Raw genomic sequence first — 72,089 nt, 5'->3', positions numbered from 1 at the left:
ATCTTATGAGTTTAATAGTTATTTTATCATATACATTGAATTTGAATGGATAAGGTGTCTAGATGTTCTCAACAATAATAAATTTACCCTCAACAAAAATTTTACCACATTAAAATTCATACCTATTAAACGCATAAGACAATTGTATTACAATACAATTATCTTATGCGTTTAATAGTTATTTTATCATATACATTGAATTTGAATGGATAAGAAGGTGTCTAGATGTTCTCAACAATAATAAATTTACCCTTAACAAAATTTTTACCACATTAAATTTCCAAATCATGTAAAATTTTAAACATCTTTACTCTTTACTAAAGCCAATACCATTTCCTAAAATAAAGTAAAAAAGTTATTTCAACACAAAGAATACATCACTTAATATTTATTTTAGTTAAATATTTGTAAAATGAATCAAAGAAAACCATATACTATGGACATATCAAAATCTTTAAAGACATAAATATTTCCATGTATCATTAAATCTAATATTAATAAATATATTATAAATTTAATAACTTAGGATTAATACAATATTAAATTTAATATAATATTAAATTTATTATATTATAATATATATTAATATTTCAAGATCTATATAAATATATGGGAGAGAAGAACAAAGACAAAGTGATAGAGGTGGAGAGATAGAGGGAGTAAGAGGAAGGGGGAGAGAGCACTTGAGTGAAATGAGGAGAGAGGGAGGGATAGAGAAATGGAGTTGTAAGGAAAGAGAGGGAGGGAAGAATAATCACATAGAGAGAGAAAGGCGGGGGCGGGGGCGGGGGCGGGGCGGGGGGAGATATGGAGAGAGGGTGTATATGTTTGAGGGTGAGATAGAGAGATAAGTAAGGAGCGATAGAGGGTGAGATAGAGAGATAAGTAAGGAGCGATAGAGGGTGAGATAGAGAGATAAGTAAGGAGCGATAGAGAGAAGAGGGGGAGAGAAGGAGGGATAATGACATAGATAGAGGGTGGAGAGAGAGAGAGAGACAAAGGCAAAAAGATAAGGTGGAGAGGTAGAGGGAGGCAGGAGATAAGGGAGACAGAGGAAGGAATAGAGCTTGGATGTGAGAGAGAGAAGGAGAGAGGAAGGGAGAGAAAGAGGGAGGTAAGAACAAAGACATAGAGAGAGAAAGGTGGAGAAAGAGAGAGGGAGTGATAAGGGATATGGAGAGAGAGGAAGAGAGGAGAGAAAGAGGGAAGAGAGATAGAAGGGGGAGAGAGGGAGATAAGGCCAAGAAAGAGAGAGTGGGAGAGGAAGACGGAAGGAGAGACAGATAAATATGGAGAAAGAGTGTGTAAGTTTTTGGGGTGATATAGAGAGACGAAAGAGAAACAAAGAGAGATAGATATATAGATTGAAGGTGAAGAGAGAGAAGAAGAGAGAGATAGATAGATATGGAGGGAGAAAGCATGTGTGTTGGGGGGGTGAGTTAGAGAGACAAAGAAGGAGAGATGGAAGGAGATATAAATATAGATGGAGGGGGGAGAGATGGAAGAATAATTCTTGCACTAGATGCATTGCTTTTAATGTATATGGTGATTTCTAATCCTATTTGATTTCTTGCATTGAAGGAGATCAACTAAAGGACATGTGAGAGGACTAATGAAGAGAGAGAGAGAAGGAGAGGATTGAGAAAGGAAGTGAAGGATACGTGAGAGAGAGGGAGAGACAAATATGGAGGGGCAAGAGAGGGGGAAAGAGCATAACAATTAAGTGATTTCTCTTCTATTAGTAACTACTTGTGAGTGATTTTTACTTTTTATATGAGGATCTTCTATTACTTAGGCTATTTGTGTTATTCTTCACCAAAAAATTACCAATGCATAAACAATAAACAGACAAGAGACACATAATGTAGGCTATTCACCAGGGTCAAAACCTCTTCCACTTGAGAGGAAAGCCCAAACAAATTTTTCTTCTTATGGAGTCTTCAATTGATGAATACCAAGACCAAGACCCTTGACCTATTTTCTACTCAAAGAACCAAACACAAAACCCTTTTCCTCTTCCTCTAGCCAAAGATTCAAACCATTTTCTTCTCCTTCTTCTCGGCTTTCCTTCAAACTTTCAACCCCTTGGTTTCAGTCTACAACTTTTGGTTCCAAATCAGAAACCTTAGTTTTTATAGATGACCAACTTTGAACCTTAACTAGCCTCTCTTTAGAAAGAGTCTCCTTCCTTTTAATACGTCTTCCATTTGACATGTCCTTCACCCAACTTGGTTACCTTTAGATGACTGTAAGCCTCTCGGCCTCCTTGCTACAATAGACAAGTATGCAACTTCGCACGTGTGGAAATTACTTAGCCCAAAATAGTCCCAAAACAATGTTGAAAGACTTCTCCCTTTATTTGATCATATCGGCCAAAATAAAACTTTAAAAAAATATAATAATAAAAATAATTAATTTAAATAATTTATATATTTATTCAAATTTAACCTATATGACAAAATAACTGTTAAACCCATAAGATAATTGTATTGGAATACAATTATCTTATGCCTTTAATAGATATTTTATCATATACATTGAATTTGAATGGATAATAAGGTGTCGAGAAGTTCTCAACAATAATAAATTTACCTTCAACAAACATTTTACAAAGATTCAAACCTTCACAACTTCAACCCCTCATTTTACAAAGATTCAAACCTTCACAATTTCAACCTCTTGCTTTCGGTCTACAACTTTTGGTTCCAAATCAGAAACCCTAGTTTGTATAGATGGCCAACTTTGAACATTAACTAGCCTCTCTTTAGAAAGAGACTCCTTCCTTTTAATTTGACTTCCCTTTGACATGTCCTTCACTCAACTTGGTTACATTTAGATGACTGTAACCTTCTCGCCTCCTTGCTACAATAGACAAGTTTGCAACTTCACACGTGTGGAGATTACTTAGCTCAAAACAATACCAAACAATGCTGAAATGTTTGGCTTCCTTGCTACAATAGTCAAGTCTGCAACTTCGCACGTGTGGAGATTACTTAGCCCACAATAGTCCAAAAACAATGCTAAAATTCTTTGCTCTATCCTCACTAGTTATAGGTCTTCTTCTTGTTGCGCAAAGAGGCACATTCTATAGCCCAGTATGATGTGTAAGCAAGTTTGTCCATCATTAAAGTTGAAATATTTCTCATGTCGACCAAAATATATATATATATATATATATTTTTTTTTTAAATATAAAAATAAAAATAATTAATTTAAATGTTTTATATATCTATTCAGATTCAATGTATATGATAAACTAAACGAATAAAATAATTGTATTACAATACAATTATTTACCTTCAACAAACATTTTACCACATTAAAATTCCAAATCACTTAAAATTTTAAAATTTACTCTTTACTAAAGTCAATACCATTTCAACACAAAGAATTCAAAATCTTGCTACAAAATCTTTTAATATTTCTTATAATTAAATATTTGTAAAATAAATCAAGGAATATTAAAATATGTAAAGACATAAATATTTCTAGGCGAAAGTTGTAATATTTGAAAATTCTGTTATTATGCTATGTAAAAATATCATTGAATCTAATATTAATATTAATATATTATAAATTTAGTAACTTAGGATTAATACAATATTAAATTTGTTATATTATAATATATATTAATATATCACGATATATATTAAATCTAGATATATATGGGAGGGAAGAACAAAGATAGAGCGATAGAGGTGGAGAGATAGAGGGAGTGAGAGGAAGGGATAGAAAGGGAGAGAGAGGACTTGAGAGGAAGGAGGAGAGAGGGATGGATAGAGAAATGGAGTTGGAAGGAAAGAGAGGGAGGGAAGAAGAATCACACAGGGAGAGAGAGAAGTAGAGAGAGAGAGTGTATATGTTTGGGGGTGATATAAGGAGATAGAGAGAAGAGGGGGAGAGAATAAGAGATAATGATGGAGTTGGAGGGGAGAGATAGAGACAGAGAGAAAGATAGAGAGATAAGGGGGAGAGACAAAGGGAGGTAGGAGAGAAAGGGAGAGAGAGGAAGGAAGATAGCTAGTTTTCTTAATATCGACCTACATAAAGCCTTTTATAGCATTGATGGAGAGTTTCTGTGAATGATTCTTCATAAGGTCGGCATTCCCAATATTAGCTGGATCATGGCATGTTCCGAGTCTACTAATTTCATGATGATCATTATTGGATACCCGACGAATTTCTTCAGGGCCCATAGGGGACTTCAGCAAGGCTACACCTTATCGCCTTTGGTCTTCTTGCTGGTCATGGACTGTCTCAGTCGTAGGATTGGCACTGAAAGGGCTGCATGTAAGTTCCATGGCATAAATATTAATAGAAACATTCATATTTCTCACCTCATGTTTGTAGACGACCTGCTTTTCGGTGACATGAACACCATCGAGGAATGGGTGGTCTTACATAACATCATTAACACTTTTAGTGTGGTATCAAGGTTATACATGAACAAAACCAAATCTATGGTGATTTCCAGTGACATAGAGGAGCCTAGATGCAGGGAAATCTATCTGCTTTCTAATATTACTGCTGTAACTCTTGATGAGGGATTTACTTACCTTGGTTTTCATCTCAAATCCAACAATTATGACAATAAGGATTGGGGTTGGCTGATTGACAAATTCAAAAATAAATTCATTGGATGGTCAAACAGGTGGTTAACTGTTGGAGGTAGGTCGTATTAGCACCTAAATCTGCCTTAGGCTGAAGGAAGGCAAAAATTAGGGTAACCACAAACCATGCTCAGTCTAGTAGCTAGCCCTACCAGAGCAGGAGAGGGCTCTCTCTGAGTCACGCTTAGTGAATAGATAATTGAAAACGGTGTGAGATGACTTACAATGAAATATTTACCTTAGGCTAGTAAGTGAAAAGGGATTCGGGAAACAATTTTCATGAATGACCGAGCTTCTAGGATGGTATGGGACCAACGGTCAGCAAAGAACAGAGAATTTAATACAAAGGCACAGATTATTCCGTGAGGCAAGGTAGGCGGAAAATGCAACAATTTAGTTTGAGGTACTGCGGCATAAGAGACACATTTTCTACACTCACAACCACAAGAATCTCATGAAGCAGAGCCGCTGCCTTTCATTAATTCTCTATCAAAAATACACAGTGAAGAAACAAAGTTTCTTTCCCACAGTCTCCCAGAAGTTACAAGCCAACCAACCCTTCGCAAATAACTTGCATACAATATATAGAATGTGTGAGGAAGAGATAGAACGCCCAAGGGTTGGGGAGTTACTCGAATCATTGCAAAATGGAGATGGAGAGCCAACCATCAGCTACAGGTGCAGCGCTACAAACATGACCTTTGGCTTGGGTGACCATTTGCCTTCCTTCGCCACTTGGATAGAAGCCAGTCTGGAGAAAAAACATTTTAAATGCCACCTTTGGTGCCAAAAAACCGAAGTGTAGATGAGCGGGCCCACTTGGAGAAGTCGCGAACCGAAATTTCGTGAAACAGAAGCAAATTGGGCAATTTTTCCTCTGTGCGCCGCGCTATTTTCTCTGTGAGCCGCGCTACTTTGGGGCCTGTTTTGGGGCACTTGAGGGTGTCCAAAATGTGCCCAAGTGGGCTTGTTGGAAAGCCTGTCCTTTCTACTTTCTAACCCCACTGAAATTTTTGAATTTGGTGCTCATTTGCCCCTCCAATCTTCATTCTCCCAAGACTGCTTCTCGTGTGTCAAAAAAGTGGCAGAGAGGCCATTTTTGGGTTTTTTTGACCTTTTGGAGACTCATACCTTGCTAAAATTTCTTGCTCGGACACTAGTAGTCGTGATTTTCCATGCTGAATCCAAAAATGCAAGCCATTCCTCATTTGGAGCCCTAGAATTTTAGTTTTTTGCCCAAAAAATTACCATGTGACCAAAAATTCCCCAAATTTCTTGATATTTGGGCTGGAGGTTCCCTATGGGGTGTTATGATGGGCCAAGGAAGCCTCAGCCAAGATTCGAAGCTGATCTTGCTCGTTTGCTTCTTTTTCTTTTCTTGTTGCTTTCCTCAATTTCACTTTCAAACTCCTTATTCGGGCCTGTGCGCTCATGTTTCACACCCTGTAACAGAAAGCCATATGTCTCAATAGAGCAAGGTCCTGGTCGGCTTTGTCCAATAGCCTCTCTAAATGCATGTTGACCCTCTCAAGGTTGGCCTCCCGATCCTCATTGATTTCTTTCTCCAAAGATGTGAACTCAACCCTTCTTCTTTAATCAGCTTGGCGATGCTCACGAATGTTTTACAGCTCCATAATCGTCTATTGGTCCTCAAGCTGCTTTTTTCTCTGCTCTAGGTACTTCATGTCCCACTTCGCCCTCTACAAGTCAAGGGATAAGGACTCAATCATAGATTGCTGCTCCTGGATGATCTCTGTAAGCTCTGCATTTATTGGTTTTTCATCTATCTCAACATCATGGAGGAGAACGAATTCGGTCTCCCATTCACCTGATGGCCCTTCCTCCTGCACTGGCTTCTTACCCTTGCCCTGCTCCTGTGATGCTAATGTCGGAAGTGAGGCCCGTTCCACCCCAAGTGGAGATAACACTCGTTTGCTGCTGCAAATAAGGATATACTGCCTCTCTGATAGGTGATGTATACTGGCATAGTAGCAGTCTCATGTCACTCATACTGATGAGATGGGCCCCCTATCTCATGCTCTGCCTCTGATACCACCTGTGGAGCACTGAAGAATTCACGGGAGATGAAGTCCTCCCAAGCAATACCCTGCAATCCCAACTGATGGTCCACCAAAATCCAGACAAGAGCAAAGTGATAAACACTGTTGAGCTACTGTCGAGGGGTCTTGTGTTGCATGAAATTCTTCATCCTCTCTATGTTCCCGTAGATGAAAAATGGGAGGTTCATCATCTGCACCCTGGTAAAGTGCATGAGAAACCTAATGTGATAGGCATAAAGGCGAGAAAACCTCCCCTCACAACTGAAGTACTTCATGATCAATTTCATGAGCGGAGCATACTCATCTCTCAAAAATTTGAATGGAAAAACCCTCGTGAGATGGCTCAAACAACTGGCCTTAATGTAAGGCTCATGATGATGCCTCTCCACCTTCTTTTTCTTATGCCACTGTTCTCCAATGTTCGGTATGCCTGTTGCCACTGATATGGTTTCGAGTGTCAATGTGAAAGTGACCCCAGCCAAGATAGACTGTCCTCCGTGTAGGTGAAGTGCAAAAAGACGGGCCAGCTCATGATGAACTCTGACATTTGCCACCCTCTGACAAAATTCAAAACATGCTAAGTGCTGGAAACAAGACATAGCAAGAGGGCATGCCTGCAACTCGGTGAGGGTGTTTGGCTCATCTCTAACATGTTTTCCACTCCGGTGATGTCTCCTGGGGGCCTGTTCTCCTGAAGCTGTATCACTGTGGGTCTCCTCCTCATATTCTGACGAAACCTCGGATGCCATAACTGTTGTTTTGTAAACTGAATTTAGGCTGCCCTTTGATTATAGTGAAGCTGGAGTTTGCTTTGACAATCTGCCACCAAGGGGACAATTAAACAAGGGAGTATTAGGAGGGGAATGATGAAATGGGAACAGGGGTTATAGGGAGAATTTGTTAGGGACTTGGGAGGAGTTTGGGTATTGTGTTGATGGGGTAGGGTTTGGGATCTTGTGTTGACCGAACAGTGGAGGGATAGGGGAGAGGGTTTGTTAGTAATTTAGGGCAGGGGTTTTAGGAAAAATGATAAGGGGAGGATGGGAAAAATGATAGGTGAGGGGAAAAAGGTGAGTGGAGTGAAACCTTGGCACTAACAACACATTTTAACAAACCTAGCCATCCTTTTCTTGGTGATTTCTTATGGTTTGACTTTATGCATTTTGGTGACATCTAAACATCTCTATAAACACCATATCATTGATAAAATTTGATGAACAGGTGATGTCATAAGGCCTACCTCTCGATTTGATAGCATTCACCAAAATTTGGAAGTGTTTGGGCACTATTTTTGGTCCTTGTCTGTGTGCACCGCGCGCAAAGCCCAGTGCACCGCGCCTGTGGTAATTTTCAATAGTGGGCAGGCTGCGTGTGCGCCGCGCTCCTGGGTATATGCGTCGCGCCCTCTAAAACCACCTCCAACTCACTCAAACGCTCACAATTTCACACTCACACCTTTGCAATGTCTCTCCAAGGCTTGTAATAGCACAATGCCCTTGATTTGGATGAAAACATGTATATATAGCCTTGGAAGAGATGGGTTTAATTTTTGCTTCCTTGAAAACCCATTTTCCTAATGTTTTGTTTTGCACCTTTTCACTGACTTTAAAACACACTGATTTTCACTTTCCCTTTGAAATTTTGGCTCAAATGATGAAATTTTCGGCACTCTTTTGCAGGGATTGTATGACAGGACATTTGGCCACGAAAACCATGACTGCATCTAAAAAAAATCAACTGGCGACTTTTTTGGAAAATTTTGTCATAAATGACACTGTTTGACTTTTCTTCAAAACAGAGTTTTGAAGAAGAGTCGAAGTCTCCCCGGGTGGAGATAACACTCACTTTGCTGCTGCAAATAAGGGTCTACTGCCTCTCTGATAGGTGATGTATATTGGCATAGTAGCAGTCTCTTGTCACTCATACTGATGAGATGGGCCCCTATCTCATGCTTTGCCTCTGATACCACCTGTGGAGCGCTGAAGAAGTCATGGGAGATGAAGTCCTCCCAAGCAATACCATGCAATCCCAACTAATGCTCCACCAAAATCTGGATAAGAGCAAAGTGATAAACATTGTTGAGCTGCTGTCGAGGGGTCTTGTGCTGCATGAAATTCTTCATCCTCTCTATGTTCCCGCAGATGAAAAATGGGAGGTTCATCATCCGCACTCTGGTAAAGTGCATGAGAAACCTGATGTGATAGGCATAAAGGCGAGAAAACCTCCCCTCACAACTGAAGTACTTCATGATCAATTTCATGAGTGGAGCATACTCATCTCTCAAAAATCTGAATCGAAAAACTCTCGTGAGATGGCTCAAACAGCTGGCCTTAATGTAAGGCTCATGATGATGCCTCTCCACCTTCTTTTTCTTATGCCACTGTTCTCCAATTTTCGGTATGCCTGTTGCCACTGATATGGTTTCTAGTGTCAATGTGAAAGTGACCCCAGCCAAGATAGACTGTCCTCCGTGTAGGTGAAGTGCAAAAAGACGGGCCAGCTCATGATGAACTCTGACATTTGCCACCCTCTGACAAAATTCAAAACATGCTAAGTGCTGGAAACAAGACATAGCAAGAGGGCATGCCTGCAACTCGGTGAGGGTGTTTGGCTCATCTCTAACATGTTTTCCACTCCGGTGATGTCTCCTGGGGGCCTGTTCTCTTGAAGCTGTATCACTGTGGGTCTCCTCCTCATATTCTGACGAAACCTCGGATGCCATAACTGTTGTTTTGTAGACTGTATTTAGGCTGCCCTTTGATTATAGTGAAGCTGGAGTTTGCTTTGACAATCTGCCACCAAGGGGACAATTAAACAAGGGAGTATTAGGAGGGGAATGATGAAATGGGAACAGGGATTATAGGGAGATTTTGTTAGGGACTTGGGAGGAGTTTGGGTATTGTGTTGATGGGGTAGGGTTTAGGATCTTGTGTTGATCGAACAGTGGAGGGATAGGGGAGAGGGTTTGTTAGTAATTTAGGGCAGGGGTTTTAGGAAAAATGATAAAGGGAGGATGGGAAAAATGATAGGTGAGGGGAAAAAGGTGAGTAACCTTGGCACTAACAACACATTTTAACAACCCTAGCCATCATTTTCTTGGTGATTTCTTATGATTTGACTTTATGCATTTTGGTGACATCCAAACATCTCTATAAACACCATATCATTGATAAAATTTGATGAACAGGTGATGTCATAAGGCCTACCTCTTGATTTGATAGCACTCACCAAAATTTGGAAGTGTTTGGGCACTGTTTTTGGTCCTTGTCTGTGTGCGCCGCGCGCTTGGTATGCATTGCACCTATGGTAATTTTCAACAGTGGGCAGGCTGCGTGTGTGCCACGCCCTCTGTGTGCGCCGCGCTCCTAGGTATATGCGCCGCGCCCTCCAAAACCACCTCCAACTCACTCAAACGCTCACAATTTCACACTCACACCTTTGCAATGTCTCTCCAAGGCTTGTAATAGCACAATGCCCTTGATTTGGATGAAAACATTTATATATAGCCTTGGAAGAGATGGGTTTAATTTTTTCTTCCTTGAAAACCCATTTTTCTAATGTTGTGTTTTGCACCTTTTCACTGACTTTAAAACACACTGATTTTCACTTTCCCTTTGAAATTTTGGCTCAAATGATGAAATTTTAGGCACTCTTTTGCAGGGACTGTATGACAAGACATTTGGCCATGAAAACCATGACTACATCTGAAAAAAATCAACTGGTGACTTTTTTGGAAAAGTTTGTCATAAATGACACTGTTTGAATTTTCTTCAAAACAGAGTTTTGAAGAAGAGTCGAAGTCTATCCACATGACGATGAAGCTCTCTGAACCATAGCTGTGTAAGGGCCTCCCTCTGGTCTGCATGGCTTTACTGGACATGTTTCAAAGACCAAATTGATGAATTCCTAGACCTAAACATAAAAAATGACTTTTGTCCTTTAAAGGACCAGACCTTGACTGTCATGGACTTTGGTGATTATTGACAAAAGACCTGAGCCAGCAGGAGCCAGACATGAGGGGAAATGATTAGCATGACTTTCTCCGTCAGATCATGGCATGCCCCTAGCGGAATGCAGCTGAGTGAATGGAGCGGGACACCTAAAATTGAAATGCACAAAGAGTTTTGATCTCTGACGGAGGGCTGACTAGACCGACTCTAACAGGTCGACTCTCATCAAATCTGATTTGCAGAACATCTTTGTCTTTTGGATGCAACTTTTTATGTTTCCCATGGATATTTGTCATAAATTGGATGCCATTAGGGCCAACTTCATTTGGCTAGGATCAAGTTTAAAGGGCAAGCTTCACGTGGTGAGATGGAAATTCATTTCCAGGCCAATCGATGAGGGCAATTGGGGTATATTGGACACCCACTCATTTAATAGGGCACTACTTATTAATAATTTGTCTAGGACAGTGACAGAAGAGAACATTTAGGTTCACCTAATCAAGGAGAAATATATGCAGGGAAGGCCATTCACTTTATGGCTTAGGGATGAGGCAAGGAGGACCAACATTTCTTCCTACATATGGCGGGGCATGACAAAAAACAAACAATTAATGTTGGGTTTCATGAGATGGCAGGTGGGGGACGGAAGAGAGGTGGAGATCGGTCTGGATACACTGAAAGCCTTTCAGGGTAACCATACATTATCGATTGACCTCATAAACACCTTGCACAACATGGGCATTCGCCATTTTTGTCAGATATGTAGGAAGAATGACAATACACCTCTGCTACAATACTCAGTAAAGGCAAACAAGCTTGGATTAATTAGTCAGAATGTTATTGAATGGGATGTCTACCTCACACATCTTTTTGACACTGACATCTCCATCCATGAAGGGGATGATATACTGTTGTGGGAGGGTAACATGAAGAAAGGAAAGCCAAGTGTTAACGACATATACAACAATATTCCATTGGCAGAGCGAGTTATTGATAATAAAAATTGGTTCCAAGCAACATTAAGACGGGTGATCCCATCCAAACTCATTTTCTTTTGCTGGCTGGCATTACACAACAGGGTTCTTACTTGGAATATTTTGAGGTGTAGGGGATTCCATGGTCCAGGCATTTCCCCCCTCTACTGGAATCACAATGAAGAGATTAGCCACCTCTTGTTGCGTTGCCCCTTCGCTAATAAAGCATGGGTAGGTGTATTGCAATGCATGCATCTGGTCCTCCAGGTATGCAACAAGCTCTGTATTCATGCCTACGTTTTTTTCTCCGGAAAGGTAATAAGTATCACACATTACCCTTCTACATCATTTGGTGTATTTGGCGCATTCAGAAACTCTTATATTTTTTAACAAAAACCATTGGTGACTGGGGAGGTTATTATGAAGGCTATTAATTATTTTTCAGAGATCGGTCCCATAAAGGGACAGATAAAGAAGAGGAAGATAACAACAAAGGAAATAAAGGGAAAATATCCAATTCGTCTTTTCGATGGGGCAAGCCAACGAAGGGGTTGTGGCTGTGGAGTTGTCATCATATTGGAACTTGGGAGACTTTATGACTTCTGGTGGAAGGGAGGACAGGGCACGAGCCGAGATCATAACACTATGGGGCACTCTTCAGTTTGCAAAATGGTTAAGGCAAGAAAAGAATTACATTCATGGAGATGCAAAAGCATCATAGAATGGGTCAGAGATCACTCCTCTTTCAACCCTCCTATCCTCTCCAATTGGATGGGGAGTAGTAGGAGATTGACTCACAACTTTCAGAACATTACATACGCCCACATATATAGAGAGCAGAATCAAGTGGCAGACCTCCTCTCAAAGGGGTTTTCAGTCGGATCCAAGTAAGTTTTTTTTACATCTTACACATGACCAACTCTTGAACTCCGGGTCCTTCTCCTCTTTATAGTGTACATGCTCAGTGGACACATCATTTTGGGCTTATTTCAACTCTTTTTATAGTGTACATGCTCAATGAACACATCATTTTGGGCTTATTTCAACTCTGTTATTCCGGGTAGAATTTATGAAATAGCTCCTACATTTTATGCTCACTAGCTACATCTTTTTGTAAATTTTCACTGTGCTCTATTGTTGCAAAACTACTATTTGTAGACTTTTCTGTAACTCACTACCATTTGTGAAATTTTTTGTAACTCCCGCAGAGATATATGATTGTAAAACAAGAGAGAAAAGATGGAAAGACAGGAAAAAAAAAATGAAAGACTGAAAAACGAAAGAAAAACTCCAAAAATATATTCTCTTTTTTAATAATAGGAAAAAAAACGTTTAAAACTCTTAGAATTAACGTCACCCTGGGATCAAACTTATCATAATCCATTTTCTACTGCTTTCGTCAAAACTTACCTCAAAAGTTAACATGCAATTTCAACCCTTTAACCAAACAAAACCATATGTCTGGTCCGCAAACACAAGCGACATTAATGACAAAGCTTTTGTAAATCGAATTCCGTGAATCTCAGGAATTTGGTCTTCTCTTATTTCCATTGACAATTACTTCTCGGACAATTCAAAAATTTGGTCTGAAATTTCCGTAATGGAATAGTTTGATAATTCAATTTTATTATACCATTTATTTAAATATGATTTGTCTAGCTGATTTTAGAATCAATGTGTTTTCATATTTTTTTGGATATTTTTTTTTGTTTTTCCAATCTCATTTTTTAAAAATCTTTTAGAAATTTATTAAAATCAAAAGTTTGATAAGTAATCTTGTACAGTCAAAGTGCCCTAGGGGTTTTCCAAGGTGTTGAATCTATATATACAGTAAAAAACCAGTTTGAATAATACAAATCAAACTTTGACCCAAAAACACTAAAACAAACTCTTTTTAAATTAGAAGTTACAGTATTTTAACCATTAAAATATTTGGAACTAAGAAGATTTTATCACTAAATAGTTGGTAATAAGATTGATTCTTGGTAATAAGATTAACTGTGACAATGAGCTAATGAGCCAACCTATAGCTAGAACTATAAAATTCCTGAATTTTGAAAAAAAAAAGTAAATTTATTAGAATTTTATGTCTTTGAATTAGATTATATTCTATAAAAATAAATTATAAAAATTATAATTTAAAAAGTCAAAATATTTACAAGACAAAACATTACAACATCTATTCCATAACTTTAAATTATAAAAATCATAATTCAAAACTCAAAATAATATTTACCACACAAAACATTACAACATCTATTCCATAATGAACTCAATACTGCTCACTCACTTCTTACTCTTCCCTTCCTTTCCTTTCATCATCCCAAACTAAATTTACTTGTTTAAAAAAAAACAATCATAGACCTAAATCTAAATGCTACCTCTTCCAACATATTTAATGAAAATTCCTATGCAAAATAATATTTCTGCAGATAATGTACGATATATAACTCCATTCTGCGTATAAGTAACGAAGTAACAGTACGTAGTAATTCTGCGAAAATAACCTCAAAGTCTTTATTATGGAAGTTTATATGAAACAAAAAAGCTTACAAAATGTCAGCCAATAATAACGATGCCAAAACAATACATAGTAGTGGCCAGAGAAATTGTAAAAGAAGCTATGCAATTTTGAGTCTGGATTAACTTGCTAACAATACCAGGATCTGAGTTTGGATTTCAAGCTATCCTTGCCCAGTTTTTTCAGAGCTATTTTGAACATAGTAATCACAATGACAACATCAAGTACTCACTATTATACCAAGGGTATTTTTAAAACATTTTTTTTAAGACAAAATAAATCTTGTGTCTTAAAAAAATATTTTTTTTTAGTTATTTTACATTAAAATTTAATATCAATTGAATTTTCTTAAACATAAATTTTAAGACAAAAACAGTGTGAGACAAAAATATTTTAGGACAAAACTTTATATTTAAGACAAAAATAGTTTAAGACAAAATTATTTTAAGACAAAAACAATTTAAGACAAAATTATTTTAAGACAAAACTTTATACTCTAGACAAAAAGGGTTTGAGACAATAATATTTTAAGATAAAACTTTATATTTAAGATAATGGCCACTTTAGATGAAACCTATTTAATACAATTAACAATTAAGACACAAACATATCAATTTAAGGCAATATTATCTAACTGCAAAATTGACTCTCACAGTGCACCCTAAGTCCGCTAGATTGCAAGCAACTATTGTCTTCCGCCTATACCAAAGTTGTTATTTTACTTACCATTCACGTTATCTTATATAAAGACAACGATTTCTTGGGCTCTTTGTTTTGTGGGGGTAGTCGAGTAAGAAGAACATGACAACTTTTACTAACAAGATTTCTCGGACATCAATTCCTCTTCTGTCCCTTTCATATTTGTTGATACGATTAGAAACAACTTGTCCATTGTTGCATTCGACACTGCTACACGGAGGGGGATTTTAAGATAATTTTTTAAGAGAAAAGAAATATTTTGTCTTCAAATTTTCAATATGAGGCGCTAGTAAGAAACGGTAAGGTAAAGGATTAGGTGTCCATCTACTAGCATTCACCAAGTGGTTGGTTTACCATGGTTGTGAAGTGATATTCAACAAAGGAAAACCGTTCCTGAGATACATAGCCACGGGACAGGTGAAGTAGATCAAGGTTTGTGGGAAGAACTTGCATAAGCTAGATATGGAAGACTATGTTGCATTAAGCAATAAGGCGAAGAAAGTGCAGGTCATGATGTCAATGAACTTGGCACAAAATTCTTGGTCATTTGCATCATGGTACCTCGAATATTATACAACAAATAACCACTGGCCTCCCTAAAGGATCACTTAAGCAGTAGGATGTATGCAAAGGATGTACGTTGCAGAAGTACATAAAGTCCACCTTCCATGATCATGACAACAAAGCACATGTAGTCCTAGAAAGGATCCACTATGATGTTTATGGACCTTTCTCGACAACCTACACTGTCAGACACAAATATTTTGTCATTTTTATTGATGACTTCTCACGAAAGTGTTGGATCTTCTTCATGAGGAAGAAAGATGATACATTCTCCAAGTTTGTAGAATTCAAGACACTGGTTGAAAAAGAAGTTAGCAAGAAGGTCAAGGCTCTATTGTAGTGGGTGCAACACCCTCCAAAATTTTAGCCTGCACTTAAATTTTGTAGCCTACTATGGATATTGTGATCGATCGTTCCTTAGTCACTTATTGGTAAGTTGATGATCTCAAGCTCCCCTTTTCAATCTTAAGAGTCGTTCATGCTTTTATTTTTACATACAATGTGTCATCTTTGGGCATGGGGGTTATCGCTTGTCATGCAAAGGGAGGTTTGTTTTGATTCAAGGGGAAATATTTATGAGAATGGGTTGTCCTCACCACATAGACATGTTTCACACTCATTTCACACACTCTTACACAAGTGTTGCCTTTATCCTCCCAAAGTCTATCATCAGAGCCACACTTTTCGTAAGCTACCACAAAGGTTGTTGCATTAAGAGAAGTATGTGTTATATGTTGTGAATGGTATATGTTGCATCGCTAAGTTTTCAAGTGTGTGATCGTAGTCAATTTTTATCATTCTTCACATCAATTCCATTGATCCTAAACTTAGCCAAATTTTGGAGTTTCCTTAACAACCTAGCCTCATCCAACTTTCCTGAACTGCGCAATTCACATATGTAACCCTCAAGCTTTTCCCTTGCCTATCGGAACTGTGCAATGCTCAGAAATCCCAACCTCCCTTAGCATTCAAAACTGTGCAGTGGTTTCCTCCAATGTCCTTCCCTCAGCCGGAACCCACTATCTTTAGAAATTGTGTAGTTTTGTCCCTTGACTACCCAGTCTGCCTTACATCCTGAAATTGTGTAGATGTGTCCTCCCAGGGCCTCATCCCATAGTAGTGCCTTTCATCCAGCTAAAACTGTGTAAATGTGTCCTCCCAGGGCCTCATCCTGCAACAGTCACTGCTCATTGAAACTACACAATTATGTCTCTCAGGGGCCACGAAGAAAGATGACATGATAGATGACTCTCAAGGAGCTAAGGAGAAAAATAAGCAGACCAAGGAACCCAAGGTATGATAGAATATCGAGACCGCATGAAGACTCCATCTGATGCATAACCCTTTGGAGGCTAGGTATGGAAAACAAAGCACATATTTCGAAATACACCTCTTACTGTAGCTTAAAAGTTTGCTTATCATTATCGTATCATTCTGTCTTCAATGAAATGCATGGTTGCAAGAACTAAAAGTCATTACATGTGTTTCCTCTACGTGTCTTGCTCCCTTTCACTTGTTTATTACATAGATTAGAATATTAAGAGCAATACGACTTGTTTATTTAAGCTACAGAGGTTGTGACTAACATGATATTATGACTAACCAGGCACGATGCAAGGCATCTTGAGTGGGATGAAAGATGTTTGATGATATGTATATAGTTAATACACTCCTTTGCATTACTCCTTTGCATTAATCCTTGCTTTGTATCTTGAATGTACCCTCACTGCTTGTTAGATTTGGCTACATGCTGCTAGTAGTCTCTTAGCTCCTTCCTGACAAAGCAAGGGAAGGAATTTCCTTCAACCTAATTTCTTAAATGGTCTTCATACAAAGTATAGAGCTAAGAGAAGGAGATGTGGAATATCACTATCAAACTCTTGAAAATATTTTGCATGTTCGAATCTATCCAAACGATTAAGCTGCCACTCAACAACATTGTCAATCTTGGAAGACTCAAGAAAGATCACATCTCTAGATATTATAAACTTCTTATCCACTTCATCATAGAGATGGTATGCTTTGGAGGTATGAGTACCAAAAGAAGATACATTTGTGACTCCTTGCACTAAGTTTTTTATCTTATCCTTAGGTATGAAGGCATAACAGGAGGAACCAAAAACCATGAGATGCCTCACTGAAGGAATGTGGCCATACCACATTTCATAGGGAGTCTTTTTTCTAATAGCAAGAGATGGAAAACTATTCTTTATATACACAACACATAGAACCACATCAACCCAAAAACTTATGAACTTAACATGTGAACTATGCCAAGTTCATAGTGAAAGTAATACATTCCACTGAACTATTTGTTGAAAAATGCAACAAGAAATTCTCAATTTGAAGTTTCCTTTATTAAATTGAAAAAATTCAAATTTATACATCAACAGACAACATGGACGATGTTAAATTGTGTGACATGGCTTGTGTCACCTAGTTTACTCAATAAATTTGAGTTAGGGGAGTTAGAGTTTAGGTTTGCATATGCGATTGCTAATTTGTAGCAATAAAGGTCAATTATCTCAGGTTGTTGTCAGTTAAACTAGTTCTAACTTTTGGAGGAACTAGTGGAAGGTCATTTAAGCAGTGGGACTTCAGTCAAACTCAGTGATCATCTAGTTAACTTATCAATCAACCCAAAATAGTTAGGGTATGTAGAGAAGTTGAGTTCCCTAAGATTGGTGGAGATTCCAAGGAAGTTTTAATCTCTTGTAGCTCACACAGTTGGAAGAACTTACTATAACTATAGTGGAGGAGGTAGATTAAGTAGGAGCTTATTGTGAAATTAGAGAGGGAATGATCGTTGGTAGTATTAATAGCCTACCAGTAATTTGTTGTGCACCACACTTCAATGTTTTGGGCAAGGTTTTTAAGGGTGGATAATTTTTTCTAATGCTTTTTGGTCATACACGTCCTCACTAAGTATCTTGGGAGGTCTGTAATAGTTCCTTGGTTGTACATCTTCACTAAATATGTTTTGGGATGTCTATACTAGTTCCTTCCAAACTTCTATTTGTCAAGGCTTAACTACTTATGATATTAGGTGCTCACAACAATCTGACAGTTTATGGCACTCTGCAAATCACCATTCCTGAAAGGATCCAACAAAACGACTTGAGAGGAAGATGAGAAGGGTACACTCTTATTGGAACTAGCCTAGAACTAGTGGAATTGGTTGGTTCCAATTGTTTTAGAGTTGTACTAGTCTAGTTTGGTGGTTCAGATTGGCTAAGGCTGATCTTGTATTGAATCGACCTTAAAAGACCAAAGTGACCAGTTATCTACTAAAATGGCCAATTCTAAAGAATGTAGCACAATATAACTAATGACCACCAAATATTATTTTTTTAATAAAAATACTTAAAAGGAAAAAAAAAATATCTTAACCCCAGGGCCCTAGAAAACCTAACCTTAGTAATTAATGGAAATATTTAATTTTTAAAGTTAAAGTAAAAGTTGACATTCTCCTTATCTTTCATTTTTGAAAAGGAAAGATAAGGATAATGTCAACTTTTACTTAAATTTTGAATATTAACATTAATTGTTTAGGGTTGTTTCAGAGTGGTTCCAACTTCATTCAATTTTGAGAAAGTCAAATTTTAGATCCCATTCAAAACTTAGTGGTCACTGTTTGAACCACTTCTTTGTAATGAGTCCTAGACTTTGACTTCCAATTTTTCATGTGCATTTATTGCATAATCATATTCCTCATGAGACTTTGCTGTAGAAGTTGATCTTTAATCCATTTCAAGAACTTGACCTAGCTTAGGGAACCATAAGCTACCCCTCCCAAGTTGCTCATCGACATTGAAATTTTCTTTGGAAGTAGGCATTCATTTTATCTATTAGATCATTTTTTCCACTGTGACAGCCCAACAACACCCCTGCCAGCATATGCTTGATAATCCATCTCATCTTTACTATCTACCTTTTAAATACTCTTAAATCTTGTGTCTCCAATCTGAAAGAGGAAGAATAAAAAAGGTCCTTCTTGGCCCTCTTCTCAACCCACAATATGTTTACCTTCTCCCTTGTTCTTACACTCTAGTCTTCTCGTAGCTTCAGAATGGCGAATATTAAACATGATCTCATGATGTGCATTCAGAGAGGCATAATTCACCCTTGCTTTGCATCAAATTAGCCCCCTAACATTCCATTTACCTTTACATGCAAGCATATATTTTCCTTGTTGAGGACTGTTAAGCTTCCCATCCCTATTTCACCTCCCTCTCCTACCCTCATGAACTTGATAAGCTGAATTTAACCAATCTCATTGTATCTGAGATAAGAAACCCATCCAACTGGGTAGATTGAGTTGAGACCCTCTTAGAAACTAAATCCATCCTTCCACAATCATATGTTCCTCTCCAACAACATCATCATGTTGTCTTTGAGATCTATCATTCCCATCATCACCATAAATTTCCCAGTCCTTCACTTACATCTTTGGTAACGTCATCATTCAGATCACTTATACTTTGTTGTATTGTTGCTTGTGTTATGATTTCCTTTAATAGAAATATCTCCCTAATAGGCACGAGTAACCAAATTCAAGTTCTTATTGAACTCTTGTGTTAACATACTTAATTTTCATTTTGATCTATTCAGTTTCAAATTCTAGTGTGGTTAGTTTACTGGTTGACTACTAGAATTCACCAAGTGGTTATTGATGATCATAGTTAGTTTAGAGTGAACGTTGGAATTTGCCTTGAAAACCAAGCCCCAAGAATATGCAATTATCATGGAACATTTCAAAGCTCATACTTTTCTACAAAGGAATACACTATTTTCATTCATCAAGAAAAGTTATATGAGAAAGAACCAAGTGGTTATGATTTTCAACATTTTCACCTACATTTCCTATCTATCATTTTCTTATTGAATGGGAAAGTTGGGCTTTTGGGATTTTCAAATTAAAGTTCTACGCTGGCGGTGTTCATCTCGCATTTTGGTCTCCTAAAATCTTGTTTGGTATGTGCAAAACGAGCATTGGTGCAGCTTTTAGTGGTGCAATTTTTAAAGATATGAAAATTCTATATTGATTTAAGACATGCAATGTTCAATATCTACATGATACCTTTTCTTGACATTCCATTCATAAATTTGAAATTTGTAACAAGTATAAATTTTACTAATTAATTATTTTATTGATTATTACAAAATTGAAGGCAAGGGAAGAATAATATATAATGTAGGTTTATGTGAATGGAAAATGTTAAGACAAAGGAATAATTATATAATGATAGGTGGACCATAGGGGTTGGGTTCCTTACCATCAATGTATTCTATAAAAGGAGGGAGAAGAAGGAGAAGATGGCATCACTTTTGCTTGTGTAATTGAGGACAAGGCTAAGAAGAGACAACATAGTAATGGATTGATGGCTCATGGGTGACTTGTTTTTGAAATATCTGGAGCAATAAGGTCTATGGCTAGGTGAAGAGTAGAACTCCAAATATTTTTTGCAATAATAAATCTTGAGTGAATAGAATGTCATATCTACATAAACCTTTGCGAGAGTACTCTATTCTAGGTGACAATAGAGTACATCATTTCCTTATTGGAAGTAATTAAACTTTTATCATGGTATAATTTAATTATAAATATTTAAAATACTAGATGTTTACAATCAATTTTATAAAGGGTTATGGGCTTCTTAATATTTTTGCTGGAATTTTAAATATTGAGATAGAAATTTGTAACGAGAATATAATGACCTCAATTCCTTGTGAATGCTATAAGTATTTACTATGTGTATTTTTTTCAAATCGAATAGAAATATGATCAACTTTGTTTTTGCTAATGAAAAAACACACAAACATATTCTATTATATAAGATTTTTTGTTATTGTTAACAAAATTATTATCAACCATGGTTTATTTAGAAAATAACATATATTCAACTATATAATGAATTATTAAATTGATAACTATTTAATATGGGTTGACTTTTAGTGATGTTTCTATGGATCATCTTATGATGTTGTGGACTATTTAGAAGTCACGTCACTAGTAAGTCAAGTTTTCATGTATCCTTCTCATGTTTATACAAAATAAAGTAGAGAATGGATGGGAATATTTAATTCATGATACTAAAAATGGGATCACAAATTATCTTAAGTTTACACACAATATATTGACAATGTATCCATGTGAGAAGTACTAGAGTAGAGGGATTGCATCAACCAAGACTTTTCAATATATGAAAATATTAGGCTTCAAGAGTTCATGTGTTGTAGTGATGGATGCATTAAAGAGGGACAATCAAATTAACTCAAACTACTAGAATGGGATATTGATGGGTGGAGGTTAAGTTGTACCTATTATGGGAGCCTCATCTTTAGTATCTCCTTCGTCTATATGTTCTCCTTAGGTGATGGAATTTTTTCACAAAACTATTTTGAGCGTTAACATTTGTTGATTACATAGTCATCTTGTTTCATTAATAGAATTATATTTCTTGATAAAACAAGTAGCAAAAATCCTATTGGTGTGTTAGGATTCAAAATAAATTTTCCTTCTGCTAATATTATTTTTTAACTTGAGGAGGTGGAGGATTTTGATGATGGCATATTATGCTCTTCTAAGCAATGTGAGGAGGCCTCAGCGAAATTTAGGGCCTCAATTGAGAAACCTGGTGAAAGAGATAGTTGTTCGGTAAAATATATTGATATTGCTATCAGGATCTTAGATGGTGCCTCCTACCTAACCTAGTCACACCTAACCTAGTCACAGTAACACAAAATTAAACTTTGAAGTTCCACATTAATTCTGCCCACTAAGGTTTTACCACAATGTTAAGGGACCTTGTTAAAATAAGTCTGTTGATGATTAGCCATGGCGTTCTGGTGTAATAATACTTATATATACCATAGAGTACATAACTCCATATCAATAATTAACCTTGTGTATCTATGTGGATGATATTTTGGTTATGGATGACATAGTATCTTGGTGGAAATATGTTTGCATCCATATGACCATGGTGATAATATTTAACAAAATCCTCATGTCTATTCATCAATTTCATTTGTGATTAGTCGGGACCCAACATGCACACTTGTACCTAAGATATAAGATTATGTAATCCTTTCTTAGATGACTTCATTGTCAACATTGAAGGAAACATTTATACCCCGAGCGATGAAAAAGGTGCATGGATGGCTTCCGCAGATCCACTAGAATGAACAAAAGACCACCCTTCCGATACTCTCGAACTTCCTGCACAGAATGAGACACCACCAGCCCTGACTGAACCTCTTTGTCACACTCTTATTCATTCATTTCCATGCATTTGAAACTAGTGCTCCCTTGTGTTTCCCTAGCACTTGGACCTAACACTCACTAGCATGTGTTGCTGCCACACCTTGGTGCCTGGAACATCTTGGTGTGCCTTAGCACTTGGCATGTCTTGCCATGCCTACAATTACTTGGAACATTCTAGTATGTGTTATTACTTCCTAGAATTCCCTAGAACACCTCGACACTCCCTAGCTGTCATGCCCTCATATATAGCCTTACTTTTTTTGTGAGGGAACCCAATCAAGTTTGTCTTTGTCCAGACCATATCGTAACTATACACTCACCTATTGCAACTCCTATTGTTAAATTCTCCTAACACACTTCATCCTTAGGACACCTTGAATTCGCTAACGCTCCTTAGCGCACACTCTGATTTGTTCATTTCCATGCATTTTGACCTAGTTATCTCGTGTGATGCCCTAACACTCCCTAACACTCCTCATCATGCATTGACATTTCTTACATATTTTAGCACACCTTTTCATTCCTTTTCATGCCTTGACACTCCTTAGCTATCATACCCTCACAACTACCCTTACTTTTTTTGAGACTTGGGAACCCAACCAAGTCCTGCGTCGACTACAACAACTTGACCAAGTTATAGTTACTACAACTAGACTATGCCTTGTTCACCTAAGAACTGCCTATAACTCATCTTAGGCTACTCATGTCCAATCTCAACTCATCCCACTTAACAAGTTACGAAGTCAAGGCTCACGTCCAACCATGGCCATGAAACAACTAAGCAACATAGTTTACGTCTTGACATGCCATAACACCTGGCATGTCTAAGAATCCCTTGGCATTATGTGCCACGTGTTAGCATCCCATGCATTCCTTGGCATTCTTTGGCACTCCCTAGCACACCCTAGCACTCCTTGACATGCCTTGGCACTACTTGGCATATAACCTTGTCACTCCCTCCTTAGCACACTTGGAACTTGCTGACACTCCCTATCACACACTCTTATCTGTTCATTTCCATGCATTTTTGACTAGTTCTCCCTTATGTTTTTGTGGCACTCCCTAACACTCCCTGGCACACATTGACACACTCTCGCACCTGGGACATCTTGGCATGTCACCCTAGCACTCTAGCATTCCTTGGCACTACCTAGCATACCTTGTCACTCCCTCCTTAGCACACCTAGAACTCATTGACACTCCCTGTCACACACTCTTATTCATTCATTTCCATCCATTTTAAACTAGCGCTCCCTTGTGTTTCCCTGATACTCCATAACACTCCCTCACATGCATTGACACACCCTAGCACCTAGCATATCTTTGCATGTTTCCCCAACCTTTAGCATGCCTTAGCACTGCCTAACATACCTTGTCACTCCCTCCTTAGCTCACATGTAACTCAAACGACAATTTCTGTCACAAACTCTTATTTGTTCATTTACATGCGTTAATTTGACCTAGTGCTCCGTTTTGTTTCCTTGGCACTCCCTAACACTTCCTAGCACATGTTGGCACACCTTGGCACCTGACACATCTTGGCCGTATGGCACCCTGTCACTCTAACATGACTTAGCACTGCCTAGCATACCATGTCACTCCCTGCTTAGCACACCTAGAACTCGTTAACACTCCTTATCACACACCCTTATTCATTCATTTCCATGCATTTTGACCTAGTTCTCCCTTTTGTTTCCTTTCCATTCCCTAACACTTCCTAGCACATGTTGGCACACACTAGCACATGACACACCTTGGATGCATGTCACCCTGACACTCTAGCATGGCTTAGCACTGCCTAGCTTACCATGTCACTCCGCCCTTAGCAAACCTAGAACTCGATGACACTCCATGTCACACACTCTTATTCATTCATTTCCATGCCTTTTGATCTAGTGCTCCCTTGTGTTTCCCCGGTACACCCTAACAATCCTTAACACGCATTGGCACACCTTGGCGCTTGACACATCTTGGTATGCTTACCGAGCATTCTAGCATGCTTTAACACTACCTATCATACCTTGTCACTCCCTCTTTAGCACACCTAGAGCATTGGGCATATGCTCCTTACACTATGAGGATGTGGGATTTAGTTAAATCTTCTTGCTCTATGCAATCTTAATACTACGTACATATATTAAGATGTAAAGTAAAGTGAGTTGTTTGGTAGATGTAAGGACCCATTCATCTGTCCTCAAACTATGACAAAATTTCTACAATTTCACAACATATAAAAAAAGAGTTTATTTAACAAAGAAATATATTTGACACAACATATTAAAAGACTATTAAAAACCTACTTATGGGTAATTTATATAACTTAGCCAAACAACAAGAAAAATACCTAGTTATGGTGCCTCGGTTGCAGTGCTTCTTTAAGGACCACTTGACTAAATATGCCATCCTACCAACTAGGAAAGCCTATTCGACTTCGCAGCCTAGGAAACATCCATAAGTTACCTAGCCCTCTAAGACCAAGTCGAAACCACAACCATAGTGTGTCTGAGTTTCCCATGGCAACACCCCTCTAGTGTCCAACACCAAAATCCACCATTATTTGTGATAACCCAAAACCTCTCCAACCCAAAAGCTCCCCAAAGACAAAGATCCCCCCCCTAGCCCTCAAAAGAATCTCTTTGAAAAAAGAAAACCCTCCTACTTATCTCGCCCCTCATGAATGTTACCAACCCCCTCGTTAATGTTACCGACCCTCTCATTCTATTGATGTCTCCTATCATCCCCCAACCTATTCCCCTACCCATAAATTAATTGGAAGAAGTCAAACTTGTCAAGTCATAAAGAATGATAAAAAAATAAAATAATTTCCATAACAATATTAATAAAATAATAATATTTACTTAAGGGTCAATCAAATCAAATGGTTTTGTGATAATCCTAAATAATCTAGTATTAAATTAATCATAATAATTATAAATCATGAATTATTTATTAATAAGAATTAATGGTTAATCATTTACTTAACAATTAATCAAACTTAGCTATTAATAATGTTTAAGACTAATTCAAGCTCAACTATTAATCTATCTCAAGACCAATAATAGAATACTAATGTATCATGCAAAGTGTGGGTGTGTACCTTATATGTATACTACCCATCCTAGATCCATTTTAAATCCAGATCTACCAAGCAACGAGAGATATTAAGTTCGAAGTTAATATGGATCTAAGCTAGTACTCTTGCATTCCACAATGTATTTCCTCAAGCCTTTAAATATGCTTCATCATAGAAAATACCATAGACAAATACAATGGACCATGCAATACCATGGGTTTGTAAACCAACATGAGCAAACCCATCAAATGACCAACCTAAACATTTAATTTTATTTTTCTTTAATGTAATGTTATGTTGATGAGTCAACATAACATTACATTACATTTTACAACATTGCTGCCATATTAAACTATAGAATACCTCTTGGCATAATAATACTTATAAAAATTAATCATATAAATCAATCACTTAACAAGTAAATTAATAACCTAACTTAAAATAATAAACATTAGAAAAAACATAAAAACATTGAAAAAATTAACTTAAAAATCCATTAAAACTCTAAAATGACAAATTCTTAACACTAACCCTAACTATTCTTTTAATATAAAACCAAAAAATCAAGCTTAACAAGTTAAATATAGTTGCAGCTTGCAATATTTGATCCTAAACTTACTAATGATGGTTTGGGACCATCCCATGACGAACCCTTGTTGAATGCTAGCCTTATCCAAGCAATGATTGAATTTATAATCATTGTTATGCATTGTTTTTGCTTTGTGTGCATTAATGTCAAATCATTATGGCTTCTATGATTATGTGCCATGTGGTTTGTGAGGCTTAGTGGCCTTGATGTATGCCCAATCAATTATTCTAAGTTTATGATTATGGACAAAATTGATAAGTTATAGAGCTTTACCAATCTCCTTTTTCACTTAGGGTGGCTAACAAATGATTCACTTTGAAAGATCTATGATTGTCTTAAAAATGTTGAGGTGATTGGTATAAAAAATTGTAAAAGAAAACAAATTCATAATTTAAAAAACAAAAAACTTTGAAATAAATAAATTAACATAAATTTACTTTTACAATTTTTTTAAAAGTATAACAGAGATTTCTGCTATTTCCGTGAATTTAATTATATACCGTAAAGGTCTATGTAGGTGGGCATATTTTCGCGCCCCAATTTCAGCCATTCTTCTGTGGACACGTGTTCCATACTCAGTGAGCTACGCAACGGTCTTTTTGAGTCAATATTGTGAGGTTAAAGCAAGACCCTATTTTCGTTTCTACTTGGGCATTATCATATCATCCGTTGATAAGGGTAGAAATTCTATTTCTTCTTTGCTCTTTTCTTTGTGTGCGACAGAAGCTGGGGGAAGCTGGGGGAGTTTTGTCGGTTTCAACAGCTTCACGGGAAAAAGGGACATTAAGGCCAAGCTCTTAGCCATCTCATATATCTTGGAGATTAGGGGTAAGGTAATATTCTTTCCAATCTTTTTACAACATTTTGAAACCCTAAGGAGTTTTGAGTTTGCAAAGTAATGGTTTTTTGGTCTGTTGTATCAATGGCAAATACTATACTAGTTCTGTTTGTCTACAATGCTTAGAGTTTAATAAGTTTCAGAGTGAAAGCGAAGTCATTTTGATGGGGTTTTAATTTTTTGTTCTTGTCATTTTTGAGGGAAAATCTTTTGGGTTTTGGGTGCCTCAAATATAAAAGAAAATGTTAATATTTGGATACAGGGTTTGTGGAAAAGACAGTTTTGCCCATTTGCAGAAATTGTAGGATTGGAGTCCCCAGGGTTTTCTTCGATTTCTTTGAAAGGTATGTTCATTTTCCACTCTCCTCTCTTAAGATAACAGGGAATTTGTATTGACTGAAGCTCTGGACAATTTACTTAATTGAGTTCTTTATGGGAGGTGTTGTGCTGTTAATTAAACAAAGTCAGTCTTGAAATGTTTTTTAGAAGTCAGGGTTGGAGACTAAGGAGTAACTAGGAGGAATATGAAGGTAATGAAAATTTCAGAAATTTAAATATGATATATGATGTGATGGTTGGACATTCTACTGTAGGTTTTATGGGGTTAATTAAATTTGTTCTGCAAAATGTGAGGGTTTTTAGAGTTAACGGTTTGGTAGCATTAAGTGGGTATTCGAAAGTAAGAAGTAATTAATAGGGGGTTTTTGAAAACAATGAAGATATAAAAAATACTAATACAAAGTTATGGATAGTCTACTACACTGAAATTATTTGCACATGATTTTATTATGCTAGTAAGACTAATTCTATAGAATGTGAGGGTTTTAATAATCCATGGTTAGAAAATTTTTAGATGGGTATGGGACAGTAATAAGTTATTGAGGGGGATCTTTAGATTGTTGAAATATGAATTTGAAACATTCTGGGTTCATGGTCCCAGCTAGTAAATCATCAGGAAATCGAATTTTGAGAACTATGTTCTAAGGATAGAACCGTAACAGTGTATTTGATTTTTAAATTCACGAGTTCTGCTAGAAATTGATGCAAAGGTCATTTTTTTCTTATGCCTGGAGTAAGGAAAACTAAACTAAGAGTGATTTACAAAACACAATTTATCACATTCTTCTGTATTTGAAGGAATTAGAGGAGTTAGGGTTTTGTGTTTCGTAGCATTGAAAGAATATGGTTGCTTGGGCTGATGGATTTTCATGTTTTTATTTCTTAATGTTGGATTTGGATTTTTGTAGAAAAAAGTGGATTTAAGTGGGAGTCAAACCAGTTGGAGCTGCTGCTACTCTGTGTGTGTTTATTGTGGGATATTCCTCTACTGACTCCATTAGGTAAGTGTTGGATTATAAGGTGCATTGTTTGTGTGAATGTTAAAAATGAGTGGTTGATATGCCATGTTTCATTAGTCTTTCAATAATTAAGAAATATGTATTGACCTTTCAATAAATTTGAAGTGCTTGGTTCTAATGGTTAAAGAAGTTCAGTGATCTGTTTAAGTGTTAAGCATCTTATAGGAAATTCAGGGCTGTCGATCCTAGAATTTGAAGTCTTTTTTAGGTACACAACATTGCCTGCCATAGGAATTTGCAGTAAGTCAAATATTTTGAGATTAGAATGGAAAACTTTGGAAGGGACAATTTATAATATGAATAGTTTTAAGAAAGCCTTTCCATGTGGTAAGCATTGCCTTGTCTAGGAATTTCAATTTACAATAATGTGGTCTCTCAATGTTGAAATATAGGGGTCTTAGAATGGACCAGTTTATGTTGTACATGTAATGCATGTTTCTCCTCGATTGTTAAAGTGGGTTGTGGGGTTTTTTTTGATTTAAAAGAAATAGGAGTCGGAATTGAGAGGAGAAAGAGGTAGTTAACAAGGGCTTTGTGGAAATCTCATGTGAGAAAATGGGGTAGCAAGCCCCAAGCCAAAAACAGCCAGTTAGGGGGTTGTCAGTGGTCCACCTCAGATGCCCTATGGTATAGTGCCTTATCAAAAAACTCAGTTGGTTGCAGCTTTTGCTCTAGCCTCTATTGTTGGAACTGTTTAGTCTCCTGGCCTGGACAAACTACTATATATTGAGCCTATTCCTCTCCTCCAAGGCAATTCAGATCTCTTATCTGAGGCAAGATAGCTCGCTGACCTGAGGCAAGATAGCTTGATGATTTGAGGTAGATAGCTCACATATTCTAAGGCATACTCTCTAGGGAACAGTGCAGATATGAGGCACACTATCTTTGTGAAACATACAGAGCTTATCTCTATGAATAGTGCGAGCTTTGAGGCTGAGGAAAAGGCTGAAGTTTGACCCTCTTGGTGACCTATGATAGACAGAATTGAAGGGATATTTGTATTGGATATTGGAGGGTTAGCTTGACAATTGTGGGAGGTTATCTTGCCGGTCAGTATTTGTCTATGTAATCTTGTCAAAGATATGCTATTTTTGATGTACAAATTGGATTGAATTGGACATTCTTTGATAAGGAAAGGTTGCTGGGGTTTTCCCCTTGGAGTGGGGTTTTCCCAGGGTAATTTTTGGTGTCTCTTGTTCATTGTCTTACTTTGATTTTTATTGTTCTATGGATCTTAATGATGGTTGAATTTTTCATGTATAACTGCTTAATGATTGTCAACTTGTATCATTGGAAGCTGTTATTTGTTCAAAAATTTCTCTAGTCTTATATGACTTCTTTCAACCTCAGGTGTTAGGAGTAGGCAGATAGGCCCTTCAGTGGTTGCAGAAGGCTTTGACAAGGAACCGGTGCCCAGTTTTCCCACATCGCCCTTGGCTATTAGACTTATGAGACCTTGAGATCATTGGCCCCATTTTTCAATCTCCCTTACACACAATCTCTCTCTCTTTACGTGTTCTTCTCTTGTGTGGTCCACCTTTCAACAAACTCACTTAGTTTTTTATAATCTTGGCTTTTGTTGAATTCACACTTGAAACATGTTTAAAAATTTTCTTTGAAGATTTTTTCCTTTCTATTAAAAGGCTATTATGATTTTGAGAAATGCAATATTATTCTTACAATATTATCTTGATGGACAAAATGTCTGACATGAAAGATTTTTCTTCTGAAATATTTTAATAGAAATAGTTGCTTTTTGTTTGTTTGTTTATCATAAAGGGGCTCTTTTTTAATTATTAAAGGGCCTAAGCTGAATTGGACAACCAGATCTTAGATGTATTCTTCAAAATAAAAAATAAAGTTCTGAAATGTATGGGTTATCCTTTATCGAAAGCGTACAAAAATTGTAGATGTAGAACTATACAGTTAAAAAACCTTGAATTCACTGAACTCGAAAAAACAATATTGGAATAAGTGATTACAATTTCAAATCCAGGTCTATGAGCTTTCGGTGTTGGTTTCCTTTGCTTGTGTTAGGTGAGGCTGCAAAATAGAATCTTGTACAGATGCATTAAAGGCTAGAGAATGCATCCTCGAAGGAAGGGTGTGAAATTTGGAAATGTCCATGACGTGCTTCAGTTGTTAGTTTTCACATCTCAACTGAGAAATTTCTATCCCATGAGCCAAGAATATATGTAGAATTAGTCCAATTTCCTTCCCATAAGCTGCCAGTGTTTGAAGAATTAACCTAATTTCTTGATCACTAAGCTGAGAGGCCCATTCTACAGCTGAGTATGATGTGTAAGGATGTCTATCTATGATCAAAGTTGAAATTTTGCATGTCTGCAAAAATAAAAATTAAAAACATTTGCAAGTGAAGAAATTAAATCCCTCTCAGCTCATCTTAGATCCATATTTAAAATTGATCTATGATATTTAAGTTCCAGCTAAATACCTTGGTTATTCTTTAGCTGGAAAAAGTCATTCCATGCTTCACAACTTGTTCCTCTCAGTGCAAGTGGACATGATCAACGATTCAGGGTGTCCCCCTGGGGAAGCCTTGTGCCACATTGAATAGATGGAAAAGGAAGAACACAAATTGAACTAGAAATCCTTCATCAGCCGAGGTGAGGTGAGGACTAAAGGGGTGAGACTGAGCTGATGGAGGAGAGAGTGGAAGTTGACCTCGGGGGCTAGGAAAGGAATTGATACGGAGCAACTAGATCTAGGCTAAGTACAAAATCGAGGAAGGAAGAGGCCTAGACCAAACTAACAAAGAGGGGGTCTTGAAGGCCAAACATCCTGACCATCCCTTAGGGAGAAGGAAATATCAAAGTAAAACCCATATAGAGTGTACAACTTAACCATTTGAAATCCCACCTTGAATAATGATCGAGGGCATTATCTATTGTGCTTCGGAGTGCTTGGTTGGAATTTGGGTCAAATAATTTTTGAGGAGATAATATTTTTTTGGTTTTGTTGTTTGATTTTTTTTAAATGTATAATAAATTAAAAAATATGACTGAATAATCTCCAAAAACCTAAAACAGATAAACTACAACATTAAAAGGAGTTGTATAAGTGCATCAATGGTATAATTCAGTAACTTATGGTCCTTTGATTAAAGGCAAGCTTGGAATTTGATGTTGTACATAATGTTTTCCCTTTTTAAACGTAAAGTTTTGAAATGTTAAAAGTGGCTAGTTTTGAATGTCAGAAGTGACAGGTGAAAAAAAATTGAAACTGTAGATTTGAGGTATAAGTATTTAAGTTGTTATTAAAAAATTTTAATGAGTTCTTCAAACAGAGGTGAATTTAGATGATCTGTTGAGGTGCAATGCCTATTTCTTGTTAGGTATAAGTATTTAAGTTGTCTATAATAAATTTTATTGAGTGCTTTAAGAAGAGGTGAAGTTAGTAGATGAAAATTATTTTCATGGTAGTATGATTACTTCCCTTTTCATCTGTATGACAATTTTAATTTTTCTATTTGATGTTTATAAGGTTGTGCTCGAGGATAAAGAGTGGTTTTTTTTGTTGATTCAAAATTGTATTTTAGTGGTGAAATTGGAGTAGGTAAAATAGAAATTGTAAAAATTGCAATGCAATACCTGGCAGCACAACGAGGTGACGATGGAGTAGCTCATAAAATATTGCAAACAAATCCTATTTTGGAGTCATTTTGTAATGTAAAGACGCTAAAAAATGACAACTCTAGTAGATTTGTAAGTTGTAATTCTTTTCATTCTCATATTTAAACAATTTCAGTACATGGGAGATAGAATTGCGATACTTGTGAGTTTGCCAGTGCAATAGTGTTTGACTGAATATTCATGATTCTAGGTAGACAAATATGTTTGTAGAGAACTCATTATGCTTCTAGAAATGTAAATCCCAGATAAGGACTTGCAAAATTTTAAGGATATTGTGTGAAATTATATGCAGGGCAAGTTGATTGACATGCATTTTGACGACACTGGAAAAATTTGTGGTGCACATATTCAAACATGTGAGAAATGTTTAAGCTTCTTTTTTAGTTTTGATTGTTTTACATCTCTGTAACTAACTTCACCATTCGTTTTTGCACTATTTAATTTGAAATAGGTTTGTGTCAGAGACTAGGATAATGAAGAGAGGTCATTTAGTGGGATTATACCCTAATGTATGAACTGTGATTTAACATAATCCTTTTTTCTACTCTATAGGTTTGCTCGAGATGGTGAGGAGCACATGATCATATTATTTGAGTTTGTATTTGATTTGATATTGTACGCTCTATAAGCTACAATGAGATAAACCAACTATTTCTATTGTACAATTAAGAGCAGTGCAACGGTTACAAGGCGAACGATCTTATCATATATTTTATCAGCTTTGTGCTAGGGCTTCTCCTACTCTTAGAGGTATAAGAATAAAAGGCTATTTTTTATGCAGTTTTGCTTCTCGTCAATTTTGGTTTAGCAATAACTTTGTTCCATATATAAGCTGCCTTTTCTTTTCATAGCTTGTATTGTAATAGCTTTCTTAATTTTTCTTTTTCACTGGATATTAGTCAAGTTGCATAATAACCTCACTCTACATGGACTCTACATGACACTAAAGTAGGTGGCATGCATTCATTCAATATGATGGCATCATTTTTATACAATAGAAAGTTGGCCATCAATAATTCATGAATTTCATCTACCAACCTTCAACATCCTCTATGAATTCTAAATATCTTCGCTACTTTGTAGAACTTTTCATTCTTATATATGCTTTACTCTTCTCAAGAATCCATTGTGTTTCTGAAACCAGCACTTTGTTTGCACCCTCTTGGCTTGATTTACTTACTAGACACTACTGCAAGGTGATGTATTTTCTTTCACATATGATTAGATTGACATTCTGTTGATTGAAAGCAATTAGGAAAAAATCTTAGTTGCTTAAGTGTTCATCTATTTCAGTCTCCAAGACCGGCTAAAATCAGTTCTAAAAGGTGCTCCTCACAGCGATATCTACCATGGTTTTTGACTGAGATATTTAATTTTTAGATGTCCCTATTACTTTTGATCTGTCCAATTAACAATGAGTTGGAGAAGCTATTGAAACCAATTATTTGCAAACTACAATTGAATACTTAAAACATGGCATAGGTTTCTTGTTTTGTTAATAGTAAATTCTTTTGAATGAGGTGGCATGCCTCAGTTTTCAAGTGACACAATGTTCACATAGTCTTGGCTTTTGTTGAATTCACACTTGAAACATGTTTAGAATTTTTCTTTGAAGATTTTTTCCTTTCTATTAAAAAGCTACTGTGGTTTCGAGAAATGCAATATTATTCTTACAATATGATCATGATTGAGGAAATATCCGACATGAAAGATTTTGCTTCTGAAATATTTTAACAGGAACATTTGATTTTTGTTTGTTTGTTTATCATAGAGGGACTCTTTTTTAATTATTAAAGGGCCTAACCTTAATTGGACAGCCAGATCTTACATGTGTTCTTCAAAATAAAAAATACAGTTCTGAAAAGTCTCAGTTATCCTTTGTCGAAAGTGCACACAAATTGTAGATGTAGAACTATACAGTTGAAAGAACTTGAATTCACTAAACTCAGAAAAGCAATATCGGAATAAGTGATTACAATTTCAAATCTAGGTCTATGAGCTCTGGGTGCTAGTTTCCTTTGCTTGTGTTAGATGAGGCTGCAAAATAGAATCCTATACAGATGCATTAAAAGCCAGAGAATACATCCTCGAAGGAATGGTGTAAAATTTGAAAATGTCCATGACTTGCTTCAGTTGTTAATTTTCACATCTCAGCTGAGAAATTTCTATCCAATGAGCTAAGAATGTATGTAGAATTAGTCCAATTTCCTTCCCATAAGCTACCAGTGTTTGAAGAATTAACCTAATTTCCTGATCCTTAAGCTAAGAGGACCATTCTATAGCCCAACATGATGTGTAAGGATGTCTATCTGTGATCAAAGTTGAAATTTTGCATGTCTCCCAAAATAAAAATTAAAAACATTTGCAAGTGAAGAAATTAAATCCCTCTCAGCTCATCTTAGATCAATATTTAAAATTGATCTATGCTAGTTAAGTTCCAGCTGAATGTCTTGGTTATTCTTTAGCTGGCAAAAGTCATTCCATGCTGCACAACTTGCTCCTCTTGGTGCAAGTAGACATGATCAACGATTCAGGGTGTCCCCCTACGAAAGCCTTGTGCCACATTGAATACATGGAAAAGATAAAACAAAAATTGAACTAGAAATCCTTCATCAGCCGAGGTGAGGTGAGGACTAAAGGGTGGGATTGAGCTGATGGAGGAGAGAGTGGAAGTTGACCTCGGGGGCTAGGAAAGGAATTGAGACAGGGCAGCTAGAACTAGGCTAAGTACAGAGTCGAGGAAGGAAGAGGCCTACACTAGACTAACAAAGAGGGGGGTCCTGAAGGCTAGAAAACCTGACCATCCCTTAAGGAGAAGAAATATCATAGCAAAACCCATATAGATTGTACAACTTAACCATTTGAAATCCCACCTTGAATAATGATCGAGGGCATTATCTATTCTGCTTCGAAGTGCTTAGTTGGAATTTGGGTTTAATAATTTTTGAGGAGATAATATTTTTTTGGTTTTGTTGTTTGTTTTTTTTATTAATGTATAATAAATTAAAAAATATGACTGAATAGTCTCCAAAAACCTAAAACAGATAGAATGCAACATTAAAAGGAGTTGTATAAGTGCATTGGTGGTATGATTCAGTAACTTCTAGTCCTCTGATTAAAGGAAAGCTTGGAATTTGATGTTGTACAAAATGTTTTCCCTTTTTAAATGTAAAGTTTTGAAATGTTAAAAGTGACTAGTTTTGAATGTCAGAAGTGACAGGTGAAAAAAATTTGAAACTATAGATTTGAGGTGTATAAGTATTTAAGTTGTTATTAAAAAATTTTAACGAGTGCTTCAAAAAGAGGTGAAGTTAGATGATTTGTTGGGGTGCAATGCTTATTTCTTGTTAGGTATAAGTATTTAAGTTGTCTATAATAAATTTTAATGAGTGCTTTAAACAAAGGTGAAGTTAGTAGATGGAAATATTTTTCATGGTAGTATGATTACTTCCTTTTTCATCTGTATGATGGGATTTTAATTTTTCTATTTGATGTTTTATAAGGTTGTGCTCGAGGATAAAGAGTGTTTTTTTTTATTGATTCAAAATTGTATTTCAGTGGTGAAAGTGGCGCAGGAAAAACATAAACTGCAAAAATTGCAATGCAATACCTGGCAGCACAATGAGGTGACAGTGGAGTAGGTGATAAAATATTGCAGACAAATCTTATTCTGGAGTCATTTTGTAATGCAAAAACGCTAAAAAATGACAACTCTAGTAGATTTGTAAGTTGTAATCCTTTTAATTCTCTTATTTAAACAATTTCAGTACATGGGAGATAGAATCACGATACTTGTGAGTTTGCCATTGCAATCATATCTGATTGAATATTTATGATTTTGGGTAGACAAACAAGTTTGTAGCGAATTCATTGTGTTTCTAGACATGTAAATCCCAGATAAGGAATTGCAAAATTTTAAGGATATTGTGTGAAATTATATGCAGGGCAAGTTAATTGACATGCATTTTGACAGCACTGGCAAAATTTATGGTGCACATATTCAAACATGTGAGAAAAGTTTAAGCTTCTTTTTTAGTTTTGACTATTTGACACCTTTGTAACTGACTTCACCATTCCTTTTTGCACTATTTAATTTGAAATAGGTTTGTGTGAGATACTAGGATAATGAAGAGAGGTCATTTAGTGGGATTATACCCTAATGTGTGAACTGTGATTTAACATAATCCTTTTTTCTGCTCTACAGGTTTGCTTGAGAAGGTGAGGAGAACATGATCATATTATTTGAGTTTGGTCGAATTTATTTGATTTGATATTGTATGTTCTAGAAGCTACAATGTGATAAACTACCTATTTGTATTGTACAGTCAAGAGTAGTGCAACGGTTACAAGGTGAATGATATTATCATATATTTTTATCAGCTTTGTGCTAGGGCTTCTCCTGCTCTTAGAGGTATACGAATAAAAGTCTATTTTTTAATGCAATTTTGCTTCTTGTAAGTTTGTTTTAGCAATAACTTTGTTCCATATATAAGTTGTCGTTTCTTTTCATAGCTTGTATTGTAATAACTTTTTTAATTTTTCTTTGGTATTAGGCAAGTTGCATAGTAACCTCACTCTACATGGCACTAAAGTAGGTTGCATGCATTCATTCAATATGATGGCATCATTTTTATACAGTAGCAAGTTGGCCATCAATAATTCATGAATTACATCTACCAACCTTCAACATCCTCTATGAATTCTAAATATCTTCACTTCTTTGCACAACTTTTCATTCTTATCTATGCTTTACTCTTCTCAAGAATCCATTGTGTTTCTGAAGCCAACACTCTGTTTGCACCATATTCGCTTGATTTACATACTAGGCACTAGTGCAAGATGATGTATTTTCTTTCACATATGATTAGATTGGCATTATGTTGATTGAAAGCAATTAGGAAAAAATCTTAGTTGCTTAATCGTTCATCTAATTCAGTCTCCAAGCCGGCTAAAATTAGTTCTGAAAGGTGCTCCTCACAAACATATCTACCATAGTTTTTGACTTAGATTTTTAATTTTTAGATGTCCCTGGTACTTCTGATCTATCCAATTAACATCCAGTTGGAGAAGCTGTTGAAACTAATTATCTACAGACTAAAATTGAATACTTAAAACATGGCATAGGTTTCTTGTTTTGTTAATAGTAAATTTTATTGAATGAGGTGGCATGCCTCAATTTTCAAGTGAAACAGAGTTCACATAATCTTGGCTTTTGTTGAATTCACACTTGAAACATGTTTAGAAATTTTCTTTGAAGATTTTTTCCTTTCTATTAAAAGGCTACAATGGTTTTGAGAAATGCAATATTATTCTTACAATATGATCTTGATTGACGAAATTTCTAACATGAAAGATTTTGCTTTTGAAATATTTTAACAGAAACAGTTTCTTTTTGTTTGTTTATTTATCATAGAGGGGCTCTTTTTTAATTATTAAAGGGCCTAAGCTAAATTGGATAGCCAGATCTTACATGTATTCTTCAAAATAAAAAATACAGTTATGAAATGTCTGGGTTATCCTATGTCTAAAGCGTACAAAAATTGTAGATGTAGAACTATACAATTAAAAAACCTTGAATTCACTGAACTTAGAAAAACAATATCAGAATAAGTGATTACAATTTCAAATCCAGGTCTATGAGCTCTGGGTGCTGGTTTCCTTTTCTTGTGTTAGGTGAGGCTGCAAAATAGAATCTTGTACAGATGCATTAAAGGCCAGAGAATGCATCCTTGAAGGAAGGGTGTGAAATTTGAAAATGTCCATGATGTGCTTCAGTTGTTAGTTTTCACATCTCAACTGAGAAATTTCTATCCCATGAGCCAAGAATGTATGTAGAATTAGTCCAATTTCCTTCCCATAAACTGCCAGTGTTTGAAGAATTAACCTAATTTCCTTATCATTAAGCTGAGAGGCCCATTCTATAGCCTAGTATGATGTGTAAGGATGTCTATCTATGATCAAAGTTGAAATTTTGCATGTCTGCAAAAATAAAAATTAAAAACATTTGCAAGTGAAGAAATTAAATCCCTCTCAGCTCATCTTAGATCCATATTTAAAATTGGCCTATGCTAGTTAAGTTCCATCTCAATGTCTTGGTTATTCATTAGCTAGAAAAAGTCATTCCATGCTGGACAACTTGCTCTTCTCGGTGCAGGTAGACATGATCAACGATTCAGGGTGTCCCCCTAGGGAAGCCTTATGCCACATTGAATAGATGGAAAAGGAAGAACACAAATTGAACTAGAAATCCTTCATCATCGGAGGTGAGGTGAGGACTAAAGGGGTGGGACTGAGTTGATGGAGGAGAGAGTGGAAGTTGACCTCTGGGGCTAGGAAAGGAATTGAGATGGGGCAACCGGAACTAGGCTAAGTACACAGCTGAGGAAGGAAGAGGCCTATACTAGACTAACAAAGTGGGGGGTCCTGAAGGCCAGAAAACCTGACCATCCATTAGGGAGAAGGAAATATTAGAGTAAAACCCATATAGAGTGTACAATTTAACCATTTGAAATCCCGCCTTGAGTAATGATCGAGGGCATTATCTATTCTTCTTCGAAGTGCTTGGTTGGAATTTGGGTCAAATAATTTTTGAGGAGATAATATTTTTTTGGTTTTGTTGTTTGATTTTTTTTTTAAAATGTATAATAAATTAAAAAATATGACTGAATAATCTCCAAAAACCTAAAACACATAAACTACAACATTAAAAGGAATTGTATAAGTGCATTGGTGGTATGATTCAGTAACTTCTGGTCCTCTGATTAAAGGCAAGCTTGGAATTTGATGTTGTAGAGAATGTTTTCCATTTTTAAACATAAAGTTTTGAAATGTTAAAAGTGACTAGTTTTGAATGTCAGAAGTGACAGGTGAAAAAAATTTGAAATTGTAGATTTGAGCTATAAGTATTTAAGTTGTTATTAAAAAAATTTAATGAGTGCTTCAAACAGAGGTGAATTTAGATGATCTGTTGGGGTGCAATGCCTATTTCTTGTCACGTATAAGTATTTAAGTTGTCTATAATAAATTTTAATGAGTGCTTTAAACAGAGGTGAAGTTAGATGATCTGTTCGGGTGCAATGCCTATTTCTTGTCACCATTCCTTGGTGGATTGATGAAGTTAGATGATCTATTTGGGTGCAATGCCTATTTCTTGTCACCATTCCTTGGTGGATTGATTGGAAATGAGATTCCTTGGAATTTGATGTTTTACAAGATTCTAAAATGGATACCAGAGAAGTGGTAAGTTATTTCAATGAAAAGGCTTAACTTCATCTGTCACTATTTGATATGTTTGCATTTGTATAGGTTTTTCTAGTATAAATATTATATTTTATGCTTAGTTCAAGGAGTTTTCTTCCAATATGTCTAATAATAATATGTTTTTTCTACAGTTGTCAGGCTCAACACTTCTATATGAAGTGGTAAGTAATAGGTATAGAGCTCATTAAAGTTTATTTTTGTAATTAAGTCTTTCCTTGATGTTGCTGAGAAGTTAGAGAACACATATATTCTTCTAAGCAATTTTTATGCTTGTACAGGTTACCTCCCATATGTCTTTCCATATGTACCTTGTACCTTGTTACCTCCCAATGTACCTTGTTACCTCCAAACTTGCAAGTAAATTGTTACCTTCCATATGAATAATTATCAACCACTGAGACAAAAATCAATGTTTCACCTGCCAAAGGTCCCAATGTTCAATCAAAAGCAGTACCCATAGCAGCAACTCCACCTCCAGCTCCTGTCCTAGATCTTCTTGGTTATTTGATAGGTTTAGGCAATGCACTTGTCCCTAGAGATTAGTGAGCAGTAGGCTCTAGGTGGGTATTAGATAGTCAATTCCATTTCATTTTGTAAAGAAAAAATGGAAAAAATTGGCTTTATTGTTGTTAGATGTGAATTGTATTTACTATGATAAGCGTCAACCTGATTAAAGCAACTTGTGATATTTGGTTAATGCTTTGTGCAGGCCTCCATTGCATGTTTTACTTGCATCATCAGTATGTCAAGGCCTTCAGATCAATGGGAAACTTATATGGCGCGATGGTCAAATTTTTTACAGCTTGAAGTTTTAGAATAACTCTTTTGGTCTTGCAGTTGTTGGACCTCTACAGGTGCAATTCATAAAATGTGAAAATAGTTGAGATATTAGTTCTATTTACTGTAAATATTTCTAGTTTAATAGGATGTAGATGCACATCTATTTTGAGTCCTTTTTCTAAGTTTCATTCCTGGTAAATTAGGTGCCACCATTGCAGCCTAGTAGCTCAGCACACACACTGCTGCCAATGGTATTATTTCAAAACATATCTCCTGGACTGGCAAACACTCTTTTGTAGGTGGAAGTAAAAAATAATCAACAACTTGTTTGGTATTTTAATGATAATATTCCATTTGAAGTTTTCTTCACTGAGGATGGTAGGATGGAGTGTGCAACATTTCTAGAGGTAATAATGAATGCTAGGATCTAAATTTTAAGCTTTGGAAGTTTTCTTCATTGAGGATGGCATGATGGAGCATGCAACATTTCTGGAGGTAATAATGAATGCTAGGACCATTCCCTCTCCACACTCTGCTTGTGCCTTCGACTCTGTTGGATTTTTAGGACTTTTGGGTCAGAAGGACTGGGTAGGATGGACAAGTCCAAGAGATCAAAAGGGGAAGAGGAAGAGCACATAGATGGTGAGCTTGTTCTCTCCATTGAAAAGCTGCAGGAAATCTAGGATGAGCTTGAGAGGGTAAGTTCTCATGCACTCTGAAAACTGCTTTTTGGGGTTATTTTATTTTATTTATTTATTTTTAAATTGGTTTTTTTCTTATCTTTTTTGAAAACCTTTTTCCCATTCCTTTCTCTATGTATTATTTTTTTGATTTATTGGTGCATTTATGGATTGATTGAATTTTTTCTTGTCTGTGGGCTGCTTGAGAATGATTTGTTATAGCCCTTAAGAGTGGGTTTGAGGGAAAGAGTGATTTTTTTAGTAAACCCACACTTCATCTTCATATTCTTTCAGTCTTTTGGATATGGACATTTTGATTGGTTTACATATGTTGTTTTTCCAATAGTGTCGGGGAAATTGTTTCAAGGAAAAATTGAAACTAGAACATCCTCAAATTAGTTATTTCAGTTTTTTTGCCATATCCATTTATTGTTTGGGCATGAGTTGGTAAAGCTCGGGGTTCAACAAATGTAATATTTTGTGTGACAGTTCTTGATCAGTTATAGTCTGCCTGTTTACGATTAGGTTCATAATGACCTGGTGACTTGAGGCTCTCTCAATGTAGTATGTTGCACTCCTAAATCCCTTTTGGTCTCAATTATAGTCTGCACGTTTATGATAAGGTCATAGTGGCTTGGTCACCTAGGGTACTCTCGGCCTAGTCACTGCCCCCAAAGGATCTAACAAGGTTGTTGGACTTAATGGCAAAAGCTCACAATTCTATTCGGCACGTGCCCTTAGGGAAGGGTAACCCTGCCTTACCTATAAGGTTGTTGACAATTGGCTTATTCTTACATTCATTCTTTTATTAGTTGTTGGAAATATTTCTTGGAGGAATTAGTGGATAGAGTTTAAGTTGGATTCCAGATGACAAGCAAAGTATTCCTACATTAAGTATTTGTAATTTCATAGTTTCATTCACATTGAGGAAGAACCAGATTCATTGTATCACTTTTGTTTTCCCTTTCCCCACTTACATAGTGATGTTGTAGCTCTAGATTTATTTTTCCTTCCACTTTTGCTCTTTGAGATTGAATCTAAAGTTTCCAGTACCTAGCAAAGCCTTTTTCTCTTCTATCATAAGATGCATGTGTGTGTAAACCTATGTAGTTGATGAAATAAGTTTGGAGTGGATTGAAATAGTGAGATTTTGCTGTGGTGGTGGTGATGAATCATTTTTTCAATTGAGCATAACATGTCTATATGATATAATGCAGAAAAATGGAAAACAAAGTGAAATTTTTATAGGGTGCATTGAGTTGCTCTCTTTTTTCTATTCATCTCTAGTTGTGTTGAATGTTAGAAATGGATTTCAACTGCAAAACGTTTTTTCTTTCATGAGACTGCAGAAATCGGTCTCCAAATGAATTGAAAATGTCCTGGTGCACTTTGGGTTGTTCTATCACTAGTCTTACATGGGATGTTTGTATTCAGGTCATTCAGGTTATTATTATTTTTAGTTATTATATGATGTCCAACTGTGTGGGGCCTTCTACATGGGTAAATTGCACTTGGGTATTATGGACAATTGAGTCCTCAATTATTTTTTGTGCTTTGCCTTTCACTACAGGGTCTTTAACATTGAATTCTTTAACATTCATTACTGTTTGATACGGTGGGCATTTTCTTCTGGTAGATTTGATGGGTAATGGCACTAAGTTTTCTAATCTATTTATTTTATTGAGATATATGTGTTTGATAGGCTGGGAAATGTTTGTTCTGATCCAAGAGGTATTTTAAGGTGAATGGTATATGATTTTTTGTAAATTTGGCTTGACAAAGTAAGTGCTTCTGATGGATTGTAGAATCTTTAAAGATATGTGAAGGGCAGATCATATTTAATTTCCAATTGATTTTTTTTGAAAGAAAATGTAAGTGTCTGTTTAAAAGTTTGAAAATAAAAAATTCATAGCAAAGTGCTGCACTGCAAATGGCTTATTATCTCCATCTATAGTTTATAAAGAGGAAAAGAAGGCAACTTGCTTGCCATTTTTCACTCTACCTCTGTTGAAATATGCAATTTTTTTGTTTGAAATTCATCGTGTAGCTGCAATTTTTTTGTTTGTTTTAAATCAATGACTATAAATGTAATTTTAAAGATTTCCATAACTCTTCACATAATTTTTTAAAGTGTGCTAGCTCAATGGAAGAGCGTCTGCTTTACAAGTAGGAGGTTGGTGGTTCGATTCCACTGTGTGCTAACATGAATTAATCAATGATTTTGTATTTCATCTTTAATTAAATGTTTTTTTATATCTATTTATTTCAATGGTGAGATATTTATGGATCCATTGTTTTATATTGTCTATAAAGAGACAAAAGTGATCTTTAAATAAAAAATTTATCGTCTCTAGAGAGACAATAGCTAGTATTAAAGACATATTGTCTCTAATCCGAGTGTTGTCTTTAGAGAGACAAAAATGAAATTGTCTCCTAAGAGACAACAATGGTTGTGTTATATACTGTCTATATAGAGACAATATTTTTTAAGACAATAATCTTTAAAACAATAATCTTTAAGACAATATTTTTTAAGACAATAATCTTTAAGACACTATTTTTTAAGACAATAATTTTTTAGACACCCGCTTAAAGACAATATTTAAGACAATACACCATTTTTTTTTTCTTAAGTTAAGACAATTTACCCCGAAAGTGTCTCAAATATTGTCTTAAAACTCTCCTTTATGTAGTAATGTGTGTTAGTAAAATAAATATCTTCTATTGGATGCTACCCAATGGTACAGTGTCAATGTCAAGAATGTTTTAGGTGCAATATCCATCTAAATAAGGTTGAATCGTCACATCACCTCTTTCTAGAATGTGTTTACATAAAACAAGTTTAAATGTATGTGGTCAATATGATAATGCATAAATTTAGAGAGGTAGATTCATGGTAGAGCCTATTTAATAAGGTTTATGGAATGTTTTCTATAAAACAAGTTTGAAGGTACGTGGTTAGTGGGATTGAGTATTGATTCAGAAAGTTAGGATAGTGTAAGAGCATCTTTAATATTTGAAATACTGTAGGTAGGAATTGATTGAAAAATAATATATTATAAGATTTGGTTACATTTTAATAAAGTTAATTTTTAATTAAGAGTTAACCATATTAGAGATGGAATAGATTAAGTTTAAGGCACATTTAATTAAGCATTTCAGTTTCAAAAGATTATATTTTGAATGAAATGAATGGTTTTGATATAATCAATTTAATGTAATTCTATTTTTCGAGATTCAAAACATGAAAATAAAATCTTACATCATGTTGTTAATTTTGTAGGAGGTTACAATATTTTTGCAAATGAAAAATCTAAGAACAATTTTAATCTTTTTCTATGATGATGCCTCTAAAAGTAAAATTAATTTTGTGATGGTAGGTGTATAAGGGGTAATTCTGAACCATTGAAGAAAATCTATCTAAAACACTACTTGGACTATTTGTATTTCTTCTATGAATTATGTTGAAGTTCATGCACTTTTACAGGGACTACATTTGAACAAAATTCATTAATTTTGTGATGGTGGGTGTATAAGGGGCAATTCTTAACCATTGAGGAAGATTTATCTATAAAGCTACTTGGACTATTTGTATTTCTTCTATGAATTATGTTGAAGTCCATGCTTTTTACAGGGACTAAATTCTAACAAAACTCATCACCAAGGGTAGGCTATTCGAATAAGTCATTAGTCACATGATTTTTAAAAAGTAGTTATGTGACAATCAAAACCAATTGTTAAATTTTATGGCATCTTGTGAGAAAATAGCAAAATAGTTATAGATAATTATCATTAGCTAGAAAGAGTACCAAAAACTTATCCATTAGTTAATTAATACTTAGCTTACATAACATGCATTTAAAAGGGAACATGTATTATTGCATAATCTATGGCACAAAATATGAAAAGAGAACCCTCCTCTTATAAAACATGATTGAAACCCTCCCTCTAGGTTAATGCATATATAGTTTGAGTTTGGGACAAGCATTGCAGAATATGGTCTTGTGCTTTGTTTTCCTCAGGTATTAGTGTGGTCTATTCTTGTTAGTTCTTATTAATTCTAGACTTATTTCTCCTCAATATTGCTCATGAGGTTATTTGACCACCGCCTTAGATGAACTATGGTGATTCTCTCTTGGATTTCATGGTTTGATGTTTTCTAGGTATTTTTGTGATTCCCTAATTTGTAAGTCTTTTCATGTCTATTTCGTGTTTTAGTTAGCTCTTTTTTTCCCTATTGCTAGCACCAAGGGATACCTTTTTTTTTACTCTATGTGTTTTGGATCACCGGCATGAGATTTCTAGAAATATTGCTATCTCCATGTTCTAAGTTATAATGGAAATACTCTTGTAAAAAAAAGGGAAATATTAATGCTTTGGAGTCTTAACAGAGAAAATTATGTGATCCTTGTTTAATTGTCATCATGGAGAATGAAAGCTAAGTTGTTTATGCAAGCTCAAACTTTGAAAGACATGTCATATATAATCAAGTCCATCAATGTTTTGTGCATGAGGAACCAAAGAAGACCACCCTTAGGAAGGAGGTAATGATAGATGACCCTACTAATTGAATTGGTAGATTAATAAATAGATATGTTTCTTAAAATTATGACACTTCCACGTCTTTTTTAGAATATATACAACTAGAGATAATTAAAACTTGATATATAATTATACGCTAGAACACTATATCCTTTCAATTTGTGAAGTATTATTTAGAATCAACTTTTGATTTACTTGTATTTTTAATTTCACTTCAACTTTTAACCTTTAATTAATAAAAACCTTATAATTATGATTTAAAATATTATTTTCATATAATCCTAATGACATTAAAACATACTTAAACAAACAATATATTAATTCGAAACTAATAATAATAAAATAAAAATAACAATACAATACAAATGGAATCTCTAAAATACACTATCAATAAATTAATAAAAATCATTACAATACATAATTAAAAAATAATTAAAATAATGATTATATTAATTATCCTCGTTAAAAAGGAATCTCTAAAATATACTATCAATAAATTAATAAAAATCATTACAATACATAATTAAAAAATAATTAAAATAATGATTATATTAATTATCCTCGTTAAAAAGTTTAGTACAATAGATCTTAATTATCTTTTAAATTAGAGTATAAGATATAAATCTCTTGAAAATCAAAACTATTAAGATTCAAAACATTAACTATTATAATGACATTATGGTATTTCTAAAACCATTAAGAATGACATTATGGTATTTCTAAAACCATTAAGAAAGTTTCATATGTATGGAGAAGATTTACAACATCATTATTTTTTAATTAATTTAGACACTCTTTTATATATATATATATATATATATATATATGCAATTTTGTTAACTATAGTGTGGTTAGTCAAAAGTCGCAATTTTATATGCCAAGCCGTTTCACAAGTCCCGCACAGGATGGGCTATATAAACGTCAATGAAGAGTGTTGACATATAACAAGACGTTCTCGCTTCAAACCTCTGACTCTTCCTCATAGTTATATGGACAGACAAATGTTGGCCATGGCTAATGCATCAGAGAAGTATAATGATAGCATTGTTACATTAGAGAGTTCAGATGGCCTGCTGTTCCAGGTGGACAAGGCTGCGGCATTGAAGTCGAATGTCCTCAAGATGGCGATTGAGGGTGGAAAGACTGACACACCCATTCGTTTGCCAAACGTTTCAAGCCACATCTTAAAAATGGTCATACATTATTGCCAATACCATCAGGTAAATGAATCTCCGGGTGCAGCAGTAATAGATACTGTCAAAAGTTGGGATGCGGAGTTTATAAAGACTCTTGTGGATGATGTTCCCAAACTTTTGGAGCTTACAATGGCCTCCGACTACCTTGAGATCTTCACTTTACTCGATTTGACCTCTCAAACTATCGCAGACATCTTTACCGGCAAATCCCCTGAAGAGATTCGCCGGAAATTCAACATTCAGAACGACTTTTCTCCCGAGGCGGAGGCGGCCATAATACGTGAACATCAATTTCATTAACAACACGCGTCAAAATTCGTTGCTGAACCACCAGAGCTTAACTCAGTGAAACCCTTCAATTGTTGTTTTGTCAGTGAAACCCTTTTTTTTTTAATGTTATCGCTGGTGTTGAATTCACAATGGAAATTACATTTACCTCAAACTCCTTGGTAGACATCTTCACAACCAATTTTCATTGTACAATAGAAATAGTTTTTCCTAAGATCATAAATTGAAAGAAAATAACATTAAAATAACATTATTCCTATCACCGCATGGTTCATTTCCATGAACAAAGTAACTAATTAATCCTCGATCCAAGAAAAAAAGTTCGGAGGAATATTTCAAATTCCGAATAGGAAGATATTAAAGCGGATAAACCAAGAAAGACAACTAGATAACATGTTTATTAAAAGGAAATAACTCATGTCATAGATAGTTGTCTTCAAAGAATTGGACTTAATGGGAAAACATATTAAGTTTTTGATGGCTTAAAAAGTTATAGGACTTAAATTTTATCAATAAGTTGTAATTGTGTTTTAAACAGTTTATCCAATTTTCATATCTTTTTAATATTAACCTAATGATCCTATTTATAATATATATTTTTCTAATTCTAAGCTACATTATTAATAATAGTAAGGAAAAATTATTTTCTTAAGCTAAAGAGCATATACATGCTAGTAAAATAATTTTATAATAATAATAATAGAATAAAATGATTTTAATATTAAACTTGAAAGGCAAGTTAAGTTTCACAAGTAAAACTAGTTGAGGAGACTATCAAGATGAAATTTCAGAACGAATTTTCTCCAGAGGCGGAGGTGGCAGAAATAAATCATTATTTATTTATTATTCCTTAATAATTTCACTTTTCTTCCTTGAAATAATTAGTAAATCATTATTTAATAATTATTTTTAACCCATTTTGACCATATCATCCACGAATAATTAAATAAATCATTATATATTTATTATTTCTTAAACATTACACTTTTATTCTATAAAATTCAATAATTTTATTTTTTGTTAATTAAAGAGTTATTATTAAGAAAAGAAATTATATTTTAAAATACAACTTCTCAAAATCCTACTAGTCTCACTCTTTCTAGATTTATTGGCTAGTATGTGCAAACCCCAACATATTGCAAGTTCCCAAGATAAGAGTGATAACCAAAGCCAAAAAGGAAAATGATACCAGAACACCTTCAAGATAAATATATAACCAACCGTCACTGGAAGTTGAAAGAGTTGACCTGAGAAGGGTGGTCTAGTCCTGAGCTATGAGATGGAGGGGGATTAAAATCTCAATATGCGTGCTTCTCCATATGGGCCAACTTGCAATAAATCCAGTTCAACTTCTCTTGAATGTGCCCCTTCCTCTTCATCAAGCTGTCCAATCTATCATGTGTCTTCCATTAGTTGTGCTCAAGGTTTTTCATAAAACTTATAATGACATTATAATCATAATTATAATAATCATTATAATTATAAGCTACTATATAGTGAGATTAATTTGACTCAAAACAATGTCGATATCATCTGGTGGAAGGGGAAGAACAATCATGACAAATGGATGAGAGGGGATTAGTTCATCGACCTTACCCTGGTTGTGATGTTCCTACAACCCCCCCCCCCCCCCCCCAATGTTCTCGTCTTTCCCCCACACCACTTCGCACTTGTCTATTTTGGCGAGGCATTTTCACTTGGGTCACTACGAACAATTGTGCTACTCCAAATAACACACCTGCAATATAACTCAATTTCCTCACTACTAATCATTGTTGAAAGCAACCCATAGGTCCCCTTCTAAGGTTGGGTGAGTGATCACAAGATGACATGAGAATAGTGTAATGTCAGTGTGATTCATGTCAGATTAATGCCTTCTCACACTAATCGCTAACTCCACCACTAACATAATTAACCCAAAGAAATATTGCAAACACGTGACCTCCAAATCAGTGCTTAGGGATACTAACATAACACAAATTTGACTCCAGAGAAATCACAAATTATTTAGCATGCACATAAATACAAATTTTCATAAATATATGTAATGCAAGCAACACAAGGAGTTTTCCCAAGGTTGCTTGCATCACATTAATAGTCATTACGAGGTCATCCCCCTTGGAGTGTTCCTATTGCTACTTGATCATGTTAGAGTTTAATGATGGCTCTAATTTTTTGCATATGATAAGCCCATCCATGCCCAGCGTTGAACTTAGATGCCCTAATACCACTTTGTAAGAACATCCCTTATTGAACACCTAGAGTAGGGGGTGGTCACTATGCATACCAAATATTCAAATTACGGTTACGAAAATGGGGTATAAAAAATTAAACCTTTTCCAAACTTCTTTAAACTCAGAATAACTATCACCATTGCATTGCTCTGCTCAAGATGAATCTGGTGATATAAAATTTTGCCTCAATCTACCCTCTGAATTGAGAAATATTGTGTCTCAAAGAGTAAGCCCTCCCATAATATCAAACTTCCATGTGGCATCCTTCCACTAGTCCATGTGACAGTGAAGATCTTGGACCAATCAGTGTCAGCCTTCTTTTCTCACCTGCTTGGAGCTCTTCATTACATCCGATCGAATCCATTGGTCATGAATTAACCACATCATTTTGTGGCCTTTATTGTAGCTCTCTTTATACCTCTGGGATGACATATAAGGACACATCATCCCATTTTTCCATGTTGACAGTTCCTAAGCGTGCTTCCTTTATATATTTCGGGTTCGTGTTGTAAGGATTATGTGTGAATTAGGGTTGAATGACATCCTCTCCTCATTTGTTCACCTTGCCACTCTTAAGTACCACCAAAATCTATCCCATGTCACCTCACTTCCTTCATCCTCTTGCCTCAATTTATTGCACTTCTTTACTTTTCTGGGGTCATAATGTTAGGCTGACTTAACTGATGGGAGCCCTTCTTCGTCTGTCGGGTATGTGCTCCACTAGCATGGTATGAATTACATCATCCCTCAAGTCTCCTTCCGACCCTTATAATTGACTCCTTACTTTAATCTTTCAAGGTGAGACCTCTGGACCTATGCAGTGTAGTGGGTCTCACCTCCATGATTTACCATTTTTGGATTGGCCAAGTGACTCCACTCCCTGCAAATAGAAACACTCCTCTGCTTCCAAGTTATATGCTTAGCTGGCTCGATGCTCAGGCACCCCTGTGGTTTCGTTACACCACTGCTTGTGAATGTTCTCGGGTGAACCCATCAAGCTGACTTGAAATGTGGTCTAGCTCCCAGGCAATAGCACCATGAAAATAGTGTGGGCCCTACCATGAAACCACCTTATGTCATCCCGCAAGGCCTTTCCTGACGGATTTGATTCTTTTTTTCCAACATTCCTCCTGGGTGAGACTTTCGAGGTGACTTTAGGCAATGTTATCCCGCCTTGTTGTTCTGGGTGCTTCCAAGTGAACCTCAATTTCATCCTTCCAAGCTAAGCTTCCAAGCTTATGTGAATAGTGTCTCACTCTTCCAACCAATGACATAGTTGACGGTCACACTTCCTCTTGCTACTTCATCTCGACACCTTGACCTTTCGTTGCTTACCATGATCTTTTAGGGTGAACCCTAAGATTTCCACCTTTAGGCTACTTTGACATTGCTTTGTCCAACCATGATGGAGAGGAATCAGGTTGCACCAATGGGAAGCCTCCACATATAGGGTTCTGCCTAGTTAAGGGTAAGGTTTCTAGGTTCTATCTTATAAGTTTAGGGCTTGGTCCATCCTACTCCACATCAAGCTTTCCTATAATGTTTGTCATGGACCGTCTAGGGGAACCTTTCCAAACCTTTGTGATTTCCCCAATCTAAATATCAATGGGCATCATGAAATCTTGTTGCAACTCCTCACTGATTGCTTCTCAATGGTTAGTTCGACCAGGGCTCTACCACATAGGTTCAATGAAAATCAAGAGAAACATAGTTTCTTTTTTACGGTGATTGAGAAGGTGGCGTGATAATGAACCCTTTGGTGCTACCCCTCTTCAGATTGAGTGAAAGCCTCTCCAATGAGTTCCTTGCTGACCAACATTCCTCACATTGAACTAGGGAATTTCTCGGCATACTAGAGTAGGTGCTCCTATAGCCACACTCTATTATGAATCTGTAGTGAACTCTTGTAGAGATTCACCTATCCTACTACACACCAAGGGTTCCAAAGCCCTTAACAATCCCGTAAGAAGCTATATGGTGCTATGCAGGGCATTCTAGTGCCTGATCAGTGACTTTGGGCCACTAGTGGAAGAAATCCATATCGCTAAGAATGAAAAACTAACTCATCTTTCATGTAAGGGTTTTTAGCTACCCTTGAACTTAAAAGAAAGAGAGACTCTTTCAGTGTTGATGCAACACTATTTGTTTAGATTCATAGGCTAGCAACTGAGCGACTCAATATATCTATTAAGCATGTACAAACCCTGCCAAGCAAGCAGGCCCTAGGTAAACATTTCTTATGAATAAAATAGTTCGTTTATATCTAATGTCTCCATGTCTTAATATATATCCTTGCAGATCCTTCCACTGACCATAACATTCTAGAATACATTTGCATTATTTACTTATGTGCGATTTCAACACAGTTAAGCATATTATTCAACATAACATTTACACCCAGGTTGCAATATATGTTCCTACATTTATATATTGTATTTCAAACTAGAAATTCAAGCTTGAGATTCTTTTGGTCATCATACTACATAAGGATAAATGCTCATGCTAGGCATTACTATAACATGATCAATCTTTCTACCTGCTATTCCAACACATACTATCTATCAAGGTTCTCAACCCAGTCTTCCTTATTATTACAACACCAAGAAACCCATATGAAATACAACAATTATTCATGAGAAATATGAGCTCCTCATGCACAAAATAGGGATGCACTGTTAGATTAAATCTAGGAACACAAACCAAGTCATTCAAACCTAAGAATCAACCCCATTGACTTCACTAAGAAAGCATTTCACTAGTGAAATCCCAACACTATCACTAGTGAACCCTTCATATAATAGAAGGTTAGCATAAATCCATCGATCCTATGAAACATTCATGCTTATCAATACATCCTCATATGGACCATAACCTATCATTTATCATATCTACACAATGATTCAAGACTTATCATGCAAACCATTATCCTAGTCATTCACATTTTAATTTAGAAGCCATATAAGGTTTAAACATAAGAAATACTTATCTTAGATTTATAATGAATATGGGAAACTAAGTTTGGGACTTCAACTCTCCACCCAACCCTAGACAAGTTGCAGCCAAGCTACTTGAAGATGCCACCTAGGAGCTAGATTCTAAGGGTATGAGGCAGTCTTACTTAAGGGAATAAACACCAATCCACTAGCTAAAATAGGGACTCCAGAGGTTCTTCTTCCTCCACCCACCAACTGCTTTACAGTCCATCAATGCATAGAGAGCTATAGAGGCCGCCTTGCTCCACCCTCCATCTATCCAATGAAGGTCAACCAATACGCAGAGAAAAATATATGCTTGCTGCATATTCCATCTTCTATGTTGCCTCCTGCATCTTGATTCTCCTTTTGTTTGTTATGCAAAATTTGAACTCTCTGAGGCTAATTCTTGCTTCTACTCAGTGAATTTTCCTAGCAAGATGATCCCCTTTCTTGTAAAATTTGGCTTTTCTTACCCACTTGAGTCTAAGATCTAGTTCTCTTTCCTTTTTTTTCTCGTTTATCTCTCTCTTTCTCTCCCAAGGTCCAGCTCCGTCTCTCCATGAACGAGAATGAGCCTGTGCCCCTCTGTTTGAGAGTGACTTCCTCCACTCTCTATATTTTTCTTTTACATAGTTCCCTACTAGCACTTTGTCTCTCACTAATTCTTCTGTCCTGTTGCTATCTATTTTTCCTTGTTGTGGTTTCCAAGCAAGCATGGGCTTGTCCCTGGTGTTGCATCCCAATTAATTTCCAACAGAAGTCCCATTTTATAAACCATCCTTGTGCACTTAAAGATAAACAACTAGCCTTTAATGGCTATGATATACTTCATATGGTTCCTTCCTTTAACAAGTAAGCTAAATTTCCCACCAATTTGACCTCCCTAGACCTCTTGGAATCGGTGTCCCTTACTCAACCCATTTAATTTTTGGAATTCAATTACATGATTAGATTACATTGCCAAATTGATCCATTCATGGTTGTGTTGTTACTATTATCTTTGCCAATGCATTTTTTGTACCAATTAAAAAGAAATTGATACCAATCAAATTTGCAAAAATATTTCTATTGCTTCAGATATGAACCATTCGTGAGGAATTTAGGCTTATTCTTCAACCATTGTTGCTATTGAGTGACTTTTCTCACCTTTGTTGAGCATCCTAGCCATCAAATATTCTCCCTTTAAGATTATGCTACTCTGAATAGAGTCTACTACTTAAATGAGACCAATTGCGCTGAGGAATTGATACAAATTAGGCAATGCACCATGCCAACTCTTATGATTTTGACTCAAAAAGAAAAGTCTATTTACATAAAAGGATACTCCACATGAACCTAAGGATATATTTATTCTTGTGAAGAGATAAAAAAAGGAACGCCCTCCACATTCTTTAAAAAATAAAGAGGATGACCCATTGATAAGAACTTTGAAATTAGATAAAAAGACACACTCCATTATCTGAATTAAACTAGAGGTAAAGAAAATAGAAGAATGGGAAATAAAATATGAAGATAAAACTTGAATACTATAGCATATTCATCAGTTAAATCAATATTGATAACTATTTCAGAAATGTAATTTATTTTTAATGAATGAATCCCCTCTTACGTTGACCCAAGGGCCCTTTGCACCTTTCTTGTCACTAGGAAGCCAATTTACTTAATTGGCACATAATTCAACAACATCAAATTCAACCTCACTACTATTAATTTTATAATAAATTTACAAATTTATTACATAAAGGGATGTGAAATATTGAAGAAGTCATCAAGGAAAGTGTGATAATCATCCTTCACTATGCAATCTAGGAATGTCATATTCAAATTTCTAGTGATATTACCTCGTAAATATAACCTCCACAACCTAAGGAAGATTATTTCCTATAATATGAGTGAAACCTAAATAAAATTCCACTACCCAACCATTTTTATTGGGGCTCCAATCTTTCCTAAATGAACTGGGCATAGCTAGAATATTTTATTAAAATACTAGCCTATAAAGTTTCTCACATACATCTTCATTAAACATTCTAGAGAAAAATAAATGTTGTGCAACATTTACACAAATAGGCTCCTCAAAAAAAGGTTGCAAATGATTAACCACCATAGCTACCAAACCATATAAACTCTTACTCACATTCCATCCTTAACTAGAATCTCCAAAATTTTCCCAAATGCTCCTATGAATAGTTAAATTATGAAAGAAATTATATTATTGATTCCTAGTGCTAATCAAGTTCCAATATCTTTAACCTTTCTTAATGTTTCTCGTCAAGTATCTATTTTTAAACTCCATATCTTCTTCTTCTATAAATATTCCCATCTTAGAATTTTTCCATATAAACCAAGTAACGAAGTACCCAAACTATCCTCTACTTCTTTCAAATACGAGTTTATATTTCAAAACCTAAGAGAGTCCCACATTACAACGTTTTCTTTTACCTTAATGGATTTCCAAATTGATTACAAATAAATATACCAACTAATGGATCAACGGAGCACCATTTATCTTTAACTATAACATTAAAGTCATTCTTGAAAACTAACATGGTATTGTGCTTAAAAGGAGAACCAACTTTTGTGCTAAAATATCAATTTTTAATAACCCACGAGTGAACTCTTTAGATTTATAGTAGGTGGTCCTCATTAATAAGAGTTGTATCCAACCTATGTTATATCCCCCTAACTTCTACAATTATGTTTTTGATTAGGTGGGATTTTCCTCCAAAGGTTCAATATCCACTAATGCTCCACTTCCAAAAAAATTGCGGGAAAATTTGGCAATAGTATCCAGTTTGGTACTTCTCCTATTATTCATATTACGTACTATAAAATTTAGGTTTTCACTCTAACTAAACTATTACATTTACACGAAATTATGGAAATGTTGATAGATGGAAAACATCCTTTTCTCTAATATATTTATATATTTATATTAAAAATATATGTTTTGTTTTTTAAAAGAATATTAATAATTAGGTTTGAAGTAATTACAACAATATACTAATTATAATTATGAACCCAACATGCACATGATATAGTTAAATTTACATGGAAACAATAAAAACATTTATTCCAACCATAAGTTATGTTTTGACCCTATCACAAGTTATGTTTTAATATTTTTTATTTAATTTTTTAGCAAAGGAAAATTTGTCATTATATAACTATAGTACTAATTTATTACCCTACAAGTGTGCTCCCACTAAATTTGTGCACATTAATCTCTTTTAATAAAAAATTTGATCTTATGGTCTAATCGTTGATGTTGGCATATTTTAGTCTCTCCATCTCGTCTACATTAATAATGGAATTCCTAATAATATATCCCTGGCCTCTCTAAATCCATGACTTTCACATTTATCTAATCTAATTATAAACTTAACATATAGCTTATTGATAGCCACCATAAGATTTGAAAAATGAAATACATAATTGTTCTCTATTTGCCCCATTTTACTTATAAAACGAACTTATAAAACATTCGTTTTTAATATGTTTTTATGGTTGAACAATTCATGATTTAATTAAACAAAAACCATTGATCTCTCTCAACATTCAACACCCAAAACTTAACTAGCTATATTAATAATATATTGAACCCTAACCATTATAAAATATTTAAAACTAAATTATAATCTTAAATTTTATAAATTATTATTTAAATATTTTTTTGTTTGTCAAGTTGCCTGTGTTTCTGGAGGCTTGATCTGTGGCTTAAGAAGCTACGACCTAGGGTATCTAAGCCGTCAAAGTCACCCAAGGATCGCACCTAGCCTAGGCCACACTAGCCCTAAGCTTACTAGATTTAGCATGTCTCCTCCCCCTAGAAGAGGCATAACAACCTTTGTGAGGTTTGATACTAGATCACCTTGCTGATGAGACCCATCCTCAACCGGTTGTGCTAATAAGACCTGACAATTATTATTTAAATATTATTAAAAACATCAATACTATTTCTTATACCCCATATTAATATATGACAATTTATTTAAAACCTCCCATATATAACCACAAAATTTTATTTATTTCCATATAGCACCATGACTTTCTAGATATCTCGATAATCCATAGCCTTTCATATATCTTCCTAGTTGACGAGTATAATCATTCTCCTAGTATTATTTCTAATGGGCGTGGTTAAACCACCTCCCTAATTTGAAAACCTTGTCCTTTATCCTTAACGATTTTGTGCTCCCCTAAGTCCATGCATCTTTTTTTCTCAACCAGAATCCTTGTCCCCAAGTCCAAGTGCCACTCCAATTGCTCTATTCAAAGTCACCATGAATTCCGCAACTCGAATCCAAATGAAATGAAGGAATAAAGTATGATTATAGTGTGATTAACTAAGAAAAATGATGCAACCATGGACGTAAACTTGATCCATAAAAAACACCAACCAAACTCTAAAACCAATGTAAAAAAAAGCCATGCAAATTCAAATTAACGGTATCGTCCATAAATGAATTCATTTAGGCACATTTCTAGTAGGAATTAGGTAAAAAAAATAATTAAAAAAACAGAGTGTTGAAGTGTTTGAATCATTTTTTTGATGGTAGAAATAGATTCAATACCATCAAGTACTTCTAGGGCACCCAAAATTCAGAAGTTTGACAACTATTGAAATATTAATCTCAACTACCGCACTCAATACACTGACAACAACCATACTTGGCCAATTGATTCTTGCAAGGTGTAGATTTTGTTTGCAGGCTAAAGGATAGAAGTCCTAAGCATGAGTATGATTTCTCAATTTGGCAATACACATTAGATAATTAAATTCAAATGAGTATTTAATACAGAGTTGGTAAATACACATGGGCAAGCAATCACTCTCCAACTATTACTTGCAGTCTGCAACCTCTGCAAGTTCAGAAAATCATTTATTATGTAAAATCGCCTATACTGTGTCTTAATGTTTTGTTCAATCATGTATTAATGTGTCAAAAATGTATGTTTTGATATATATATATATATATATATATATATATATATATATATATATATATATATATATATATATATATATATATTGTTGACACCTAATCCTCAATGGATGGGTGAACTAGAACGCGAACAGTCATCAAGAAGATGAACTGATCCATCCCATTTATGTATATAAATGATAGTTAGCTAATGAATTATGCAATCAGTTTTTCTCTGCCCATTCTGGAGTTACCCTGGCCTGACATGGTATCAGAGCACAGGTCCCAGGTTCTAAAAATAGTTGTAACTCCTGCCTCTGTCATGAGCGCTGCCTCTGTCCTGCGTTTCATCCATTTCGCTGCCTCTCCACCGCTGCCTCTCATTGATTGTCCTGCGCATTTGCTGGGTAAACGTTTCCAAGCATCCCGCTACCATAGTATCATTGATTGTCCTGCGCATCTGCTGGGTAAACGTTTCGTTCATGGCCGCATGCCTTTTTTCTCTATAACTCCGAAATAGCTCTTCGTTTTTCTGCTTTCTACCAAGCCGCAAATTTGCAAACACACCAAGTCCAGCACGAAGTCCAAGCAATCCACTTTCTGGCCTCAAATGACGCTCATTATTGTCCCATTTATAGCCGCCAATACCTGCAAGAAGCACTGCATCTGATTGCTTGCAAGCAGCCAAAGTTTCATCTGGTAAAGGAACTCCTGTTGCATCTATTGCAGCTCCACACACAAGCATTTCATTGAACTTAAAGTTTACATCTTGTTGGGAGCCCACGAGACGCAGCACATTTTTTTTTCGCGACAGACATAATCTCTGGTCCAATGCCATCACCTGGAAGAATGGTCATTTTATATGTTTTTGAGGCTGCTGCTGCGCATCGAACCCTGGCCTGATCGGGCAAGGCAGTTGGAGGATCGGGTGGTTCGAAAAAGAAGTCCACCACACGGAGCAGCAAGGCAGGATTTTAGTTTCCCGTGGGCTGGTTTGTGCTTACTGGAGCGGAGACCGAGACCTACGTTGAACGCAACAGCTTTCAAGTGAACGATAGCCTCTACTTTAAATACAAGAAAAATGAAGATTTTGTGCTTCTGGTGACTGAGGAAGACTTACAATACCTGCAATACTTCGAATCCCATCGCATATTATAACGACGGGAATGCTGTCATCAAGTTTCGACGTTCCGGTGCTTTTCACTTCATCAGCGGGGCTCCGGGCCACTATGTAAAGGGGCAGAAACTAAGTTTGGTATGAAATCGTATGTATATGCCTTGTTAATGATTGACCAACATACATATTGACCAGCTGCTTCAATGCGCTGTTTCAATAAGTTTTTGAATGCGCTGTTTCAATAAGTTTTTTTTTTGAATGCGCTGCTTGAATAAGTTATTGAATGCGTTTTGGACGCTGTTTTGGAAGCTGTTTGAATATTTTAAGGAGGATATGGTATGGTAACTGACAAATAACATCTGGCACCGTCTGTGGGAAGTCTTTGAGAGTGAACATTGCTGCGTATGGTAACAAAACTGTGTTTGATAGTTCAAATAGTATTGCGCAGTTTATATATATCATCCAAAGAGTTTATGTACGCAGTCTTTCAAAGCAGTCAAAGTATTGTGCAGTTTTCAAAGGGTTTATTTATCATTCAGAGTATTGCGTTGTTCTTCAAAGTATTTATATATATCAATCAAAGTGTTTGATATTACGCAATTTATTACATAGGTTTCTTTTAAATGATAATGCTGCATTGAAAATTTATCATGCTGATGCTTCATTAGAGAGATTTGAAGGCTGTTACGTAAGGAAAGTTTTTTTTTATCAGCAGAGACATTTTTTTACAGAATGCATTCAATCATCTCTATGGTCGGAATAGTTCTCACTGGCAAGGAGAACTATTCTGAATGGTCTCGGATGGTAAAACACACCCTCATCTACAATGAGTTGTGGAAAGGAGTGTGTGTCGGAGAAGAAGACAAAGACCCTGTGCAGCCTACATCAGATAAAGAACTTGTCATTTGGGAAAACAAGAACAGCAAAGCCTATGCATTGATCGCAGCATCTGTAAATGAAGAAGTAAGTCGTCATATTTCATCCTATTCCACTGCCTTTGAAGCTTTACAAAAGTTGAAAGAACTCTATGATTCACATTCTGCACTTGAAGTTGTTCAGCTCATGATTAAACTCTTCACTCTTGAACTGAAAAATAATGATCCCCTTGCTCTTGCATCTGAAATAAATTCTATAATGCATGATATTAAATCCACTAAGGTTGAGCTGGATATCTCTCTTATTGCCTTTCTCAAAGCACTCTATCCTACCTACTCAAATTATCTTGAGTCTTTACAAGCAAATGGAAATCTTAAAGACATAACCTTTGAGTCTCTTGTGAAAACGTTTGCTGAAAGAGAGAAAGCCTTTGGAAAGAAAACAGTCCCTAAATCTTCTGAAGAGACTGTTTGCCTTGCTCATAAAGAAAAGCATCTTGCTCAAGATTCTACAAGAGGAAGAGGTGGACGAAGAGGAAGAGGAAGATACTTCAGAGGCAGGGGGGGCAGACATTCTCAAGCAAAAAAGGCAGATCTGCATTGCATTCGCTGCAAACGAAATGGATCACATGATGCTTCTACATGCAAGCTACCATGGGACAAAATTGAGCAGAGAAGAAATCAGCAGAAAGGTAAAACTGATGACACAGACAAAGGTAAACCACCTGAATCCGCTCACTATATTGAGGCACAATGTAACATTGGAGTAAATGAAGATTTGTTTAATGCTTCACTTGCTTCTTCGAAAAATGATTGGTTGCTTGATTCAGGAGCAACCTGTCATATGACTCATAGGAAAGATTTTTTTGAGGATTTTACTGACAATGTTGATGGAGCAGTATACTTTGCAGATCAGCCAAAAATCAAGCCATCAGGGCTTGGCACAATCAGGCTTAAACTGCCTGGTCTTCCAGACTTTCTTCTGGATCATGTTCTATATCTCCCACAGCTCAAGAGAAACTTGCTGTCCTTGGTCCACATCCGCCAGCAAGGTCACTCCATTCATATGTTTGATGGAAAGCTTGAGGTAAGAAAGGCATCTGACCACTCACTTGTCATGAGGAGTATAGAAGAAGAAAGACTTCTTAAACTGCAAGGAACCTCTGCTCATTCACAACATTTCTCATATATTTCTCATCATGAAGAAGGTACACTTCCGTCAAGTTTATTATGGCATGCTAGATTTGGACATTTAAACTATGACAGTCTCCGCTTATTAAAGAAAAATGGTGTTGCTGGTTTGCCTACAATTCCTAGAAAACATAAGCAATGTGATGCTTGCATTCTAGGAAAGCATAGCAAACAGTCTTTTCATGATTCACATTCAAGAGCACATAGGAAGCTTGAACTTATTCATTCAGATTTATGTGGTCCAATGCCCGTTCCTTCTGCAAATGGAAATAAATATATCATGACATTTATTGATGATTACACCAGAATGTGTTGGGTTTATTTATTGAAGAACAAATCTGATGTTTTTCAAACATTCAAGAATTTTCATAAGTGGATTGAAAATGATGCACAATCTCATATTGGGTCTATTCGCACTGATAATGGAAAAGAATATACATCAAATGAATTTGAAAACTATCTTCGCCAACATGGGATTAAACATCAAACAACTGTGCCTTATAATCCTCAACAGAATGGTGTAGCTGAAAGAATGAACAGAACAATTTTGAATATGGTACGATCCATGCTTTTCTTCAAAAATGTAAAGATAATGTTTTGGGCTGATGGTGTTCTATGTGCTGCATATATAAAGAATAGATGTCCATCTAGTGCTATAAGAAACAAAACTCCTTATGAATTGTGGTATGGACATGTTCCTTCGGTAAAACATCTCAGGATCTTTGGTTCCACCTGTTATGCTTTAATACCAAAGGTACATAGAAACAAACTTGGTGCTAGAAGTCATAAGTGTATCTTCCTGGGGTATTCAAACACATCTAAAGCATACCGTCTCTATGATGAAGTAAATAAAAAGTTTTTTGTATCTAGAGATGTCATTTTTCTTGAATCATCCAAATCTGACAGTGTTGTTGAGCGGCAACTTGATCGCTTGGATAGATTCACAAAACCGAAATCATTCCAAGAGTTTGATAATCAGATTCCACATCTTGAAGGGGGGATTCCTATACTAGATCAACATGTGGAATCTTCTTCTGAAGAACAATCTCCCCTACATGACACTCCAACAACGGATGATGCTTTAAGTGATGTAATTGATAGAATTGGGAGACTCAATCTTGATTCAGACCCAACTCAATCAACAGAGCAGCCTGGACCATCTCATAAAGGTCCCCAAAAGTGGCTGACAAAGACACTTGAAAGTGTTCATCCTGATGAAATTGGAAAAACAGGAACCAGAAATACAAACCGACAAGATGGAGGTGATGTAGATAACTCTAACTCACCTGTTGATATGGATGTTACTTATGATTGTGAATTGAACTTGTCTACAGATTTTGAACCAACTTCCTTCAAAGAAGCTGCTTCTCATGATGAATGGAATGAAGCGATGCATAAGGAGTATGATGCCCTCATAAAGAATGGCACTTGGAAGCTGGTTGATCCTCCATTTGGAACCAAACCAATTGGCTGCAAGTGGGTCTACAAGAACAAATACAAAGCTGATGGCTCACTTGACAAGCACAAAGCTAGGCTTGTGGCAAAAGGTTTTGCACAGAAGGAAGGGGTTGATTATGAGGAAACTTTTGCCCCCACAGCAAAATGGGCCACCATCCGGACACTCTTTGCATTAGCTGCTCAGAACGGTTGGAAAGTCCATCAAATGGATGTAAAAACTGCATTCTTGAATGGAGATCTAAAAGAGAATGTTTTTATGTCCCAGCCTGAAGGATTTGCTGTGAAAGGACATGAACATAAAGTATGCAAACTTGTGAAGTCCTTGTATGGCCTCAAACAAGCACCACGAGCCTGGTATGAAAAAATAACTGAGCATCTTCTGAAACTCAACTTCAATCATTTTGATCTTGATGATGCAACTTTATTTGTCAAGAAAGTTGGCAAAACAATTGTATATCTTGTGGTATATGTAGATGATCTTTTAATGACAGGGAACAATGAAAGCTATATTGCATCCATAAAGAAAGAATTAGGAAAAGGTTTTGAAATGACTGATTTGGGCTATGTTCATTACTATCTTGGCATTGAAGTAACCCAACATCCAAAATCCATATTTCTTTCTCAAAAGAAATACATTGGAGATTTGTTAAATAGATTTGGCATGACAGAGTGCAATCCTCTTTCTACTCCAATGGAACAAAAATTGAAGCTCACATCTATTGAAGGAAAGGAATTTGAGGATGCAACAAAGTATAGACAGCTTGTAGGAAGTCTCATCTACCTCACTACTACCAGACCAGACATTTCATTTGCTGTTGGAATCCTCTCCAGGTTTATGCAAAAGCCTTGTGAGGGACATTGGTCTGCTGCAAAAAGAGTTCTAAGGTACTTGAACGGAACTCAAGACCTTGGAATCAAGTATACACAGGTGGACAACTTCAACTTGATTGGATACTCTGATTCAGACTTCGATGGAGACAAAGAAACTGGGGTATCTACTTCAGGATATGCTATGAGTCTTGGATCAGGAGCTGTCTCCTAGAGATCACGCAAACAATCAGTACCAGCAGATTCCACAATAGAAGCAGAATATGTGGCAGCAGCTGAAGCAACGAAAGAAATTGTGTGGCTCAAGAAAATTCTTGAAGATTTGCAGGTAAAACAAATACAATCAACTCCACTCATGATTGATAACACCTCTGCAATAAAGTTGGCCAAGAACCCAAAGTTCCATGATCGTACTAAGCACATCAATACTAAATATCATCTGATCCGACATCATGTTGAGGCCAAAACAATCCATCTCTGTCATTGTTCCACAAACGAGCAAATTGCAGACATCTTCACCAAAGCGCTTGGAGGAGAAAAGCTTGAAAGATTCAGAACGATGCTTGGACTCACCAACATCCATTCAGATTAAGGGGGGAATGTTGACACCTAATCCTCAACGGATGGGTGAACTGGAACGCGAACAGTCATCAAGAAGATGAACTGATCCGTCCCATTTATGTATATAAATGATAGTTAGCTAATGAATTATGCAATCAGTTTTTCTCTGCCCATTCTAGAGTTACCCTGGCCTGACATATATATATATATATATATATATATATATATATATATATATATATATATATATATATATATATATATATATATATATATATATATATATATATATATGTAAAAGTATTTTTGAATAGTGGAGGAGTTGAGAGGGTGTAATTGTGAGAAGTAGAGAGGAGAAAATTGTGGAGCAAATATTGGTGGGCGTGTGAAAGCAACTTCTTATGGAGTTTTACTATCTGTTACTCCACAACCCCTGGTGAAATATAAATCGTCGTAAACCTTTATTTTACTGGTGAAGGACTAGTAGTCTCCATTTGTATGTATTTCATACATTAGAAATATAATCCAAAGTATTATTCTGTTTTTTACACTGTTTGCTGTGAGTTAAATTTCTGTGTTCTTTTTAAGCCTCTATCCAATTGTGATTTGCTTGTTGAAACTAGAGATTTGAACTTCACAATTGATTTCTTGAGGGAAACTCCTCTCCTTAGCCCATGTAAGATTCTTCAACATGGTATCGAAGCAACTTAAACTCTATTAGTGTAAAAAAAAATGTTTTTACTGAAGTTAAAAATTGTTTTGATACCAGCAGTGAGATAGTTTTTTCTTACACTCGGAAATGGAAGCATCAAGCACAATCTTGACTAATCCTCAGATACCTCATTTTAATGATAAAAACTATGAATAATGGCATATTAGAATGAAGGCTTTGCTTTCTTATCAAGATATTTGGGAGTTGGTGGAGAATGGTTTTCAAGAACCAGTAGATGCAGCAACATACACTGCCATGTTTCAAGCGGAAAGGGAGTTGTTAAGGGACAACAGGAAGAAGGATGCAAAATCCCTCTTCTATATTTTTCAAGCAGTTCATGAAAGTATTTTTCCAAGGATTGCAGCAACAACAAAGTCCAATCAAGTGTGGGACACCCTCCAGACAACCTACCAAGGCATGGAAAAAGTGACAACAACAAAGATTCAAATGCTAAGGAGAGACTTTGTGACAATTTGTATGAAAGAGTTTGAGAATGTAGACTCATTTTTTACACTTTTAATTGGGTTGATTACTCAAATCATGTTGGTGGGACACTTGAGGAAAGGAGATTAGTTGAGAAAATTTTGAGAAGCCTGCTAGCAATGTTGATGCCATTGTTGTGGCCATAGAAGAGACAAAGGATCTCTCATAATTTTCAGTGGATGATATTCATGGATCACTGATTTGTCATGAACATACACTGAATAAAGCAACAAACTCCTAATTGGAGGATGTCTTCAAGAAAAAATTTTAATTTGGTCAAGGTAGAGGTAGAGGAAGATCAAATAGTAGAGGGAGAGGAAGAATCCCACACAGAGGTGGAAGAGGAAACCTTTCAAGATCAATTGGAAGGGGAAGCAATCAAAATCCAAGTCAAGGCCCAAGCCAGAATCAAGCACAAGGTCAGAGGTATGATAAATCTCAAGTTCAATGTCATTATTGTAAGAAGTATGGTCATTATGCAAATGAATGTAGAAAGAAGCAATATGACATAAGTAACAAACCAAGTGTAAATTTCACAAAGGAAAAATCAGAACCATGATAGTATGTTTTTAGCTTGTAATGTAGCACAAAAAAACAAATTGATGTATGGTTTCTAGATTCAGGGTGCAACAACCACATGACAGGGAACATAGAAATGTTTTCCAATTTAGATGAAAGTGTGAAATCTAAAGTGACATTAGGGATTGATAGAAAAGTCTCTATCATGGGAAAAGGTAGAGTCAAAATTCTAACAAAGAAGGGGGAGAAGATTCACATTTTATATGGTTATTTTGTCCCTGGTTTGAAGCATAACCTCATAAGCATTGGATAGCTCATACAAAAGGGCTACAATGTATTTTTCAAAAATGATGAGTGCACAATTTTAGATAAGTATCCAAGTAGAAAATTGATTGCAAAAGTTCAAATGACAAGCAATAGAATGTTTCCCCTAAAGATAAAATCATATTTGAAGGAAGAAGGTGCACAAGCACAACTATCAATGAAATCACAAGAGGATGAAAGAAATGTAACAACTGTCACACAAGTAAAGTTTTAGGCAAATGTCAAAGATGAAAATTGGTTATGGCATTTGAGATTTGGTCATCTCAACTTTGGAGGTTTGAATTTGCTGCATAGGAAAGGCATGGTGAAGGGATTTCCACTCATAAAAAAACCCAGACAACCTATGTGAATGATGCATCTTGGGAAAACAACATAGAGAGTCATTTCTAGCAAGAAAGTCAATAAGAGAAAATGAACCTTTGTATATTGTCCATTCATATTTGTGTGGACCAACGCAGACACCATCAATTGGTGGCAGCTACTATTTCTTGACATTCATAGATGGCAACACAAGGAAGACATGGGTCTACTTCTTTAAAAAAAAAGTGAAGTGTTTGAATGCTTTTTCCAATAAAAAGCTCTTGTTGAAAAGAAAAGTGGACACTACATCAAAGTCTTGAGGACTGACAAAGGTGGTGAATACATCTCAAATGACTTCCTTCGATTTTGCAGGGAGCATGGAATTCATAAGAAATTTACAACAAGTTATACACCTCAGCAAAATGGTGTCATGGAAAGGAAAAATAGGACCATTATGGAAATGGAAAGGAGTATGTTGAAGGAAAAGCCTTTGCAAAATGATTATTGGGTTGAAGCTTTCGCTTGTGCAGCATATATCATGAATAGGTGTCCAAGCAAAAGTGTCAAGAATGTAGGTCCTGAAGAGGCATGGAGTGGAAGAAAGCATGGTGTCACTCACATGAGAGTGTTTGGATGTGTGGCTTATGCACATGTCCCAAATGAGTTGAGGAAGAAGTTGGACAACAAGGGGGAGAAATGCATATTTGTTAGATATAGTGATGAATCCAAGGCATACAAGCTCTACAATCCATCAACCAAGAAGGTCATAATCAACAGATATGTTAATTTCATAGAAGATGAAGCATGGGGTGGAAGTTTAGAGAAGATAGACAATGTGAAAGCATGTATACCACAAGAGGAAAATGAGGAATTGATAGCAACAAGAAATTCCTAAACAGTGAATCCCTCTACTCCTATTCAAGCACAACAAAGCATGCAACAAGTAGCAATGTCAACAAAAAATAGGATAGTGTCGCGAAGTCAAGAAATTTCTTCTCCAAGTACCCTGCAAAAACCCACAACGTCATCTACTTCAAGCACACCAGCAAGTGACATGTCAATCCCATCTTCCACAAGCATAAGAAGAACAAATTCAGAAATTTAAATGAAATTTATCAGCAAGATCAAGTTGATAGTGGCACTGGTCTGAATTCCTTATTTGCATTGCTTTGTCATGTAGATGAACCAATCGATTTTGAGGATGCATTCAAAGAAGAAAAATGGGTTGCGACAATGGAGGAAGAAATAGAAGCAATATAAAATAATGACACATGGGAGTTAGTAAACCTTTCGCAAGAAAAAAAAATCATTGGAGTGAAGTGGGTCTATAAGACCAAGAGCAACGTTGAGGGGAAGATTGAAAGGCATAGAGAAAGGCTAGTTTTCAAAGGATACAAGAAACAACATGGAAGAGAGACATTTGTGCCAGTCGTGAGGATGGAGAGAGTGCATATAGTGGTGTTGATTCCCATGCAACATAAATGGAAAGTGTATCAAATGGACATAAAATCAGTGTTCTTGAATGGAGTGCTCAAAGAGGAAGTATATGTTGCACAACCACCTAGTTATGAGGTAGAAGGCCAAAAAGACAAGGTGTATAGATTGAAGAGAGCTCTTTATGGACTGAAGCGAGCATTGTGTGCATGGTATAATAGGATAGATGCTTACTTTTTGGACAATGGTTTCGACAAATGTAACAGTGAGCCTACTATCTACATCAAAGAGAGTGATGATAGGCTTCTTATTCTTGTTTTATATGTAGATTATTTGATTTTTATAAGCAATGATGACTTCCTCATCGTTGATTTGAAAGAAGTCATGAAAAGTGAATTTAAAATGACTGACTTGGGGTTGCTAAGATATTTTTGGGCATATAAGTGAAGAAAACAAAAAATGGAATTTTTATTTCTCAAACAAAGTATGTAGTAGACATTTTGGAGAGGTTTAATATGCAGAAAAACAAGCCCACACCAACTACAACTATCATGGGATTGAAGTGGATCAAAGAAGATTGCAACGGTAATTTCAATTCGACATTATACAAAAGTATGGTGAGTATCTTGATGTATTTGATTGCCACTAGGCCTGATATAATGTATGGAGTAAGCATGGTGTTGAGGTTTATTGAGACACCTAAGGAGACACATTGTCAACCAGCCAAAAGGATTCTAACGTATGTCAATGGGACAAAAAAATATGGTATTTTGTACACCACAACAAATGATTTTAAGATGGTTGGTTACACCGACAGTGGTTGGGAAATAAGTGTCGATGATAGAAAGAGCACGTTAGGATATGTTTTTAATTTGAGTTCTAGAGCCATTTCATGGGCCTCCAATAAGCATCCGACAGTGTCATTGCTTGTGTGGTGTTATCTTTCAGAGTCATTGCAATCATATTTGTTGTGATCGACACATTTTCGTTAGAGCCATCCAGTCTCTCCTCAGCTCAGAAATCAGTAAATGCCACAAAGGGGTTTATTTGGTTTCATGCTATTGTGGCAAAACCTACATTAGCGAGACTGGTCGATCTATCTTAACTAGGATTTAAGAACATGTTGTGACATTAAACATAACTGTTCCAGAACCTCATCTTTGGCAGAGCACTCAAGTAAAACCAATCATCATATTTGTATTGAAAACTCTTGTGTTGTGGCCAAAATTGATCATTATCACCATAAGAAATTCAGAGAAGCCGTCGAAATAGGTAAACACCCCGATAACCTTAACCACGATGATGGTTGGAAGATCAATAATAATTGGAGTCCTATTTTATCCTTAGATTCTACCTTTTCATAGATTAATCCCTACCCTCTCCTCACTCTACTTGGCCTCCATGGTCTTCCTTGTCAACATACCGACCCTAGAGTCATTATAACATTTTATGTAAAATAATCAAGTATATAATAATCAAGAATAAATAAATAAAATTTCATAATTTACATTTCTATACATTTAAACCATAAATAAAAATAAATAAATAAATAAATAATAACCTTTAAAGTGAATTTAATAACTAGATGATTATGAATTATAAATCGATTTATTATAATTCAAAATAATACAATAAAGTTTAGTTTTAAACAAATTAAACAAGTAATAATTTTATTCATTAAAATATTTTAGTTCATTCTAGAAATTAATTAATAATAAAAAGCAGGTCATTATATCATTATTAGTTATGAGTGATTAATTATTATTAATTTTTATTTTAATCATTTAAGTATAATATAAATAAAAATGAAAAATATCATTCATACAATTTATAAGCTTATTATAAGGCACATCATTATACTCATCTTGATCATATAATTAATAAGATTAATCAATTCTACAAAAAAATTCATGATTTTATTTATTAATAGTTACTTTATTTATCAATGTAACCATAATACATTTCTCAAATTTTTTAATAATTATTAGACTACCCATTAAATTAATAATTAATAAAACACATATTTCATTAAATTTGGAAGTATTTAGTGGATATAGAATTTAGAACTTTAACTAGATTAAGTTTTTTCAAAATGAGGAATTAGAAAGTCACTTAGTTCACTAATTTTAATGTAGATATTCACCATCTTTTGTGTAAAAATTGATAAAATTTATAAAACAAATTTATATAAACTTGCTAAAGCAAATCTTTCACATTTTAATCTTGGATTCCTTACATTATCTATTTTAATATTTTTTATGGTTTATAGTAAAAGATAAGTTTGTTAAGGTTATTTTATGAAAATAATGATGTGTATGTTACTATTATTAACCCATTCAATTATAATGTGATATAGCAAATATCATGTATGTGTTAAGTTACGATTATTACTAAGACAGTGTTGACAAAATTTAAAAGTCTATCACCTTTGCAACACTAGTAATATGGTTGAAGATTAAAAAACTCTCATAGATCATCCAGTTTATACTCATATTGGAATTAAATTTCAAAATATATGTGACGCTACCAACCTTCTTGATTGTTTAACTAAACAAAATTATGATGATCTTGAAACACTTCTTTTAATGTTTTTTGAGCATAACAATAAAATTCCAAATAACTTTTAGTAATATATTTTTACCTTCTTATTTATCATATTTGGTCTTAGTGGATGATAATCATCATTATCACCATCATAATTACATACTATTGTAGGAAGTTTGCACCATTTTAGAGTTGAGGAGAAAAATAAATTTAGGATCAAATTAAATGTTGAATGTGAGTAGTAGCATAATTTATTTATTATTTATTATTTGTATGTTTATGTTAATAAAGAAGTTGGTTGAGGCTCGCTTTATAAATAATAGACTAATATGCAAGATATATATTAATTATAAAGTTATTTAATGAGAAATGATCTTAGTAATGTGTCCAATATATACCATTATTTAGAACTTTGACTAGATTAAGTTCTTTCAAAATGAGGAATTAGAAAGTCACTTAGTTCACTAATTTTAATGTAGATATTCACCATTTTTGTGTAAAAATTATCATGAAAAACTCTATAAAACAAATTTATATAAACTTGAAAAAGAAAATCTTTCACATCTTAGTCTTGGATTCCTTACATTATTATTAAATATCATGTATATGTTAAGTTACGATTATTACTAAGACAATGTTGGCACAATTTAAAATATTGGAATTAAATTTCAAAATATTTGTGACGCTACCAACCTTATTGATTGTTTAACTAAACAAAATTATGATGATCTTGAAACACTTCTTTTAATGCTTTTTTAGCATAACAATAAAATTCAAAATAACTTTTAGTAATATCTTTTTACCTTCTTATATACCATATTTGGTCTTAGTGGATGATAATCATCATTATCACCATCATCATTACATACTATTGTAGGAAGTTTGCACCATTTTAGAGTTAAGGAGAAAATATTTTCTTAGGATCAAATTAAATGTTGAATGCGAGTATTAGCATAATTTATTTTTATTTATTATTTGTACTTTTATGTTAAAAACGAAGTTGGTTGAGGCAGGCTTAATGAAAAATAGATTAATATGCAAGCTATATATTAAGTATAAAGTTATTTAATGACAAATGATCATAGTAATGTGTCCAATATATACCATCATAGGTCCATTTTAAGTGCAGATGTAGCGATCAAATTTCTTCACATGCAAACATTTTTAGAGTGAAAGATACAATGTGTTATTTTTTATTGTTGAAAATGTATTTTTGAATGCTAAATAGAGTATATATACGACCAAATACAAATTTTAACCATAATTTTTTTTAATTTTTAAATTTTTTTTATATAGATATATATGAAGTTGATATTGACATAAATTAGTTAACATAAATCTTCAAATAGTTTCTCTATATCTCTAGCTGAAATATTTTTGAAAAGTATAAGATTTAAACATCTAATTCACACATTTTTTTACTTCTAATTACTTTACAAAATATTCATTTTTATATTTTTCTATTTAGAACATAATTTTTATTTTAAAGGGGCACATACGGACAAACAAACTTACACATCCCCCCATATTGCATTGTAAAATGAGCCTCTCGTCTCAATTACTAATCATTTTAATGATCAAAATCAATCATGAATTAGAATAGTAACAAAGTAGTACAATTGGATTATTTTCAAATACAACAAGAAAGAGAGAAAATTGACTAAGATATTTATTACAAATGTTTAGTTTTTATTCATGTAATGTTTAAGGATATTATATTGAAAAGAACATATTAACATTCATCTAAAACTTAGATTCCTTGCATTATTTCTATTATCATTAAAATTTATATTTATGTATTAAATTTGACTCATGAATACTAGATTTTGTAAAAAAATCTTACCTTTAAAGTTATTTAACAATATATTAATGTTGTTTTTCTTACTATTATTGACCATTTTAAATTGAAACTAACTACTTTTTCTAAGTTGAGAACAAATTAATTATACTAGTACAATGTTGGCACCACTTCAAAATCTACAAGAGGAAATATTTTATAATTCTAGTTGTGTTGTTCAAAGATCAATTTTTTTTTTTTATAAATTAGAGTGCAACAAAATAGTGAATTTGATTTATATCAATTATAATAAGTAAATTTAAGGAAAACTCACCTCAAACATTATATCAAGTGGCTAGCATTTATTCATAAAGTGTCTAAATGGTTGATATTAAATAGAATACTAATTAGGTACTCCATTGTTGTTTTCATAGACCAAGTTTAGAAGATGTTTTTAAGTGCATTATTGAATTTGATTATGCATATTTGATATGGTGAGAAGTCATGTTGGTCAAATAAAGCTTTGAAAACTTAAATATTTTATGGCAATGTCATGTAATTTGTATAACACATGATTACATTGAAATATTAAATAATATAAAACTCCTTCAAAATGAATTTGAAGAGAATATTTGATATACAACAAATATGGAAAAGTGTGTCTGAATGTATATTAATAGATCCTTAAAAAAAAATTACATTCATGAATCATATAAACCTACTCTTAAGATATTTGCTCAAGCAGATCAAGAATGGCTTCTACACCATATTTATTTATCTTGGTCTTCTTGCAATGTTCTTTCTTTGGTATCCATGCCCACACTATGGTATTAATTGGAATAGAGCCAAGTTCTGTGTCATTAAGATTTGATACCCAATATTGCTCTAGAAATTTTCCATTGTATTTCTATGACATAGGCTTCCACCAGT

At 35.2% G+C, this 72,089-nt stretch overlaps 1 pseudogene; it reads left to right on the top strand.

The window, feature by feature from the left end:
- Positions 1-46,407: 46,407 nt before the first annotated feature.
- On the top strand, positions 46,408-46,914 carry LOC149166779 (SKP1-like protein 1A pseudogene; annotated as a pseudogene).
- The last annotated feature ends 25,175 nt before the right edge of the window (positions 46,915-72,089 follow it).

This window comes from Pinus tabuliformis, chromosome 5_1 (assembly GCF_031772625.1).
Source record: "Pinus tabuliformis cultivar Carrire ecotype Pingquan chromosome 5_1, CPIR1, whole genome shotgun sequence".
NCBI lineage: Eukaryota > Viridiplantae > Streptophyta > Pinopsida > Pinales > Pinaceae > Pinus > Pinus tabuliformis.
The sequence above is the reverse complement of the archived record's forward strand: the minus strand, read 5'-3'. Positions and strand labels throughout refer to the sequence as shown.